The 72,089-nt window shown below is 45.4% G+C and overlaps 1 protein-coding gene across 1 annotated transcript; it reads right to left on the reverse strand.

Moving 5' to 3' along the window:
* Window positions 1-5,134: 5,134 nt before the first annotated feature.
* LOC123083352 (jasmonate-induced oxygenase 4) lies at window positions 5,135-7,502 on the reverse strand. Its single transcript, XM_044505416.1, has 5 exons — window positions 7,413-7,502; window positions 6,725-6,955; window positions 6,345-6,616; window positions 5,914-6,244; window positions 5,135-5,542 (listed from the first exon to the last, which is right to left on the reverse strand). Exons 2-5 carry the CDS (start codon window positions 6,941-6,943, stop codon window positions 5,297-5,299), a joined length of 1,068 nt encoding a protein of 355 aa, XP_044361351.1. The 5' UTR covers window positions 6,944-6,955; window positions 7,413-7,502; the 3' UTR covers window positions 5,135-5,296.
* Window positions 7,503-72,089: the final 64,587 nt, after the last annotated feature.

A 72,089-nucleotide genomic window follows, 5' to 3' on the forward strand; every position in this document is an offset into this window, starting at 1 on the left:
TTGATACCTTGGTATAGGATCCATCCAGCTGAAACTAATCTGTGGTTTTTTTCAATAAATGATATAATAACTCATCATCATCATCATATTAATATAAAAACTCTTGCATCATATCATCAACATGAGTATATGTATACTCTAGCTTGCTAGCTAAAAATCATCGTAGTCGTCATTATCACTATTTAATCATCATAGTCATTACCGCTATCTAATCACCATACCAACAGTAGCTTAAAGAAGAAACATTCACTTGTACCAGAAGCAAAAATATCATCGAGTTCAACATTATTGTCATGATATTATAAGCGTTCATATATATACAACACCACAAAAGTAAATCACTATTTGAGATTAAGTTCAGAACGAAGAACACGGAAATGAAAGGACAAGTACTAAGAGCAGCATGAACTAGCTAAATCACTCCTGCTAGCTACTCTCTCTCTGGTAAAATAGCATAGAACATGTATAGCTCTCCTGATTCATCATACTGGAGCATGCAGATGAACCTGTCTCCTAATCGTGGGTTGCGCTTCTCATTGCTGCACCATAATACTTCTCTGCGATCGTTAACAATTTTCCTCTAATCTTTCACTATTAAGCATTCATCGCTTCTAGAAATACTGAATGCATTCATGTGCAATGCAGGATATCTTGGTTAACAATTGACATGCGACCTTTAATCTCGATCCCCTGAGGCATAATTGTCATCGGGAGTCCCTGTTGAAAAACATCGTATAGTACTTAATTAATATACTTAGCAATGAAAGTTTAGCAAAAAAATTATGTATGCAAAAGATGCACTAACATTTCTAAGTGCAGGAAGAAAATTTGTCTTGACAGTATGAAGATCCTCAAGCCATGAAATATAATGACTTATCTCCTCGCAGTTTAATTCAGCTCTGGGACAATAGTAGGTCATGTCCACCAAGCGCCGGACATGTTTGCTTGAATGGAAATAAGCTGTCAATAGAAATTAGTTGTCAATTATTTTTGAATAAGCAATATCAAAGACAAAAATATAGTTGAGAAGAACTCACATAATGATAGAACTGGAGGCGTCTGCAGACCGACCCATATGTCTCTATTACCTTCAATATCACCTTCCGGACGAATATCAAAGGTAATAACCATACCGGTCTCAAATGCATAAGCCTTGCATAGTGATTGCCAAGTTTTGCATTCAAAATAGGTGTACGTGTGTGCATTGTATACTTTGACGTTGAAAGTATAACCATGCTTAGTTTTCAGGTAAACTCTCTTTACCTTTATAGTTTCCATATTCTTGAAACCTATCTTATCCAAGACAAAAATTCTTGCATGGCAGGGGATGCGCTAGTAGAACGAATAGTGAAAATTAAAATTATAAGTCAGTCAAATGAAGCACATATATATATAAGTCATGCTTAATTACGAAAACAGACTTGTCATTGTGACTTATTATATCGAATTCGAAGGTCTCATCCAGCTTGATGCTGAATCGCCTATCATCAACAAGGAAATTTCTGTCGCACTGGCCGCTCTGGTCTTCACAGCATTCACGCATAATGAATTTTTTTCCGTCGTCATACGACATTTCCTATGTTCATATTAGGCGAAACATTAAACACTTACTAAAAATAAACTAGTTCCATTATAATTCAACTAGTTCAACTAAACATTTATTAAAAATAAACTATTTATATTAATTCAATTAGTTTAACTAAGCATTTACTAAAAATAAACTAGTTCTATTAATTCAACTAGTTCAACTAAACATTTACTAAAAATAACCTAGTTATATTAATTCAATTAGTTCAACTAAGCATTTAATAAAAATAAACTAGTTCTATTAATTCAACTAGTTCAACTAAACATTTACTAAAAATAAACTAGTTATATTAATTTAATTAGTTCGACTAAACATTTACTAAAAATAAACTAGTTATATTATAATTCAACTAGTTCAACTAAACATTTACTAAAAATAAACTAGTTCTATTACAATTCAACTAGTTCAACTAAACATTTACTAAAAATAAACTAGTTATATTAATTCAATTAGTTCAACTAAGCATTTACTAAAAATAAACTAGTTTTATTAATTCAACTAGTTCAACTAAACATTTACTAAAAATAAACTAGTTCTATTATAATTCAACTAGTTTAACTAAATATTTACTAAAAATAAACTAGTTCTACTATAATTCAACTAGTTCAACTAAACATTTACTAAAAATAAACTAGTTATATTAATTCAATTAGTTCAATGAAACATTTACTAAAAATAAACTAATTCTATTAATTCAACTAGTTCAACTAAACATTTACTAAAACTAAACTAGTTATATTAATTCAATTAGTTCAACTAAGCATTTACTAAAAATAAAAATTTACTAAAAAATATGTGTGTGTGTGTATGTGTATGCCTATGTGTGTGTAGTGTGTGTGTGTATGTGTGTATGCGTGTGTGCGTGTATGTGTGTGTGTAGTGTGTGTGTGTGTAGTGTGTGTATGTGTGTTTATGGAGCGGGCGCGTACGGGCGGCGGGGGCGGCGACGACGGGCGGCGAGGGCGGGGGCCGGGGACGGCGACGAGACGGGCGGCGGAGACGGCGACGAGACGGCCGGGGGGCGCGGCGACGACGACGGGCGGCGGGGGCGCGCGGCGACGACGGGGACGACGGCGACGGGCGGCGGGGGCGGCGAGGGCGGCGGGGACGGCGACGACGTGCGATGGGGGCGACGGCACGGCGGCGCGTCGGCGTCGGCGTCGAAGATCGAGATGTCGCGCGAGAGAAAAGTGGAACGAAGTCGACGATAACTGAATTTTCGTAAGTGACATATATATATAGGAGGGAAATTTAGTACCGGTTGGTGGCACCAACCGGTACTAAAGGTCGCTTTTGGCCAGTCGAAGCGGCGGGAAACTAGGGCATGTAGTACCGGTTGGTTGCTCCAACCGGTACTAAAGGGAAACACATTAGTACCGGTTGGAGCCACCAACCGGTACTAAAGGCCGTGCGCTGCCACGCCGCGGTGCGCTATTTTTAGTCCCACCTCGTCGAGCGAAGGGCAGCCGCACTGGTTTATAAACCCAGCCGCGGCTGCCCTTTTGAACTCCTCTATATAGCAGGCTTCTGGGCCTAACTAGCGTGCGCTGCCCTGTGAGCCTGCTGGCCCTTCTGGGCCTGTATTTGCACACCCTACGTCTGGCAGGCACACCGGACAGCGCCCCAACATCTTTTATATAATTATTTTCCTGCATTATTTATTTTCTTCTATTTAATTTTGAGTAATTTTTTATATAGTTTTTTCTTTTCTGCTTTATTTTTTTCTTCTATTTTTTTCTGAGTAGTTTTTTTGCTGTATTTAGTTTCTTTGTGAATATTTTTGCTTTATATAATATTTTTTCTTTTCTGCATTATTTTTTTCTTCTATTTATTTTTGACTAATTTTTTTATATAGTGTTTTCTTTTCTCCTTTATCTTTTTCTTCTATTTATTTTTTGAGTAGTTTTTTTTGCTGTATTTAGTTTCTTTGTGAATATTTTTGCTTTATATAATTTTTTTTCCTGCATTATTTATTTTCTTCTATTTATTTTTGAGTAGTTTTTTTATATAGTTTTTTCTTTTCAGCTTTTTCAGAGTTTGTTTTGCTGTGATTTACTGTTTCACGGTCATTTCTCTTCCTCTTCTTCTTCTTCTTCTTCTTCTTATTCTTCTCCTTCTTCCTCTTATTCCTCTTCTTCTTGTTGTTCTTCTTATTCTCTTCTTCTTCTTCTTCTTCTTCTTCTTCTTCTTTCCTCTTCTTCTTCTTCCTCTCTTCTTCTTCTTCTTCTTCTTCTTCTTCTTTCTCTTCTTCGTTTTTATATAGTTTGAGAAGTAACACAGAAAAAAATACATTGATCAGTACCGCCTTTCAGCCAAAACGCGCTACTGCTACAGAGAAGTACATAAAAATTATATTGATCATCGATGATTTTTTTGTATAGAATCTAAATTGTCAATAGGAATCTACCATCGATTTAAGAACCGGCGAAGACTCCTATTGCACCCTCGGATCCTACACATAGAGTTCAATGAAGACCAAATGCTTGTGATAGTTTGAGAAGTAACATATTTAAGGTGATCAAATTCTTGCTAAGGGAACGAGGTGGGACTAAAAATAGCCCCTGCCACAACGTCTTCAGTACCGGTTCGTGGCACGAACCGGTACTAAAAATGCTGGTGCCCGGCCAGCATCTTTAGTACCGGTTCGTGGCACGAACCGGTACTAAAGATTCGCAAAACCGGTTTTAAAGGTCTCCTCCCGCCTAGTCATTTGAACCGGCACTAATGGACGCATTAGTGCCGGCTCATATGCAACCGGTACTAATGTTACTCATATTTGATCCTTTTTCTACTAGTGCGCTATTGCGGCCTCCATAGTCGATGCATCCGGACCCGTGCTCCAGGTGCGCACACACTGGCCACGTGACTGGCCGAGCGAGGAGCAAGACAACGAGGAACGGCGCGTGTGGCGGGCCTGCTGCGGTGTCCTTCTGCGCTCTAGAGGGCCTCGATCTAGCCATATTGTAGGACTGGCCATACTGCTAGCTAGGATACATTTTGGAGCTACAATGATGATCGAAGCTGAACCCGTAGCTTGAGCTTAAATTGGCAGCACGTGAGATATTTTGCCGGCCAATCGATGTAATGATCTAAGTTATATATACGTCTATATAATCAATTTTAACTTCTTTTCATACGTGCACATGTGTGAAATTTCAAATTTTACAGTGACAGATTTAAGAATTATGAGATTATTTCCCTAATTTGATGAGCATGAAAACAGAGGCGATCGGCAATGGAACAAAATTCACTGATATCTTGTGGGTCATTTGTGGCATCGTGGCCGAACTAGATGCTGCCGGTGCCGCGGAAGCAGGGAATGCATATGATATTCTGCAAAAAACCAGGGGCGTCCATGCCATAGCCAACGCCACCAGTGCCTCTATAGTATAGACGCCTTTGTTTTCTGCCTTACTCCGTTTTGAAGCCGGCTCCACTATTTATCTACACCTATAAGTGGTTTTTAACTAGTGTGAATATACAAGCATAAAGCCTCATATATTTTACAAAAAAAATTGCACATGAAAGATGTTGCACTCGCATATGTGAGGGCCAATGCTAATTTTATTAAAAATACATTAACGACATTACAACTTTATTTCCTTTTATTAGCATGTGTTGTTGAACAATGGGATTAAATACACACTTGCCTTGTAATATACCATGATACAAATATCTGTCGCAAGAAATTCATTGTACCACACGTAGTTATATCTTTAGTTTTTCCATAACGACTTCTTTCCCTTGAGAAAAATGAGTGTAATGTGCCACAATGTAGTCCTTGACTTTCACTTTTCTGTATAAGGCTGGTCTCTTCTCATTGACCAGTTGAGCCGATGGCTCGATTTCTTTCTCAGGATCAACAGAGTAGTCTAGAACCACCGATATCCTCTCTTTCTTTGCGTTTGTCATGACCCTATGCACGGGGCTCTTAAAGATCCCATTGCTCATTATCTGTGTCACAAAAGTTTTAAGTCCGTCAGTCTAAAAGCTTAAAAAATTGATGGCGAAAGCTCATAATCTTAAACAATTCACATTTCATGGTCCCGGGCATGTACCTTTGACTATTGTGTTTTATATGAAAATGGTAGAAAAGATTTATAATTTTGTTAGGCTATAAAAAAATTTGAACAACGCAAATGATGATGTCTTTACCGGGTAAGACTAGGCAGCAGTTTATACGTACAACCTCTTTTCCTAAATATATGTGCAGGCTAGATTCACTATACCGAAAACTATTTACATTGGCAAGTTGAAAAAAAATTAGTATTAAATTTGTTACGAACAATATTACACACGATATAATTATGTTTCTGCAGGCGTACCTCCATTTGATCTCCCATAATCATCAGCAGCGTGTGAGGTACGATCGGTACATCCCACCAGACCCCATCTCTGAGAACTTGCAGGCCACCAACGCTGTCATCAACCATGAGGATGGCAACAACGGTTCCATCAGAGTGGGGCGTGAGGCCGAACACGAGCTCCGGCCTTGGACACACCGGGTAGTAGCTGCATCTAGCGTTAGTGAAAGGCTTCTCCGCAAGCTGGTTCACGAAGTAGTCGTTGTCGTCAAGCTCCAGCAGCTTTGCCATTGCCCGGAGCAGATCATCCTTCACTACCCCACATTTCTTCGTGAACTCGTGCAGAACATCCCTGCAATATACAACAATATATGCACGTGTGATCCTTCAGCAAATCCTCCCTCGATCGAGGTAATTAGATTGTGAAGACATGGCAGTGTGAGGCCGGTCACCTGAAGCTTTCGGGATGCGCTGGCCAGAGGGCAATGCGCCGCTCGTCCTCGGGCTCCACCTTGAGGTATAAACGGTCAGTCCAGTCCAGGGTCTGGTCCGGCGAGGACACCTGGTCGTTCCCATACCCCTCGTAGTTCCCGTACCCCTCGTACTGATCATCTCCGATCAGGCTGCTTTGCCTCTGCTTCTCTTCAAGCGGCTGCCGGAAAAACTCCCGGCACGCGGCCATCATGCCGTCCATCACGGCCGCGTCTACGCCGTGGTTACTGATCTGCAGGAACATTCATATGAAAGCGACATCGATATCCTTGCTTGTTCATTCTCGAAAATGCTGGAGTGCTAACGGGAACCGACTGTAGCCGAAAGGGTTGTTACATACCAGGAAGAGGCCCCAGGAATCGATAGCTGACCGGAGCTTCGCTGCCTCATCAGCAGCGCCGCCGTCCTGCTTGGAAAGGAGGCCAAGGTTGATAACAGGGACCGGCGCTACGACCGTCGAGGCGAGCTGCTGCTTCTGGTGCCCGCGCACGACGTACCGGGTGGGCACGTCGGGCGTCCCGAGGGCGCCGGCCAACTTTTGCACACAGAAGTTTTCCATAGGTGCACCTGCCTGCCAAACAAAAGAATCTGAAATGTAGTCTTACTCCATTTTAGATGTCCAATTCAATATACCGCAAAAAAGAGGGACATGCCCTAAATTTTTCCTAAAAAAATGTCCTAAATTGGTAAAATGAGAATACTTTTTTTTTTGTTCTATCTTTGTTCAGTGATAAGCACTGTTGTGTACTTGGTGATAAGGCTGCACTAGAATCGCGTAGTACTACTATATGGAGATCTGTGGTTTTGTGAGGACCGAGGAGCTAGGTATGATTTGCAATTTTGCACACGGTTTTACTTTTCGAAAAGGAGGAAATGCCCGTGGCCTTTGCATCGATTCATTTGCACACTGTTGTGACATGCGAGGCAACATTAAAGCTCATGGACTTTCTCAGGTAGCTCATGCATAGTACAAATGGGAAAAGTATATGGAAATTATGGACGGTGAATTGCGAGACAATATTACGTACCTTCGATCAGTTGGAGTGATCAGAGATGGATTTCCGATCAATTCCGTGGGCCACAACTTTTGTTGCGCTACAACTAGTAGTATTTTCTGCAGCTAAAGTGTGTAAGTGCCAGAGAACAGAGCGTCGTTTATATAGACTAATTGAGTAGTTGCATGTCTCACGTTGGCTGACCCCGATTTCGGTGGGCCGTGCATGGCTGGATAGGATCGGGATGGCTGTCCTAAACCTACACGTAAGCAAGTGGGACTCATGTTGGCTAAGCTTGATTTCGGCCAGCCATGCATGGCCGGATCGTGAAGGGAGTCCTAAGAGCGATGCAACATGAACGGGCTTATAATTATGGATTTTACAGGGATGCTTATAGCTAGGCTAATCTTATTGGAAGAGATTAGAGTGAGGGGCCCACACCGCTGAAATTCAGGGGCTGTGGAGAGTTTAGCAAAGAATATTATGTAAGAAGCTAGTGAGTGTAGTATTATTGGAGTCCTAAACCTATATCTCTACTATTAAATGGAAGTTGGTGATCACGTTCGTTAGTGAAGCTTCTCCTCCCTCACGCCCTGCATTAACTCAACCAAATCTTATCCACAAAAAATAATCAAATTAAAACTTACCCACAAAATAATAATCAAATCAAATCTGATCCGCAAAAAAATAATCAAATAAAGTGCCCCCGTTGGTGGATGCGCTATAATTACATTAACTCAATCAAATCATTCTAACTGTATATCAAACACGATTGATGCTCAACCATAAATATGCCCCCCTTGCAACACATAGGAAATTAGTCAGTATTATTAGGACATCATAAAACCAACGACTGAGATTCACCATTGCACTGTAGATATGTAAATGGCTGAGATTGCAATATGGACCCATGGCATGATCTCACGTTGGCTGAGCCCTATTACGGCCGACCATGTGTCGCTGCATCGGGATGGGTTGATTCAAAGGAATTCTTAGGATTTTTTGGAGAATTGAAATCCTTTGGAATTTTTCCTACGTTGGTCCTTTGATTCACAGGATTGGATCCCATAGAAATTTTTCCTATGGAATATTGTACACTATATCTCATAGGAAACCTAACATCCATTCCAACCACTTTTTACAATTCCTTTGTTTTTCCTATGGCATCAAACACTCCTTGATGATCTTATAGGATTCAAATGGGCAATGCCACTTTGATCCTGAACTTTTCCTATTCCTGCATTTTCAAAATCCTGCCAATCAAAGAGGCCCTAAACCTATATGTAAGCAAGCAAGATTCACGTTGGCTAAGCCTGATGGTTGGATCGGGAAGGGAGTCCTATACCTATGTACATAAATTACATTTTTGAATCTTAATAGTTATAATTAGAATCAATGGAGTATTTTTTTGTAGCATACGTGGACGAAGGTGATAACTTATTTGGTTATAATATAATAATAGAAGATTTATGGCATGTGACGCCAGTTGGTAGTGATAATTTGACATGTGTGTCCGCACACGATTTTAGCATTTGAGGATTGGTGTGTCTGCCTATTTCTCTTTTTGATGGGACCAAACCAGCTTACACCTCAAAGAGCACACGAACCAGCCGAGTGAACGGGACAACAAACAAGTCGGTTTTTTACTTTTTGAGAACACAATATAGCTTTATTGCAAATATTCAGAGGATGCAAGCTATAGGTGGATTGGAGGTGAGCCAAAGATGGCATCCACTCTCAAGGGATGTTGCAGCTTTAACAGGATTATGAGCTTCAGCATTGCATAACCTACGTTCATGACTCAGGGAGACCTCTTGGAACATGGCTAGCTTTGCCTGGTATTCTTTTTCCATGATTCCATAAGCACATGGGTCCATCTCCCTGAACTATATGAAATCCAAGATACTCCCTCATTCCCAAAATATAAGGCGTGGTTTGACTTTTCTAGTCTTCGTTGCACAACTTTGACTATGATTTTTATGCATTGTATGTCTATAAAATTAGTATAAATACATATGAAATGAAATCGTTTTGCAAGAAAAATACAACGATACCATTAATACATGTTCAATCCAATACTTTGATATATATTAGTGATCAAAATCGTGCATCAAAGACTGTAAAAAGTCAATCGCGCCTTATATTTTAGGAAGGAGGGAGTATTAGGATCAAAGGCAAGGGACAAGGCCGCGCTGCAACCAATGGCTTTGAAAGTTTACGGATCAGTAAATCCCTCAAAAACAAGCGCTGAAGCTCCAGGGTAGAGTCCCGTTGCATATCGACAGACAAACATGACTGACGGCTCCTCTTCTTATCGATCCCTCCATCCACATTGATCTTGACATTTCCGATGGCGGCCGGCCGTCCATACTAGGCGGAGCCTTCTTCCCTGGCAAGGTCTCAAGGTCAGCGATAACCAAAAAACTGGTAGACGTCTGGCCCAAACGGCAGGCCCACTAAGACAAACCAGAGGTAGAGACATGTACAGGTCGGCAATAACACGTGGGGGTCCTGTAGCACCACAACTGTCTGAAGTAGACCCACGGATATACCCCTAAAAAAAGAGTAGACCCACGGACAAGTGTATCAAGTGTCTGAAGTAGACCCAGTGTCTCTTACTTGGACAGAAAAGGAAACGCGCCTGTGTTGTGTGATTTGCCCGGCCTTTCATGATCCGGCACGGCGCCACCATGATTGGTCTTTTTGGACCCATACATCTAAACAGGCAGGTCAGGCCAATGAGAGACACTGTGCATGCACATGGATCGGCATGGGCACCGTGGTGGTCTCGCGCGCCGACATACCCTATACGGCACAGGAAAACACGTAGATCGCGTGCGCTCCTCGATCGGACCATGCAATGCAATCCGGCTGCGCGCGCTCTGCTGGATTGAAGCAGATGGTACGGCCTGTGTCCGTCTCACGCGTGCGTCCTTATCCTCTCACGCCCACCGCGCGCTCAAGAACTTCTTCATTATCCCCTCGCGGCAGTCAGGAAACGTGTTTTGCATGCGATAATAATGGTTCTTTCAGCGACCGTTGTGTAGAGTACACCGAGCAGCGACATCCACGAGTACACCGCCCATTCAGCGTATGGGCAACGGGACCCCACTCTTCGTTAGGCACCACGTTGATTGTGGCCATAATTAAAAGGGAAAAGTCCATTTTAAACCCTGAATTTGTAGGCGTTCGGCGAAATGAACCTCCAAATCGAAATCCTGGTCGATTGCACCGTGAACTTTGCAATCCCGGTCTAAATTAAACCCTGGCTGCAATTAACCGGGATTTGTCTAGCTGATGGGCCAAGGAGCGGCATGTCAGCAACTCAACGCACAGGCTTGATGCATGACTGGGCCGGCCCACCAACCCGCCGTTGTTTTGTTTCCTTTTCCGCGCGACAAAAAAATGTTGAAATTCAACAGCGAGTACCAAGACTCGATCCCACGACCACGGAGACCAACAAAGAGCCATTAGCCACTACACCAAGAACAACAACTTGAACATCACGGTGCAGAAATATATAAGAATAGAAAGCAACGCTGAGATTGGAAAACATTTTCTAAAACATTTCTTGAAAATTGCGAGCAGTTTTAAGATGCCGCACTTTTTTGTATTCCATATTTTTGGAAAAGTGAAGGTGTTTTGTAATTCTGATTTCAAAATGAAACATGAACAAAATTTACAAACCCCAAACAGATTCCAAAAACGCGAACAATTTTCAAAGAAAATATCTGAAAAACAAACAAATTACGAAAATCACGAACACTTTTTGAGATTGTGAACAGTTTTTAGTATTTTTAGAAAATATATAACGGGAATGTTTTTAATTTAGCGACAAAAAAGTTAAAACAAAAACTTTTTCAAAATGCGCACAAAATTTGTATTGTACGCATTTTGGAACGCAAACAAAAATGAAAAGGTGGTGGAACATAATTCAAACTCGCGGAAAATATATGATAGCATTTTTTAAAAAATATTAATAAATGAACTTTTTGTAATATATGTTGAACTAATTCGGAATAAATATTCAACAATTGTGCGATATACACTGCGCAAATTTCTAATACAAGATGAACATTTTTTTTAAATGAGTGAACCCGTGAACTTCTTTCAATATTGTTGAACCTTTTCTAAATCTGTGATTTTTTTTCAAAATTTGTAAACTATTTTTATTTTTGAAATTCTAGTTCACAAGTTTCTTTTTTTTTATCAAACAGCACCAGCATGGGGTCTCATGTTCGAGCAGAGTTTTATTTTTTGTTTTTTAACGAAAAAAATTATGCGGGCCGGCCCAGCAGGGAGTACCGCCCTTGGCGAATTTTTGTTTTTGAATTGAAAAAAAATAAAGCGGGCTGGCCCAGCAGGAGCTGGTGTGCGCCCTTTGCGAAATGTCCGAATCCCGGCCATCCAAACGACCCGAAGGTTCGATTTAGACCGGGATTGCATAGTTCAGGGTGCAATTGACCGGGATTTCGACTTGGGGGTTCATTTCGCCGAACCTCTACAAATTCAGGGTTTAAAATGGACATTTTCCTAATTAAAAAGGAAGGTCCCGCACTTCCTGTCTCGTCATGCTCTCTCTGCCCCACGCGGACACTTCGACACACCTGTTTCTAGCCGGAGAAAATACCACTCTCCATATTATTGCATGAAAAACAAAATTTAATGTTATTGAAAAATAAGAAGTTTGTGAAACTCACAACACATGTGTTTATACTCCATCAAATATATACAGTTCCAAATTAGAAATAGTTAGGTATAAACAAATCGAAACAAACATATTTATGGCGGATTTGTCCTTTTTTTCTGATTTCGATTTCTTTTCAGGTAAACTTATATTGCTCAATAATCAAATATTACAATTCGGGCGACAAAGAGTGACTGCGGTACCTGCTGTTGGACAGTCAGGAGGGTTGCTGCTAGGCGTTAATAATGATTTTTATAATGTGCTATAATCTGAAAAAGGTTCTCATCATATTAGATTCCTACTAGTTCAGGATAAAATCATTGGTGAAAAGAGGCACGTAGTGAATGTGTATGGAGCGCCTCAAAGTAAAGATAAATAATATTTCCTAGTTGAGTTAGTACATATTTGTTGCTTTGACGATTTTCCTATTATTGTTGGAGGAGATTTTAACATTATCAAGTGGAGAGGAGAGTCCTGTAGAAATAAACCTATTAATAAATGGTCTCATTTATTTAATGCAATTATAGAAAGCTGTGAGCTGAAAGAAGTAGAGCTAGCTCATAGATGTTTTACATGGTCGAATAATCAGGAAAATCCAGTTCTTGAGAAACTGGACACAATTTTGATGTCTTTATCTTATGAACTTTTATTTCCCTAGATGTTTCTTAGAGCATTAACTAGAGTACTTTCAGATCATGTTTGCTATTAAACTTTGGCTTAAATTTACCTCTAAGATCACTAGACCTTTCAAATTTGAACTTTGTTGGTTTTTAAGAGATGATTTGGATGTGGTAGTTGTTAATGTTTTATGTAATGTTTATTTTGGCAAAAACTTACAAGACCAGTGGTAGAGAAGAGCCAGCGAGCTTGGGAAAATACATAAAGGATGGAATTTAAATTCTGTTTGGATGTATAAAAAATAAAAAGTCTTTTTTACACAAGCTATAGATGATACTGATAGAGAATGTGAGATGGTAAGTTTAATAGAAGATATGTATCTCATGAGGAAAGGATTAGAGGAGAAATTAGAAACACTTCGCAAGGAGGAACATATTAAATAATTGTAGGGATTGAAGGAGAAAGAATTGCTAGAGGGAGATGCTCTCACAACTTATTTTTTGCCTAGAGCTCGTAGAAGTAATTTAAAATAAATATAACTATTTGTCCTGATACTGCTACTAATGAAGTGATAGAAGGAGATAGAGATTTACTGTTGTATGCCCCTTCTTTTTAGAAAAAATTGTGTGGCCCTACTGAGGGTGTGAGTAATTTATACCAGAATATTAAGTTCAAAAGAATATCTGTGGATATGGATATGCCTGCTGTTTTGAATGACATACATAGAGAAACATTAGATAGAGAATTTACTCTAGAAGAAATTAAGGTTGCTGTTTTTTGATATGAAACACAATAAGGACCCTGGTCCAGATGGTTTCCCCTTAGAAATTTATCAAAGATACTGGCATATAATAGGCCATGCCTTGCTTGGTCTCTTTTGTAAATTTCATAAAGGAAAGTTAGACTTTGCTAGGTTTAATTATGGAGTACTAGCTCTTAATACTAAATGTGTAATAGTGTGAAAGATTTTGTGGAAAAAAATTCAGAGACTCACTACATTTGTGACCTTCAGTGCATGCTATCGTTCAACAATTCCGCTAAGATAATATAGTATATGCATGCATGAAGAAACAAGGTGTTTGAAAACTTGTTAGCATGTAGGGCTGTCAGCAATTCTGTTCTCATGTTTGTGGAGTAGATTGTTTGTATGGCAGTACTCTCTGTCTTTCACTAATAAGGCACACCATTTGTAAAGAATACTACTGCACACTTTTGTTTGGCACGGTTTGTAACATCTCAATATATACTAGTTGGTCCTACAGTTGCGTGTGTTCTAATTACCCCACATCATTGTCATGAGGGTTGGGGAGCAGTTGGGTGGGGAGGGGGGCATGGATCACGATATTTGATTATTTGGGTATTGGTGCCAATTTGTGACATTGATAGAAAATGACACATTGCTATCGATATTTATAATGTGACATTGATATACATATGATAACGTGACATTGATACTGATATTGTGATATTGATATTGGAAATATGACTATAGTTGTAGCTGTGTCATTGTTATTGAGAAATTACGATATATGGTATTGAAATTGCTCTTTGTGATATTGAAGCCATGGATTGTGATATTGAAATTTTCGAGCTCCAATATTGATTTGAGATGTTGAAAATTGCAATATGTGGTATTGAAGTTCGAATTTGCGATACTAAAATTATGACTTAAGAGGTAGAAAATTATGATATGTGGTATTGAAGTTGTAATTTGTGATTTGAAATTTGTATGTGTGAATTGTGATGTTAAAAATATTGTGATATGGTGGCATTGAAGTTCAATATGTGGTACTGAATCTATTAATTTTTATATTGAAATTTGTGACATTGATAATGAGAAAAATCTTTGTGTTCATCATTTGTGATATTGAAATTCCTTGTACATTACATTGAGATAGAAAGAGGAATATATTGGAAGTGAAACCTACAAAAAAATGACTTTCAAACATATCTAGCATTAGTATTGTGCATAGCCCTAGGTGGCTGACCGGGCACAGACACAAGCTCTCATAATGTAGCGCCTAAACCTCAAACAATCTAGTCTCTGTGCATCAGTGTCATCCCTGGATCGGCAATGCTGACACGCACAGTACTCGAGGATTTATAACAGAGTTTCAATCACACACTTATTACATCGAATGTCTCCAAAGAGAACTTATTACATTAATATGGCTTAAGGCCATCTAAATAAGATAACAACGGAAGGCTTGGAAGATAAAGTGAGTCCATCAACTCCAACGGCATAGCTAAGTGAACGACAACGACTTATGGCACCTTACTCGTCGTCTGAAAAGTCTGAAACATGATATGTTGCAGCCCGAAACGGGTCAACACATGGAATATGCTGACAATGTAACACAAAGTAGTAATGAACAGAATAATTGCTATCACTACATGCATATATGGCTGGTGGAAAGCTCTATGGTTAAAGTTTTTGCATAAAGCCAATTTTTCCCTACAACAAAGGAATAAATTTTTATTTAACTATCATGGTGGTTGTTAAACATCGAGAAGGTTCCTCCAACTCAATCCCAATTAAACAATATCAATTAACCCAACAAATTAATTCAGAGTGATGAGATCAACGTGATAATCCAAATACCAGGTACTCAAGATGTCCATAACCGGGGACACGGCTAACCATGATTAGTTTGTACACTCTGCAGAGGTTTGCGCACTTTTCCCCACAAGACTCGATCTCCTCCGTTGGATTTCTTGCACTACATGGTGTTTGAGAAACGGATGACCGAGACACAGTCTTTCAGAAACATTAACTCTTTACTCTGGGTGGACAGTTACACCTACTTTCCCCTACATCTGCTAGCCCACCACTGAAAGAGGTCATGCAACTTACTCAACTATGCTATAGCCCATATTAGCTTGTGGATGCACACAGAAGTTTCTAGCATGAATAATCTTATGATCCCTTTGAGCCTGGGTGGCGAACCGTAGGATGATCACACGGGTACTCCGGGATATCCTAGGACAACACATGATTCTCTAGGTGCCTGCAACCAATCCATCCAGACATGTATTTAAGTAGCCACCTTAAGTTAACCATTAATTAACAACTCTCACATCTGTCATGGATACACTCACCCAATCCACGTCTACGAGCATAGCATAGCAATCCTGAGCATAATGTAGAAGTAACTCCCAAAGGTTTGATAATAAAAGGGCAATAGGTTCTACCTCATCATCTACTTCCCAAACCCACAAGTTAATCAGATCCTAACCATGCAATGTTTGAGGATTTTAACTAATGCATAAAAACTAGGTAATAAAGGGATATGATCACAGTGTTACTTGCCTTGCTGATGATCTGCAAAACCTAGAGACTCGTAGTAGCACGCTTCACACTCCGTGAATTCTATCGCAAACAAACAATAACATACATAACCACTCAAGCAAAGAGCACGGGTAAAACTCAAATAATAAGAACTAAACTGAAAGTCCTACTGAAGAGCTTCAACTTGCAAAAAGAAACAACTCAAACGGAGCAACGAAACTCGAGATACGAAAACAAGATTCATTTACTATTCTGGACTAAAGTCAAATTTTACAGTACCAAAATCATGTTCAAGTTGGTTAAACAGAAAGAGGGCTTCGTGATGAAGATTTAGGCGCTGGTTTCATCTAATTTGGATAAAGGAGCAAAAAGTTATACTAGATCGAAGATCAGGGCAGAAATCATGATCAAAATAATCGCAGATAAAACCCTGGAAAATAAAACGAGACGAACAAACTAACGAACGAACGTTCGTTAACAGAACCTAATCGGTGAACAACGTTCATTAAAGCGAACCAACGGACGAACGTCCGCTGAACTACTAAACCGAGAAAACCGAACCGATCTATAAAAAAAATAGATCTAGGGTTTTTCCTAAAAAAACCGACGGTTTTGACTTAACCGGAAAAAAAACGACGGCGACGGCAACGGCTACCTCCGATGAGGCAGCTCCGGCGGGGCGGCTGCGGCGGCGAGGGGCAACGACGGCTGCGGGTGCGGGGCGACGGTGGCTGGCGGAGAGGGCGGCGACGGCGCAGCTTTATAGGGGGTCGGGAGGTGTCCGACTTGGGGAAGGGGCAAGGCCCTGGGCAGGGGCAGGCCGGACTGCGGCGAGAGTCCGGCTCGGGAACGAGCGGGCGAGGTAGTGGCACTATGGGCCGGCTGGGCCGTTGGCCCAGTTCGGTCCACGGATTTTTTAAATAATTCCACCGAAACAGAAAAATCCTAATAAAATTTAAAAAAACTAAAAATGCCAAAAACATTTTTCACCGTCTAAATTAAATATTTAGAACAAGGTGAACATTTTTCTGCCCTAAAAATGCAATTTTGAAAACCTGCATATTTTTCTAATTCAAAGAAAATAGCAATAAAATCCAAATAAAATAATTATTTGATTTTAACATTTTTCCTCCCATATTCCTTTTATTTTGGAGAAGTCATTTTGTCTCCTCTCTTTTATTTTTAATATTGGAAATATTCGAAAGGAAAAAGATTAAAACCAAAATGATCCTCTTTTCAAATTTGAGAAAATTCAAATATGAAAACAAATGAAAACCCCAACTCTCTCCGTGGGTCCTTGAGTTGCTTAGAATTTCTAGGATCCAACCAAAGTGCAATTAAAATATGATATGCATATGATGACCTGTGTATAACATCCCCCCCTTAAGATGAATCTCGCCCTCGAGATTCGGCTTGGCTAGAAAATAGGTGTGGGTGGTCCTTCCGTTGGTCTTCCTCTCGTTCCCAGGTGGCTTCATCCTCGGTATGATGGCTCCACTGAACTTTGCAAAACGTGATAACCTTACTGCGTGTGACTTGGCTGGAAAACTCGAGAATCTTCACTGGTTTCTCCTCGTAGGTCAAATCACTATCCAGCTGAATCGCTTCCAGTGGCACTGTATCTCTCAGAGGAATATCGGCCATCTCTACGTGGCACTTCTTCAACTGGGAAACGTGAAACACATCGTGAACTCTTGACAATCCTTCTGGCAATCCCAGCTTGTAGGCAACTTCTCCCATACGTTCCAAAACTTTGTATGGTCCCACAAAACGTGGTGCTAACTTTACCTTCACTCCAAAACGCTTTACTCCTCGAAGTGGTGACACACGAAGGTATACTCTATCTCCGACTTCGTAAACTGTCTCCTTGCGTTTAGAATCCGCATAACTCTTCTACCTGGACTGGGCTACATTGAGTCTGTTGCCAATCAGTTTAACCTTCTCTTCAGACTCCTTAATCAAATCTGGTTCGAACAACTGACAGTCTCCAACTTCGTCCCACATTAATGGTGTCTTGCACCTCCTTCCGTACAAGGCTTCGAAAGGGGCCATCTTCAAACTGGCTTGATAACTGTTGTTATAAGAGAACTCAGCATACGGCAAGTTGTCATCCCAAATAGATCCATAATTCAACGCACAAGCTCTCAACATGTCCTCCAGAATCTGATTGACTCTCTCGGTCTGTCCATCTGTCTGTGGATGAAAGGTTATACTGAACTCTAGCCTAGTACCCAAAGTCTCATGCAACTGATTCCAAAACTTTGAGGTAAACTGGGTTCCTCGATCTGATACAATGTTCCTCGGAACTCCATGCAGACATACGATCCTGGTCATGTATATCTTTGCCAACTTAGCTCTTGTATAAGTGGTCTTCACTATGATGAAATGAGCTACTTTCGCCAATTGATCGACTACAACCCATATAGAGTCATAGCCTGAACGAGTCCTGGGCAATCCACTGATAAAATTCATGCCAGGCTTGTCCCACTTTCATTCGAGTATCGGCAATGGCTGTAGCAATCCGGCTGGCTTCTGATGCTCTACCTTCTTCATTCCTGTCCACCAGAAAATTTCCTTCAAATCCAGATACATCTTAGTATTTCCTGGGTGAATCGAGTATGGCGAATCATGGGCCTCCTGCAGAATCAACTTCCTGATCTCGGGGTTATTAGGCACATATACGCGATCCTCAAACCATAAAGTATCGTGCTCATCCTCACAAAATTCTTTAGCCTTTCCTTTGCTCATCCTTCCCTTTATCTCGGCAATTTCCTTGTCAGTCTTCTGGGCTTCTCTGATTTTATCCATCAAAGTGGACTGAATTTCCAATGCTTCTACATGACCTCTCGGAACTATTTCCAAACATAGCTCGCGAAGATTCTCTGCTAACTTGGGCAATCCTCCGGTCATGAGCGTATTGACATAATTCTTGCGACTCAACGCATCGGCTAATACATTCTCCTTTCCGGGATGATAGTGCAACTTCATATCATAATCCTTAATGAGCTCCAACCATCTCCTTTGCCTGAGGTTCAACTCCTTCTGTGTGAAGATATACTTCAAACTCTTGTGATCCGTGTACACCTCACAATGGTTTCCGATGAGAAAGTGTCTCCATGTCTTCAACGCATGCACTACGGCTGCTAACTCCAAATCATGTGTAGCATAATTTTGCTCATGAGGTTTAAGCTGTCATGAGGCATATGAAACAACTCTTCCCTCCTGCATAAGCACTGCTCCAAGTCCTCGACGAGAGGCATCGCAATACACTTGATAATCCTTCCGTTGATCTGGAAAAATCAGCACTGGGGCTGTAACCAAACGTTTCTTCAACTCTTGAAAACTGGCTTCACACTCCTCAGTCCATTTGAACTTGGTGTCTTTCTTCAACAACTCTGTCATGGGCTTTGCAATGCTGGAGAAATTCTCTATGAACCTCCGATAATATCCTGCAAGTCCGAGAAAACTTCTGATCTCTCCAACTGACGTGGGTGCTACCCATTTAGTCATAGAAATAACCTTGGTGGGGTCTACTGCTATTCCTTCTCCTGATATAACATGTCCGAGAAATCCAACTTCCTTCAACCAAAACTCACACTTGCCGAACTTGGCATATAACTGGTGTTCTCTGAGCTTCTCGAGAACCAAATGCAAATGCTCCTTATGCTCCTCTTCGTTCTTCGAATAGACCAAAATGTCATCAATGAACACCACGACGAACTTATCCAAAAACTCCATAAACACTTTGTTCATCATGTTCATGAAATAGGCAGGCGCGTTAGTCAGACCAAATGACATAACGGTATACTCATATAGCCCGTACCTTGTGGTAAAAGCTGTCTTAGGTATATCCTTCTCTCGAATCTTCAGCTGATGGTATCCTGACCGCCGATCGATTTTGGAAAATATTTTAGCTCCTTGCAACTAGTCAAACAAATCATTGATCATCGGCAGTGGGTACTTGTTATTGATCGTCACTTCATTCAACGCACGATAATCAACAACCATCCTTAATGATCCATCCTTCTTCTCCACTAGGAGTACTGGGGCTCCCCAAGGTGAAGAACTTGGTCAAATATAACCTTTATCCAGTAGCTCCTTAATCTGCTTCTTAATTTCCTCCAAATCCTTTGCGGGCATCCGATACGGTCTCTTTGATATTGGCCCGGTGCCTGGCAAAAGCTCAATCAAAAACTCAATGTCTCTATCCGGTGGCATGCCTGGCAATTCTTTCGGAAATATGTCGGGGTAATCCTTCACCACTAGTACTTCCTCCTGTACAACTCCTGTTAATGAATTCACTTTAGTCCTCTTCGCCACATGCCCGGATACATATTTGATTTTTCTTCCCTCTGGGGTGGTGAGCATAACTGACTTACTGGCGCAATCGATGTTTCCTCCATACATCGATAGGCAATCCATACCCAAAATCACATCCAACCCTTGTAACTCCAGAATTATTAGATCTGAGGGGAAAACATGCCTACCTATATTATATGGCATCTGAAAACATCTTGGCTTGCCATATGCTCCGCTCCTGGTGAGCTTACCAACATGGGTGTCCTAAGAACTTTGGTGGGCAACTTATACTTATCCACAAATCCCCTTGATATGTATGAATGCGATGCACCAGTATTAAAAAGAACGATTACAGTAAATGACTTAACCAAAAACTTACCTATAACTGCATCTGGCTGCTCTTCAACCTCCTCCACACTAACGTGGTTCACTTGTCCCCTGTTGAAAGGGTTGGGCTTATTCCCAGAGCTTCCATTGCCATTTCCATTCCTTGCTTCATAACACTCGGTGGTGTAGTGTCCATTCTTCTCACACTTGAAACAAGTAATGTGACTTAGATCCTTCTTGGCGGGCGTTGCTGGGTTAGAACGGTTATGGCTGTTGCTTCTGTTGGAAATATGCCCTAGAGGCAATAATAAATTAGTTATTATTATATTTCCTTGTTCATGATAATCGTTTATTATCCATGCTATAATTGTATTGATAGGAAACTCAGATACATGTGTGGATACATAGACAACACCATGTCCCTAGTAAGCCTCTAGTTGACTAGCTCATTGATCAATAGATGGTTACGGTTTCCTGACCATGGACATTGGATGTCGTTGATAATGGGATCACATCATTAGCAGAATGATGTGATGGACAAGACCCAATCCTAAGCCTAGCACAAAGATCGTGTAGTTCGTATGCTAAAGCTTTTCTAATGTCAAGTATCATTTCCTTAGACCATGAGATTGTGCAACTCCCGGATACCGTAGGAATGCTTTGGGTGTACCAAACGTCACAACGTAACTGGGTGGCTATAAAGGTGCACTACAGGTATCTTCGAAAGTGTCTGTTGGGTTGGCTCGAATCGAGACTGGGATTTGTCACTCCGTGTAAACAGAGAGGTATCTCTGGGCCCACTCGGTACGACATCATCATAATGTGCACAATGTGACCAAGGGGTTGATCACGGGATGATGTGTTACGGAACGAGTAAAGAGACTTGCTGGTAACGAGATTGAACAAGGTATCGGGATACCGACGATCGAATCTCGGGCAAGTACAATACCGCTAGACAAAGGGAATTGTATACGGGATCAATTGAGTCCTTGACATCGTGGTTCATCCGATGAGATCATCGTGGAACATGTGGGAGCCAACATGGGTATCCAGATCCCGTTGTTGGTTATTGACCGGAGAACGTCTCGGTCATGTCTGCATGATTCCCGAACCCGTAGGGTCCACACACTTAAGGTTCGATGACGCTAGGGTTATAAAGGAAGTTTGTATGTGGTTAACGAATGTTGTTCGGAGTCCCGGATGAGATCCCGTACGTCACGAGGAGTTCCGGAATGGTCCGGAGGTAAAGATTTATATATGGGAAGTCCTGTTTTGGTCACCAGAAAAGTTTCGGGTTTTATCGGTAACGTACCGGGACCACCGGGAGGGTCCCGGGGGTCCACCAAGTGGGGCCACCGGCCCCGGAGGGCTGCATGGGCCAAGTGTGGGAGGGGACCAGCCCCAGGTGGGCTGGTGCGCCCCCCACAAGGGCCCAAGGCGCCTAGGGTTGGGGGAGGGGGCGCACCCACCTAACTTGGGGGGCAAGTTTCCCCTCTCCCCCCCTTGGCCGCCACCCTAGATGGGATTGGGGGCAGCCGCACCCCTTGGGGTGGAAACCCTAGAGGGGGCGCACCCCCCTCCCTCTCCCCTATATATAGTTGAGGTCTTGAGGGCTGCCAACACATGAGTTTCTCTCCCTCTTGGCGCAGCCCTACCTCTCTCCCTTCTCCTCTCCCTTGGTGCTTGGCGAAGCCCTGCAGGATTGCCACGCTCCTCCACCACCACCACGCCGTTGTGCTACTGCTGGACGGAGTCTTCCTCAACCTCTTCCTCTCTCCTTGCTGGATCAAGGCGTGGGAGACGTCACCGAACTGTACGTGTGTTGAACGCGGAGGTGCCGTCCGTTCGGCACTAGGATCTCCGGTGATTTGGATCACGATGAGTATGACTCCTTCAACCCTGTTCTCTTGAACGCTTCCGCTTAGCGATCTACAAGGGTATGTGGATGCACTCTCCTTCCCCTCGTTGCTGGTTTCTCCATAGATAGATCTTGGTGACACGTAGGAAAATTTTGAATTTCTGCTACGTTCCCCAATAGCTTCCTCCATTCCCATTCCCATTCTTGGGTCACTATGGTTATGCGAACTTTCTCCATTGGAATTATGGCCTCCATGGTTATGGTGAATGTGTCCTCCTGAGTTCGGGGTAAAACGAGGTCTCTGCTGAGCTTCTGAATTGTACTTCCGTTGTCCATACTTCCTCTTGCGGCTATCTATCTGCTGCTGCTTCCCTTCATTCATAAGAGCTCTATCTACCAACTCCTGGTAGTTGTTGAAGGTTTCCACCATCAACTGCATGCTCAGCTCATCATTCATTCCTTCCAGAAACTTACGTCATCAGGGGCATAGCGTGCTAACTTACTAAACTCATCCACATGCTGGCCCACTGTGCGTCCTCCTTGGCGCAAGTTGCGAAACTCGTGCTTCTTCATGTTCATAGCTCCTGCTGAAACATATGCAGTGTGAAAAGCCTGCTGAAACTGATCCCATGTAACAGTGTCAATGGGGTAAGTAGCTGCGAAATTCTCCCACAATGATGCTGTGGGTCCATCAAGCTGATGCGTGGCAAAATGAACTCTCTCCGCATATGTGCATCCTGCAGTGGTCAGCTCCCTTCCAATCTTGCGGAGCCAATCATCTGCAACAATCGGCTCGGTGCTACTAGAGAACACCGACGGATTCAGCCTTAGGAAACGGGCTAAGTGATCAACAGATGGTGGTGGTGGGTTGTTGTTGTTGTTGTTGTTGTTGTTGTTGTTGTTGTTGTTCTTGTTGTTGTTGTTGCCTTGGTCTGAACTAGTAGCTGCATCAAGGTATTCTGCTGCTGGATCAACTGAGTGAGCTCCGGTGGGAAGGCAAATCCATTGTCACGTCTCGGAGGCATCTGATGAGTTTAGAAAAGGTGAGAAATCAGAATAGAATGAGGTCTAAAGGGAAAACACTACCCATATGCACATGATACAAACACAATCATATCAAACCAATCAATTCAAACAAGGGCATACAATCGGTCTAACTATCGTTACAAAAGTGCTCGGACTATTCTATATACATGGGGCAATACTACTACTGATAGGGTGGTCGAGTAGAAGTTTTGATCGGTAGAAGACTCCATGATATCCGCTCCAGCTTCATCAACATAGTCATCATCGCTATCGTCGGGGTCAGAATCAGTGTCGTCGATGATGATGTAGTCCTCTGAACGAATGTCCTGGGAATGGTCGTCATCTCCCCCTGGCGCGGGGTCTCCCATGAATACTCCTAGCTTCCTTGTCAAGTCGTGATTCTTCTCCACTAGTATTGTGATTTCCTCCTCATATCCATCACATGTAGACTTGGGTTCCTCTTCTAGCTCCGTAATCCTGGTCATTGCCTTCTTCAAATCTATTATGCTTGCGCACATTTGGTTCTCCTGGCGGCGAATGTGCTGGCTTAACTCCTGGATGAAAGCTGCAATGGACCTGTCCCTCTTGGAGCTGATCATCTCCCATTGCTCATCTCGGCGCCCACATATCTGGTAGATAGTGTCCTTAAGATCCTTGTGATAAACTTCTCCAATACATCCCATGGCGATGTGAGCTGCCAAGCTCTTTCCTATACTCCAGGTTGGGGCATCAAAGGAAAACTCTATGGGCTCAGTAACTGGCATAAATGTCCTTCTTGGAACTTGAACTCGAATCATCCAACGCTCCTCTTCTGGTAAAGTGGCGATGTAGGTCCCGGTGAAACTTGGTATTCCGATGTTCAGGTACCTAGTAACTTCCTTCAAGTGTTGTCCAAAAGGAATGTCTTCATCCGGTTGTGTGAACTTGTTCCTTGAGTCTGCCATCCTATAGAGTGGAAAAGGGAGAGGAGTCAGAAATGAGTAGAGAAGAGCGACCTATGGTTTATCTTAGTGGTCGTGTCCTACAGTCAGCGTGTGCTCTGATACCACCTTGTAGCGACCAAATCTCAAACAGTCTAGTCTTTGTGCATCAGTGTCATCCCTGGATCAGTAACGCTGACACGCACAGTACTCGAGGATTTATAACAGAGTTCCAATCACACACTTATTACATCGAATGTCTCCAAAGAGAACTTATTACAATAATATGGCTTAAGGCCATCTAAATAAGATAACAGTGGAAGGCTTGGAAGATAAAGTGAGTTCATAAACTCCAATGGCATAGCTGAGTGAACGACAATGACCTATGTCACCTTACTCATCGTCTGAAAAGTCTGCAACATGATATGTTGCAGCCCGAAACGGGTCAGCACATGGAATATGCTGGCAACGTAACACAAAGTAGTAATGAACAGAATAATTGCTATCACTACATGCATATATGGCTGGTGGAAAGCTCTATGGTTAAGTTTTTGCATAAAGCCAATTTTTCCTTACAACAAAGGAATACATTTTTATTTAACTATCATGGTGGTTGTTAAACATTGAGAAGGTTCCTCCAACCCAATCCCAATTAAACAATATCAATTAACCCAACAAATTAATTTAGAGTGATGAGATCAACATGATAATCCAAATACCAGGTACTCACTATGTCCATAACTGGGGACACGACTAACCATTATTAGTTTGTACACTCTGCAGAGGTTTGTGCACTTTTCCCCACAAGACTCGATCTCCTCCGTTGGATTTCTTGCACTACATGGTGTTTGAGAAACGGATGATCGAGACACAGTCTTTCAGAAACATTAACTCTTTACTCTGGGTGGACAGTTACACCTACTTTCCCCTACATCTGCTAGCCCACCACTGAAAGAGGTCATGCAACTTACTCAACTATGCAAGAGCCAATATTAGCTTGTGGCTGCACACGGAAGTTTCTAGCATGAATAATCTTATCATCCCTTTGAGTCTGGGTGGCGAACCATAGGATGATCACACGGGTACTCCGGGATATCCTAGGAGAACACTGGATTCTCCAGGTGCCCGCAACCAATTCACCCAGATGTGTATTTAAGTAGCCACCTTAAGTTAACCATAATTAACAACTCTCACATCTGTCATGGATACACTCACCCAATCCACTTCTATGAGCATAGCATAGTAATCCTGAGCATAACGTAGAAGTAACTCCCAAAGGTTTGGTAATAAAAGGGCAATAGGTTCTACCTCATCATCTACTTCCCAAACCCACATATTAATCAGATCCTAACCATGCAATGTTTGAGGATTTGAATTAATCCATAAAAACTGGGTAATAAAGGGATATGATCAAAGTGTTACTTGCCTTGCTGATGACCTGCAAAACCTAGAGACTCGTAGTAGCACACTTCACACTCCGGGAATTCTATCGCAAACAAACAATAACATACATAAGCACTCAAGCAAAGAGCACAGGTAAAACTCAAATAAGAAGAACTAAACTGAAATTCCTACGGAAGAGCTTCAACTTGCAAAAAGAAACAACTCAAACGGACCAAGGAAACTCGAGATACGAACGAAACAAGATTCGTTTACTATTCTGGACTAAAGTCAAATTTTACAGTACCGAAATCATGTTCAAGTTGGTTAAACAGAAAGAGGGCTTCGAGATGAAGATTTAGGCGCTGGTTTCATCTAATTTGGATAAACGAGCAAAAAGTTATACTAGATCGAAGATTAGGGCAGAAATCACGATCGAAATAATCACAGATAAAACCCTGGAAAATAAAACGAGATGAACAGACTAACGAACGAACGTTTGTTAACAGAACGTAATCGGTGAACGGCGTTCGTTAAAACGAACGAATGGACGAACGTCTGCTGAACTACTAAACTGAGAAAACCGAACCGATCTATAAAAAACAGATCTAGGGTTTTTCTAAAAACCCGACGGTTTTGACTTAACCAAAAAAAAAAGACGGTGGCGGCGGCTACCTCCGACAAGGCGGCTTCGGCGGGGCGGCTGCGGCATTGAGGGGCGATGGTGGGTGCGGGGCGGCGGTGGCTGCCGGAGAGGGCTGCAGGGGCGCGACTTTATAGGGGGTCGGGGGGGGGGGGGGGTGTCCGACTTGGGGAAGGGGCAAGGTCTCGGGAGGCGGCGGCGCTGTGGCCCGGCTGGGTCGTTGGCCTAGTTCGGTCCGCGGGAGTTTTTGTAAATAATTCCGCCGAAATAGAAAAATCCTAATAAAATAAAAATATTCTAAAAATGCCAAAAATAATTTTTGCTGTCTAAATAAAATATTAAGAACAAGGTGAACAATTTTCTGGCCTAAAAATGCAATTTTGAAAACCTGCTTATTTTCCTAATTCAAATAAAATAGCAATAAAATCTAAATAAAATAATTATTTGATTTTAACCTTTTCCCTCCAATATTTCTTTTATTTTGGAGAAGTCATTTTATCTCCTCTCTTTAATTTTTAATATTGGAAATATTCGGAAGGAAAAAGATTAAAACCAAAATGATCCTCTTTTCAAATTTAAGAAAGTTCAAATATGAAAACAAATGAAATCCCCAACTCTCTCCGTTGGTCCTTGAGTTGCTTAGAATTTCTAGGATCCAACCAAAATGCAAATTAAATATGATACACATATGACGATCTATGTATAACATTCCAAATTAAAATTTTGGGATGTTACACATAAACAGCCCACATGCTGAGTGGTGGATCCAGACGTCTTGTGAAGTCTGTGCAAGCTTGACCAAAGTCTGTAACTGAACATTCGAAATCGGATGTTCAGATAGACAACATATAAAATATCAACAAACTTCCGAACCTTAAATCCACATTAATAAGTAATGAAGTAAAAATATAAACATAATAGTCTAGAATGGACAAACAATTGAGCAATTTAAGCCCTAAGTATCAAAACATAGATGGACAGGTCAGTGCAAGTTTACTTAATCACACGTGAGGACGAGAAGTCGATAATGCTAGCCTTTCCTTCCTTACTGGGTTGGATCTTCTTGGCCCACCTGGCTGCATACCTAGGTCAGCCTCTGGTCGCCGCAAGTTTGTCTCCTCAATACACAGTCCTGTCGATAGGTTAGAAAGAAACATACAACTAAGGAGTTTTCTTAGAGTGCTAACAGTCGAGGATTTTTTTCTAGGGAAGAGGGGAACAACCAAGGAGGTGGAGCGATCAGCTATGGGAGTATGGACCTATCAAGTACCCATTTCCTATTTGGCACCAGTAGGTTTAAAAGTACGTAGCACACACCCTCGTTCTGAACGCGCCGGCTCATGTAAGCCATGTAGCGGGGAAGTTCATCCAGGTTTTGTGAAGCTTCCGATCATCTTTTCTATTTTTTTGAACCGGGTTTTGTTCATTTTGTTTTGGTTTTTTTGCTATATGTTATCCATTTTTATTTTTTATTTTTCTTTTTAAAATTCGTTAACTTTCTAAAATGGAAAAGAATTCAAATTCATAAACTTTCTTAAATTTGTGAACTTTTTTCAACTTCATCAGCTTTAAAATTTCATGAATATTTTTCAAATCGGAAACTTTTTTCAGTTTTGCTAAAAAAAATCAAAATTTGGAACATTTTTCAAATCCGTGATTGTTTTTCAGTTTTTGCTAACTTCATTTGGTGAATTGTTTCCATATTTATGTGTGTTGGGGGTGGGGGGGGGGGGGCTGACAACCCGGGCTTTTGCACTCATGGGACGTAAAAAGCAGAGACAAAATCCATTCCACGAGGACGAATGTGCCTCCCAATCGCTTGGTGGGCCGACCAAAAGCCCAGTTGTTCAACCGGTAGATGATCGATGTGAGCATCCTTGTATGGCTCCCCAATTCTTCGATCTCTTACAGAATAAAAATTCGAGCCTCGAGGACTCCATTCTATCATTCCTACCACACTCTGAAACCGAAACTCATTTTACGTGCAGGGACCTGGTAGTGGGCCGGCGCAGTAAATGTGGTCTGGTCACACCGACATCGTGCATGTGATTTTTTTTTAAAAAATGTTTATGTTTTTAAAATACTAAATACATATATTCTGAAAAAATGACTTTACTGAATTTTAAAAAGTGCTCATCTCTCATTAAAAAAATGTATATACAAGGTAAAAAAATGTTCGCTCAAATTTTTCGAAATGTTCTTACCATTCAAAAAATTGTATGTGGCATTTCAGAAATTGTTCAAACATTTCAAAAAGATGCACGTAGATTTGTTTTAACATAATACATTGTAGGGAAAATATGCAATATGAAGAAATTGTTTCAGACCACTAAAAAACTGTATGCTTCATTTACAAAATGTTCATGTGCTTCAAGCAAAAAAATTGTGACATTTGAAAAACTTTATGCAATGAACAAAATTGTTTGCATAGGTTAAAAAAATTTCATATCATACAAAAAGTGTTTTAACGTGTCTAAAGAAAATGTTTTAACACACATTCAAAAGATGTTAAAAAAGTTATTTAATTTTTTTATCATATATTTAAAAATATTCTAGATGTACACCCCAAATGTCCAATGTATGACAAAAGCAGACATCAAAACATTTAGTGACAAAATATTAATCTTGTTCTTAATTTTTTTACAGATGTATAAAAAAATATTTCTGGTGTATAAGAAAAATGTAAAAATGAGTATGGAAAAATTAGATATGTGTTTGAAATAAAGAAAAAACACAAAAAATCAGTGAAACCCCAAGAAAACCCCCAAAAATAGTAATGTTGCAAAACAATGAAAAAATGATAGATACCACAGTACCGACCTAGTCTAAATACCGTTGCCTTGTAGGCAAGCCTTCATAGAAATTGATATGGAGGACATATAGCTCATGCGTCCCATGATGACTAATGTGCTTCTCGGTTTGCTTGGTGGTATGGGACGGCTAAAACCTAGTTTGGCCATGCCTATGTATCGCTTATAACGATATGCGGGTGCGTTGATATCTCACCTTCAGGGCATTTCCTATTTGGCGCTGCAGGGGCCGGTTTCTACTGTTTTTGCTAACCGGCACCTGCAGCAACTACTCGCGGGCCGGCCCATCTCAACTCCCTTTTCTGCTGAAAAAGCAAAAACAGCGCAGGTAGAAAAATCGAACCCGGGACCCCAGAGATCGAACTACACCGCAATAACCACCATGCCAACACGTCAGACGTGCTACCATTTTCTTCCGACTTTTCTTATTTCCTCTTTCCTCTTTCCTTTTTCCTTTTTCGTTTTTTTCTGTTTCTATTTTCCTGGTTTGGTGATTTCTTTAAAATTCGTGAACTTTTCTTAAAATGGATGATTTTTTTCTCAAAACTGATTGTTTTTTTTGTTCAATTCAATGAACTATTTTTCAAATTTGATGAACTTTCTCTAATTCTTTTGTTTTTTTTGAAAATCCATGAACTTTTTTCAATTTTAATGAACTTTTTTGAAATTCGATGAACTTTTTTCTCAAAACTGATTGTTTTTTCATTCAATTCAATGAACTTTTTTTCAAATTCAATGAACTTTTTTCATTTAATTCTTTTTTTCTTTTAGTTTTAGAAAAAATATAAACTTTCTGTTAGTGCCATTAGTTTTCAAATTTGAAAACACTTTTTTTGTTTTCTTTCTTGCTTTATTTATTTTATTTTGTTTCTACTTACAACAAAATACTTATTGTTGCTATTTTTATTTTTTTTTCCATTTTTTTGTTTTGTTTTCTGCATTATTTATTTTCTTTTGTTTTTTTCTTTATTTTTATTTCTTTTTTGCTTTTAGTTTTAGAAAAATTATAAACTTTCTGTTAGTGCCATCAATTTTCAAATCTGAAAACACTTTTTTTGTTTTTTTGTTTTCTTTGTTGTTTTATTTATTTTATTTTGTTTCTACTTACAACAAAATACTTATTGTTGCTATTTTTATTTTGTTTCCAGTTTTTTTGTTTTGTTTTATGCATTATTTATTTTCTTTTGTTTTTTGCTTTATTTTTAATTCTTTTTGCTTTTAGGTCAGAAAAATTATAAACTTTCTGTTAGTGCCATTAGTTTTCAAATTTGAATAGTTAAAATTTGAATTCTTTGAAATTTGTGTGAATCACAAGTTTGTAATTAACTTTACTAAAAAAATGAACATAGATGCGCCTATAGAGAAAATTCAACCTAAATTCATAATAAATTTATATGAATTTCAGAGAAATTCACTATGAATTTAGGTCAAATTCCCTGTATAGGGGCATCTATTTTTACTTTGAGAGGAGCTCAACAAGGCAGAGAGGGACGGGCTTATAAACCGGTGTGAGCGCCCTTCGGTTGGCGAGGTGGGACTAAACTCTGAGCGCAACGAAGACCAACCCTTTAGTCCCAGTTTGTGGCACAAACCGGGACTAATGGTCATGGGCCAGGGGTGAGGCGCATTGGTCTCGGTTCGTGCGTGGAACCGGGACCAAAAGGTCCAGACGAACCGGGACCAATGGCCCACGTGGCTGCCCTCTTGAGAGTGTTCTTGGTGAGAACATAGTTGACAAGGAGCAAACCAGGATTAATGGTATTACGAGGGCCAAACCATAAGACATTAAAGCATTTTAAATGAACTCTGAAAAAGTTGAAAGTTGGCATGGTATCATAATTTCACCCACATAGCATATGCATGTACAAAACGGACAATGGTATCATACTCGTCTGTTACAAAGTTGGCATGGTATCGTCATAATAGTTGCAGGAGAAAGTCTTCACTTTTTCTTCGCTTGTGTCATTTGCTTATTGCGCCGTAACCATGGATAATCTTCATCGTTTATCAGGATGCTTGGGTCAGCCTTGACTTTGAAGGGAGGAATTTCATGAAACTTTTCATAATCTTCAGACATGTCTGTCTTGCCCTCCACTCCCACGATGTCCCTTTTTCCTCAAAGAACTATGTGGCGCTTTGGCTCATCGTATGATGTATTCACTTCCTTATCTTTTCTTTTTCTCGGTCTGGTAGACATGTCCTTCACATAGATAACCTGTGCCACATCATTGGCTAGGACGAACGGTTTGTCAGTGTACCCAAGATTTTTAGATCCACTGTTGTCATTCCGTACTGTGGGTCTACCTGTACCCCGCCTCCTGACAGATTGACCCATTTGCACTTAAACAAAGGGACCTTAAAATCATGTCTGTAGTCAAGTTCCCATATGTCCACTATGTAACCATAATATGTGTCCTTTCCCTTCTCGGTTGTTGCATCAAAGCGGACACAGCTGTTTTGGTTGGTGCTCTTTTGATCTTGGTCAATCGTGTAAAATGTATTTCCATTTATCTCTTGTATCCTTTCCAAATCGTAACAGTCGAAGATGGTCCCCTGGACAACAAGTACAGCTCATCACAAACAGTGTTGTCACCTCTGAGACGTGTTTCCAACCAACTACTGAAAGTCCTGATGTGTTCACATGTAATCCAGTCGTCGCACTGCTCCGGGTGTTTGGAGCGCAGACTGTTCTTGTGTTCATCGACATACGGGGTCACCAAGGTAGAGTTCTGTAGAACTGTGTAGTGTGCTTGAGACCAAGAATATCCGTCCCTGCATATTATTGAGTCCCTTCCGAGCGTGCCTTTTCCAGTCAGTCTCCCCTCATACCGCGATTTAGGGAGACCTATCTTCTTAAGGCCAGGAATGAAGTCAACACAAAACCCGATGACATCCTCTGTTTGATGGCCCATGGAGATGCTTCCTTCTGGCCTAGCGTGGTTACAAACATATTTCTTTAGGACTCCCATGAACCTCTCAAAGGGGAACATATTGTGTAGAAATACGGGCCCCAGAATGACAATCTCGTCGACTAGATGGACTAGGACGTGCGTCATGATATTGAAGAAGGATGGTGGGAACACCAGCTCGAAACTGACAAGACATTGTGCCACATCACTCCTTAGCCTTGGTACGATTTCTGGATCGATCACCTTCTAAGAGATTGCATTGAGGAATGCACATAGCTTCAAATGGCTAATCAGACGTTTTCCGGTAGAAGCCCCCTCAATGCAACCGGAAGCAGTTGCGTCATAATCACGTGGCAGTCATGAGACTTTAGGTTCTGGAACTTTTTCTCTGGCATATTTATTATTCCCTTTATATTCAACGAGAAGCCAGTCGGGACCTTCATACTGAGCAGGCATTCAAAGAAGATTTCTTTCTCTTCTTTCGTAAGAGCGTAGCTAGCAGGACCTTCATACCGCTTCATAGGCATGCCGTCTTTTTCGTGCAAACATTGCAGGTCCTTCCGTGCCTCAGGTGTATCTTTTGTCTTTCCATACACGCCCAAGAAGCCTAGCAGGTTCACACAAAGGTTCTTTGTCACCTGCATCACTTCGATTGAAGAGCGGACCTCTAGGTCTTTCCAGTAGGGTAGGTCCCAAAATATAGATTTCGTCTTCCACATGGGTGCGTGTCCCTCAGCGTCATTCGGAACAGCTAGTGCGCCGGGACCCTTTCCAAAGATTACGTGTAAATCATTGACCATAGCAAGTACGTGATCACCGGTACACATGGTGGGCTTCTTCCGGTGATCTGCCTCGCCTTTGAAATGCTTGCCTTTCTTTCGACATTGATGGTTGGTCGGAAGAAATCGACGATGGCCCAGGTACACATTCTTCCTGTAGCTTCCCAGGTATATACTATCGGTGTCAAGTAAACAGTGCGTGCATGTGTGGTATCCCTTGTTTGTCTGTCCTGAAAGGTTACTGAGAGCGGGCCAATTGTTGATGGTCACGAACAGCAACGCCTTTAGGTCAAATTCCTCCTGTTTGTGCTCATCCCACGTACGTACACCATTTCCATTCCACAGCTGTAAAAGTTCTTCAACTAATGGCCTTAGGTACACATCAATGTCGTTGCCGGGTTGCTAAGGGCCTTGGATGAGAACTGGCATCCACTACAAAAAAACAGACACATTCGTGACATTTTGGGCCGAACGAATTTTTTTCTGTCATACATATGACACTTCTATGACGATAATTGTGACAAAACCCGGTATCATCATAGATGTGGTGGGCTCCTACTTCTATGACAGAAAATCATGACAGAAAATGGGCTTTTCGTCCTGGGCGGGCCGGAGACGCAGCTGCATGACATTCTTTGGGCCGTCCATGACGAAAAAACCCGTGGTAGAAGCGAGGGGGAGGAAAATTTCGGGGAGTTGCCGGTTACGGTGGGAGGTCAGGGGCCGAGCGATGCGCGTTTCTCTCGTACACGTATGTGCGTGTGTGCAAGGCGTTGGCTCTAACTGAACCCGAGCGAGGCGTTGGGCTCTAACTGAACCTGAGCGATTGCACTGCAGGCTACACGTTACTGAACCCGAGCAATCGATCGATGGCTGTTAACTGAACCCGATGGAGCTATTCCTTCGCTACTGCTGCTAACTGAAGCCGATCGATTGGATGAACAATGAGCGTTGCGGGGGGGGGGGGGGGGTTGGATGAATAGTGAGCGGTGGCGTTGCCTCTAGATGAACATGACCCCGTGGTGTGGAGGGATGGATGAACAGTAGACGGTGGAGGGGTGGCCGTGGAGGGGTGGCTGAACAGGACCCCGTGGTGTGGAGGGCTGGATGAACATTAGATGGTGGAGGGGTGGTTGAACAGTAGCGGGTGGAGTAGCATGCGGTGGGGGCTGGATGAATAGGAGCCCGTGGAGGCTGGAGGAGGTCAACGGTAGCCCGTGGAGGCTAGAGGAGGTCGATGGTGGAGATGAACAGTATCCCGTGGAGTCCCGTTTTGCGGTACGCCACACCCCTCCCGATGAACAGGACCCCCGTTTCGACCGTAGGAGGTCCGTTTCCTCTGTTTTGCGGTACGCCACACCCCTGCCGATGAACAGGACCCTCGTTTCGACCATAGGAGGTCCGTTTCCTCCGTTTTGCGGTACGCCACACCCCTCCCGATCAACAGGACCCCCGTTTCGACCGTAGGAGGTCTGTTTTCTCCGTTTTGCGGTACGCCAAACTGCTCCCGGTCAAAAGGACCCCCGTTTCGACCGTAGGAGTACGCACACCCCTCCCGATAAATAGGACCCCATTCCGAATGTAGGAGGTCCGTTTTCTCCATTCTGCGGTACGCCAGGCCTCGTTTCCATCGCCTGTTCCGTCCAAGCCCTCCCGATGAACATGACCACACATTCCGTTCCGACCCAGCCGGTTGGGTCCCCATGAACATGACGACGATGCTGTTTCTCCGTTCCGACCCAACCATGTAGTATGCGCGAGTAGGTGTTCAAGACCCTGCCCGTATGTACGTATGTGGCCGCATTTTCTTTCTTGCACCGTTGCCGCTGTACGTACGTGTACATGCTACGTGCACGCCTCTACTACGACACGTGCGCGCCTCTACTACGACACGTGCGCGCCTCTACATCGACCAGTATGTACGTACACGTTCGCGACCAGAATGACAACGCTACGTACGCTTCGACCAGGTGGGTCCCGACTGTCAGGCACTTCCTTGCCTGCGAAGATGTAGCTGGTGGGGCCCAGCAGTCAGGGGGGCGAATCGTTTTTTTGCCCGGACGCACTTCCTTGCATGCGAAGATGTAGCTGGTGGGTCCCAGCAGTCAGGGGGGCGAATCGTTTTTTTTGCCCGGACGCACTTCCTTGCGTGCGAAGATGTAGCTAGTGTGTCCCAGCAGTCAGGGGGGTGAATCATTTTTTTTGCCCGGACGCACTTCCTTGCGTGCGAATGTGCAGCTGGTGGGTCCCAGCAGTCAGGGGGAAACATTTTTTTCGCAAAATACGGTGGCCCCTCTGATGGGTCCCCGTTGTCAGGTGGAGGAATAATTATTTTCCGCGTAATAAGGAGGCACTTCCTTGCTGCGACCGTGGACCCAGCTGTCAGCCTCTCCACATACAGTCCACGTCCGATGGAAGTCGTTCCTTGACCACGTTGACCTCGCCGCGCCGAGAGCACCAGGGCGGTGGACGACGGCGAGGCCTAGGAAGGGGACGACGGGGAGCCGGGGAAGACGCGACAGTGTAAGCCCGCGCGAAGAGGAGTACGAGGGTTCACTGGTTCGGCTGCGGTGTGAGGCTGCCGTCGCCACAGGGCCTGGACATCGGTGGGAATAGTAGGGGGCGGTGAGGCCTCCGCGGCAGCACATCCGGCCACGGAAAGCAGGAGCATGCGGCACGACCGGTGCTGCTTTGGGCTGCTGGAGCAAGAAGACCAGAGGTTGAAGAAGCACTACGGCCGTTGGATGGACATCGTATGGTCACTGGAGTTAGAATCATTTATATTGACTAAGTTGACAAAGCCCTCCATCCCCGTCAACTTAGTAGGCCCACAAGTCAGCCTCCCACAAAGGTGGGTCCCAGCTAGCAGGGGGGCTATTTATTTTTTTGTGCGTAATAAGGAGGCACTTCCGGTGGGTCCGAGCTGACAGCAGGGGGAACGTTTTTTTCGCGAAATACGGTGGCCCGTCGGGTGGGTCCTAGCAGTCAGGGGCAAACGTTTTTTTCGCGAAATACTGGTGGCCTGTCCGGTGGGTCCCCGCTGTCAGGTGGAGGAATAATTATTTTTCGCGTAATAAGGAGGCACTTCCTTGCGGCTGCCATGGACCTAGCTGTCAGCCTCTTCACGTACAGTATTATTCTGATGGAATTTGGTCGTTGACCACATTGACCATGCCGCGCCGAGAGCACCGGCGGTGGATGACGGTGAGGCCTAGGAAGGGGACGACGCGGAGCCGGGGAAGACACAACAGTGGATGCCCACGCGGAGAGGAGTACGAGGGTTCACTGGTTCGGCTGCGCTGCCGTCGCCACAGAATAACAGGCGGTGTGGGTGAGTGGAGTGGAGGGATGGCCTGGTCAGCGGTGGGAGTAGTATGGAGGCGGTGAGGCCTCTGCAGCAGCACAGCCGCCCACGGGAGGCAGGAGCAGGCGGCACGACCGACGCTGCTTTGGGCGGCTGGAGCAAGAAGACCAGAGGTTGAAGAAGCACTACGGCCGTTGGATGGACATCGTACGGTCAGTCGAGCTAGAATCGTGCATATATTGACTAAGTTAGCAAAGCCCTTCGTCCCCGTCAACTTAGTAGGCCCCGTCAACTTAGTGGACATCGTATGGGGAGTATTCTTTTTTTGGGTGTAATAAGGAGGCACTTCCTTGCGTGCGAAGATATAGCTGGTGGGTCCGAGCTGTCAGCGGCGGTAACATTTTTTCCGCGAAATACAGAGGCCCTTTCGGCGGGTCCCAGATGTCAGGTGGAGGAATAATTATTTTGCGTGTAATAAGGAGACATTTTCTTGCGTGCGGCCGTGGACCCAGCTGTCAGCCTCTCCACATACAGTCCACTTCAGATGCATGTCGGTCGTTGACCACGTTGACCACGCCACGTCGAGAGCACCAGGGCGGTGGACGACGGGGAGGCATAGGAAGGGAACGACATGGAGGCAGGGAAGACTCGGCAGTTGTTTCCCATGCGGAGGGGAGTACGACTGTACGAGGGTTTCCTGGTTCGTCTGCCGTCACCGGAGAATAACAGCAGGTGTGGGACTGTGGGTGAGTAGAGGGATGCTAGGCCCGCGATGGAAGTACGATGGGGCGGTGAGGCCTGCGCGGCAGCACAGCCAGCCGCGTGGAGGAGCAGAGATTGAAGAAGCACGACGGCCGTTGATTGGACACCATAGGGTATACAGGCCATCTGTGGAAAGCCTCAAATCTGTGGAAAACTGCATACAGCCCATCTGCCATTATTTCAAATAGTTTACACCCCATTTGCTAATTCTTACGGCTTTTTTTGGAGCCCATATTCTTTTTGTTAGCATTACATCCCATATTGTGGCCACGGTTAAAAAATTATACGAAATTTTGCATATGTCTGTGCGGTCTAAACTGTTTTTAATCCCGAAATTTCGAGTCACATTCAGACTGATTTTAAAAATAAATGTATATCAATATAAAATCCAATAAATTGTCCACGCATAAAAATCAATGCAATTTAAAATCTCGAATGAAAAAAATGATATTTGAAACTAATTGCCGGTTTGATGTGTTTTAAAAATGTACATCCCATTTCTCATTACTGATAGGCCATTTTCTCGGCCAGCCGAATGAAGCTCTCCTCGTCTTGAAAGATTTACAGCCCAACAGGCCTGATAAAGCGACTTGCTTGACAAATCACAAAAAAACTGGGCTAGCCATTTTCAGAAAGAAAAAAACACTACTGGGCTAGTCTGTGGTAAACATAAAAGAAAAGGCTGTCTAGACAGGACAGAGTGTCCCGCACAGCCCAGTTGACACTCTGCTTCCGTCTCAAAAACAAATTAGATAAATGCCACTCCAATTATGGCGATTCATAAAAATGCCACTGTAATTTCCAAACTTTGAAAAATGCCACTGCAACTTTTGCAAACTTTGAAAAACGCCACTGCAGTTTGTAAACTTTGAAAAATGCCACTCCAGACTTCAAAAAATGCCACTAGAAATGGCATGAAATGGCATTTTTCAAAGTTTGGAAATTGAAGTGGCATTTCTCGGAGGCATTTTTCAAATTAACCCAAAACAAAAATAAATGGGCGAGCTGCTGGGTCCCTGGTTTCAGCCGCTCGTTGTGCAATTTTCTCGTTTATTGACTACGTTGACAATGGCATGGGACCCAGATGTCAGAAATCCACTAGGAGGAGCCATTTTTTTATTGGCTTGAAATAATGAGGCACTTGCTTGCGTACTGCCATGACCTCTGCGGGTCCCTGCTGTCATCCTCTCCACGTACAATCATCTCCTGATTGTGTACGCGTCAACTTGCTAGGCCCACAAGTCAGCCTCTAAACCCATGGAGGATAAATACAACCCATTTAAAAAAATAACAGTCCATTCCATATGTTTAAACGGAAAGTTCAACATCCAGAGCAAAGTAACAGGTCTGAACCACATATAGAGTACTGAACTTCCACGTTGACAACCATCATAGCCAAGTTAACTCTCTACTCCCACTAGACAAGTACTAACTTACTCTTAGCTAACTAGACGATGCCGGCCGCCATCTGTGGTACACGCTAAACGCCGGCACCGGCGTCCTGCGCCTCGCCTCGGACTTGCAAGAGGTGCGATAGGGCGCGTTGCTCGTGCGCGTTGGCCCTTTTCATGCCGGCGTGGTCCACCGAAACTTCGGCTTCCAAGCGGGAAACCCACTTGACGAGCTGGTAGTAAAAATCGGCATCGCGAACACGTGCGTGCCCGACAGCCTTCAGGGCTATTTGCTGGGCGCCGGCCTCCATGTAGTCGGCCCAGTTGCGGGCGCTCTACTCGCGACTCAGAGCGTCGGTGCACTGCTGCTCCATGTCCCGCTGGCGGCGCAAATCGGCGATACGCTGCTCCTCCGCCAGGCGGTCGCGCTCCAACAACTCCTGGTCCTCTGCCATGCGGTCGCGCTCCAACAACTCCTCGATCTGCACATTGCCATCTAAAGACATATAGAATGCCTCCTCCCTCCATTTGCCTTCCGGTGAAAAACCGAACACTAGTTCCGGCGGTGACCGCCTCCGGCGTCGCCTACCGCGGACGGGCGGGGGCATGGAGGACGTGGCGAGTGACGCCGGGCCGGTGGGGGCTCATGAGGATATGGCGAGTTGGGTCACGGTGGCACCAGAGAAGGCCGGGAAACAGTACTTACAGGGGAAAGGTAGCGCGACGGTCATCGGAATTCAATGCATAATGGCTTAGCGCGCCAGTTTACCGTGGAAAACTAGGCAAACTGAAATTATGACTGTGCCGTCCCGTCCGGTCTAGGTCGCACGCCGACATGGCAGTCAAACAAGTGCATTCAAATCATCTCCCTCCTTGTCAATAATGATTCCACAGATTTAAAAAGCCCGCAATAATTAAAGCGTATCTTTTTTCGTATCATTTAGCTGCCTTAATTACGGCCGTCTGCATGTAGGCACTCAGAATCGCTCGCAGGCAGTACGCGAAGCAGCATGCAACGAGTCGCAGCCGAGGGCACGCATGCAGCCACTTAAATCGCTGGAATTAATTAGGCTTAAACTTCTGCATGCCGTTAATTATTGCCATGCCTTGGTCTTGCTGCTTTGCTCACGGGACTAATAACCCCGGACGGAGAGAGTACCTTGGTTGGTGAGAGGTTTGAATTAAGCCCTGCAAACCGGAAATGAGGTACTAGTACATGCGTGATCCGCTATTTATTTGTGTAGGATCGAGTAGGTCGTTTCTTGAATTGAGCCCTGCAAACTGGAAAGGAGGTAGTAAGTGCGTGATCTGCTATTTATCCGTGTAGGATCGATAGTGTAGCTGGTCAGTTTCTTCAGAGGTAGCCATTTTTATCCGTGTAGGATCGATAGTGTAGCTTGTTAGTTTCTTCAGAGGTAGGCATACTTCGCATCTTGCGTCGCAAATAAAACTGCCAGGAGCGCATTTGTAGGCTAGCTAGTGATCGATCAGTAACTTGTAAACACTAAGCAAACAAAAATAAGTAACTGTTAATGCATCTCAATGATTCACAGATCATATACAAATATGTAGCTCCAAAAGCAAAGATCAGCCACTTCGGATCTTGCGTCGCAACTAAAACTAACTAGTACGATTCCCATACATAAGATCAACATGTTAATGCATCTCAATGATTCACAGATCATATACAAATATGTCGCTCCAAAAGCAAAGATCTAGAAAAACATCTGTTCTTCCTACTAACATGGATGCTTCTATTGGCCAACATTCAATACAGACTGAAAGACAAATTTGTTTGTGAAGTCTACAATTCCTCTTGCAAACATAAGTGGTTTCACCAACAGCTGGAACCATGAGAATGAACCACACATGATGGAGGAACATCCACTGCAATATGATTTGGTCTTCTCTCGATCACACCGCGAGACTATTTTCAGAATACAAACTTTAACTTAGGCAAAATGATGCCCATTGTATAATCAGATCAAAGCAATGAAGCACCAACTGTTGGCTAGTAAATAGTACAGTACTACTTTTCTACAGTCCATGAAGTCACTATCCAATCTTTGTGTCTATTTTCAAATGGCACTGCATGCAGTGACTATACTATTCTCTTGTGCAGTTCAACCAAAATTGCGGACACTTTGTTTGTTTGCCAAATAGCAACGGGCAAACATCTCTGTCTGCACAAATATCAGGCAGCTAGTAACATATCAAGCAGCTAGCAAACCACTAGTATTACTATCTAATGACAGTACAAAAAGAGTAGCAAGATAGTAGCAAACCATGTACCTTCGTAATGAACAGCTCATAGTGCCACCAATTGGATATAAAGGTTTGGAAAAAAAACATGCTCCTAATGTTGAACCAGTTGGACTTTTTGTGCAGCTCCACTAAAATCGAGCATCCCTGTTTGCATAGATATTGAAAGTGTGATTACTATAAAAGTGTCACTAGTTGAAGCATAGACTCACAAATATAAGCATTCCAATTTCTTAATGGGAAAAGGTAGCAAGACTGTTTCTAACAACCTGTTTGAAGGAATAAATAAAGCAACAACGGCTGATGTCAGGAAGGCATACATAGTTTTTTCTGAAAAACTGAGCCATTCCTGACCTTTCCTCTTGCTTTAAGCAAATTTCGTGCAGTTCTACTAAAATAAAATGCCATCACCGTCTTGACAATTCAGTGATACTGTACAAAAGGAAATGACTTAACATTACATCATGATGTCAGGTATGTAGTCAACAAGCATTAGAGACAAACATACAGACCTACTCCGACAACATAATGAACATTAATTTTAACAAAGGTGTGACTAGCTTTACCGGGATAATTTGAATGAACTCTACACCATTCGAATACTACAAATATACACTAATCCAGTGGCTAGTGCAACATTAGAGTAGTTAGTTTATTATAGGGTACAGTACAATGGTTTTACTGAACAGATTTCAATAAACTCTAGCACTGGAAGGTTTCTATAAGAATTAACAATACAAAATGTAAATGTAACAAGTTTCAGCATTGGTATACTAGTGGCATTAGACAAAAATGTAAAGGTAACAATACATCCACAATCAACAGCTAACCCTGAAATAATCAAGTGACATTAAATGACATTGCTTAAATTTATCGGTGGCATTAGACTGAGAGCGGCATTAGTTATTAAATGTGGCTTCACTTTAGTAGTAGCATTGCTCGACTTGAGTGCTGGCGTTATACTAACAGCAAAAAAAGTGGCAATAAGAGCATGGGAGGCCCATCCGGACAGTTGGCGCACCAGTACGATGTACCTCCACGGACGCAGAGTGGTGAGGGAAGTATGGTTGCCCAGAGCAACAAATATCCAGGCAACATATGTGGATTACGTCCCATTTTTGTTCTCTTTAGCCACCTTTTTCCTATGTGAGGACAACAAACCGATCGACCTGGTCATTCTCTATTGCGTTGTCATGCCTTTCTACCCTTCTTCAACCAAGAGACACGAGACTCGTTCCTTAGCTACTGATTTTCCCCTTTTCAACCTAGATGCGGGTTCGATGCCTACTCTCTTGGACAGTACAATCTCCCTTCCTTTCCTTATTCAACCCAGACATGGATTAGTCTGCATGAAGTAGGGTTTCCTTTAATTGTGCAAATTATGGTTTTCATCTGCGTGGCGAGCAGAGCAGAGGATAGCAAATTGGGAAGACTAGTCGTCAACCCGTGCGCTTGCACGGGCTAGTAAGTTATTTCTTCGTGAGAACTCGAAACATAAACAATTATTTTTAAACTGTTTTGTGAGTGAAAATGTTAATGAATACCATGAAACTGGAAAAAATATACATTGCACAGTAGAATGCGTAAATAAATATAATTCATGAAGCATATTTATATGCTCTTTGTTAGCACGTTCACATATACTTCTAATTATCATCGAAATAAAGAAATATCATTTACACATGATTTGTAGCTCGTACCTTCTTCCGGTGGGAATATAAATGAGAGTTGTTTTTGTCTTCTCTAAGAACATATACCATTCATAATATATGGGAGAGTTTCTTATTTTTAGTTAATCATAAATAATGTAGTATAGTACGGTCTAAAGCTCTCAAATTGTAGATTCTTTTAAAAAATCCATCCGATGAACATGAAAATTTGTTCAATTAATCAGCACTAGTCGCCAACCCGTGTACATATTTACATGAAAAATCACAAAGCAAGTATTATAAATAGCAAGTAAAAATATGTATGAATAATATTGGAGAAACTTGCATGCATGTTTATTATTTTGAACAACGTGATTCTTGCTGAAACATAGGACTAAAAGGAAGTGTGTTCCTTCTAATAGTTCCTTATTCACATTTTTCTTCAATTAGTGTCTGGTTGAATTGTATGAAGTGAAGTTCATCATTGAAAAGCTTTAAGGGAAGGTATATAATTGTCCAAAGTTATGGGCATACCTCATGTTTAGACATGACGTACTATTAGCACTATAACATATTTCAAAATCTACCTTTTTTCATTGACAACAAATCTCACACCTTCTCCACACAACCAAATACAATATATATAACCATTTCGACAATCGAGTTCATAGATACATTAGCTCCCCGTTTTGAGCTCGACACATTAACATTTTGTTCCCAAGATCATGATCCCTGCTCGCATGTTGCATCATGTGGTTTCTGCAACCTTTCTAAGGAAACGATACAACATTTTTCTTGGGCTTTTTCTGTCGTCGCCATCACTTGGAGCTCGGTGCTTCAATGGGCTAACCTTAGCAAGGTCGTCCCCCAACATGTTGTTCTGCACAGGGTCTGGTACTCTGGTGGCAGGAGGCAGCGAGAGGGTTCAGGCCTCTAAGGAAAGTGCTCTGAACTCCCTTGTGCCACTGGTAGTTTCGAGAATATGGCGGGGGAATGGAAGGGTTTTTGATGACTCTGCATATGCCGCTACCACTACAAAGGATCATCAACCAATTAAAAACTGACGCTTGTTAATGGGCTTAAGCTAGTCTAGGTTGTTCATGTTTACTCTAGTTGAAGTGGCTTAGTTGTGCGCTTTTGTTCGTATCCCGTGTGATATTGGTAGGACTTTTTGTCCTTTGTTGTTGTGGTGATCCGTTGTACTGCTCTTGGACCTGTGTTTTCTTTTCTCCCCTATCTTTAATATGCTACATGTAGTCTCCATGCATGGTTCAAAAGAAATCATTTAGAGAGATAGAGAGATAGATAGATAGATAGATAGATAGATAGATAGATAGAGAGAGAGAGAGAGAGAGAGAGAGAGAGAGAGAGAGAGAGAGAGAGAGAGAGAGAGACGTTGAGCAAATTGTATTGATAGGCCATGATTGGCATGATCAGTAAGAAATATAGCATGTGGATTTTATGCGGCAGATCATCAGGGTGCAAAAAGAAACATGCATGTAATAAGATAGCTTGAGTCTCTACTGTTGTAATCAGGTTGTTGTACACAGGGTAAAATATATTCCCTTGGTGTTGTTTCTTGGGAGGAAAAACTACACAAAGTACCAAAATATGCATAAGTGAAATATTGGTTAAACTAACAAATATTGAATGGGTGCCTGGGTGTTGTTTCCTCGAAGGAAACAACTATAGTAAACAGTACAATATAAAAAAAGAAATTTAAAATGTTAGTTGAACTAACATATATTCAAAAAGCATTCAGATACGGTTTAATTAAACATCAACCAAATGGTAAAAGACCAATCTTCCGTCATAAATGGAATAGAAACAAAAAAAATTGTATCAGGTACAGTAAACTGATAAATTACTCTTTAGCACCTGATATTTTATAAGATACAGATCCATTTGTGTTTGAGTCTATCAGAATTTTATTATTTAGATGCTCAGCGAAGGCAGCTCCATGAGGATCTTATTGGGTGTCAGCATCAACTTTCAGCAATAATATCTAGCCCGGTGAAGTTCATAAATTGAACCATAGAATTTAGATATCTACGGTCAATAGAATTATAATCAGCAGGAAACACTTTTTGTTAGTCTGTCTTCAAACAAAAAATTGATATACACCACGGTTATTTGGTTCTGCGATGCAAACAGTAAACATGAATTAAAAATGTGAAACTTGATTGATACCTCATGAAATGTTATTTTAAATCTTCAAAGAAGATTGTGCATCCTATCACGTTAGAAAAAAATGTTTTCACCTGATTGAACTCACCGCCAGTTTAATTTTCTAAATTTGGTCTTCAGAACTATATAAAAAAGGTGGAATTTGCGAATTATCACTTCAATGCAACATTACCTTCTGAAGCTTAAGAAAAGGCTAAACACAACACATTCTGGTGAAATGTATTTGTAAAAATATCTTGGAACTACGTACTATAGCTCGTGTTATTTATTGTGCTTGTTATGGTGCCTGTTTGATGTTTCTTCAGCTAGCTGATGAATGATTTTCCCGTTATAGGAAATTTATTGAAAATGCTTCACGCAACTTAAAAGTAATGCTTGATGCAGTTTTTTATTTTGTTAATCGTTTGCACAGTCCATGACAATAACTGAAACTAAAGCCTAAAAGACTAATTATAGACGCTGGAAACTAAATTATGTATTCATGTTGAATGCTTAGCCCTCCATACGGAATTATCTGTCGGTAAGAACAGGATATGACGGTCTATTTTTTCTACCACATCAGAATGTATTCCCTAAAGCAATTGTGATCAACGATCGTCTATATCAGCTGCCCATGAATCATGATTGCCCAGTGCGTACTGTATATGTGATAAGGACCATTTTTCTGCTGTAATAAAAGTTGAATGATGATCGCAACATTAGTTTAGCCCAGATTACCTACATATCCAATGCACTTTGCAAAAATCTGGCTTACAAAATTGCAGAAGTAGCATTAACATTTTAGTACTATTAGAGATATATTAAGAGATTGAGCCAGAAGAAAAAATAAAATATGTTTTTAGTCTGTAGGAAAAAAAGAGTAAAAACAGATCTACACTGTTAGGAAAAAACAAATATGTTTTTATTCTGTAGGAAAAAAAGTAAAAACAGATCTACACTGTTAGGAAAAAAGAAATATGTTTTTAGTTTGTAGGAAAAAAAAAGTAAAAACAGATCTACACCGTTATAATTCGGTCCCACCAGATTAACGGCTCGTAATTTTTAATTAACATGGTAATTTCTTGGGAGTCGCCAATTAGTATAGGTATAGATATATACGAATCTAATTTAATTCACTCCATAAACAAAATCAGAAATGCACTTCCACTGCTATATTTGTTTTGACAAATAATATAGTTTATGCTGTTAATAGAACTTACACATCACCAACTCATATGCACTATGAAGCAAAACCCCAACTCTGTTATATCAAACTTCTTAGTTTGTCCAAAAAATTAACTTATAGCTTGGCATGTTCTGAACTTCTGATAGATGGCAATAACTGTTTCCATTGGACACAAAAAAATTAGGGTGTCTATAATTAGTAATACCACACAGAAGTGTAAGATACTGATGGTACCAGCCTTTTTGACACATCTTTCCCATGAGATTTCCTTGGACTGTGGTAAAAGAGGCACTTCACGGAAATAAATATTTGACTGTAATGCTTCTAATTTATAAATTACATTAAAAATCATAGTAGTAGAAAAACAAAGGATCTTCAAACTGCGCTGCTTATTCCTATAAGGAGAATAAATAAATTAAGAGTAAGTAGAAATAAATATATCAGACTCTAAACTAATATATAATGGTCAAGTCCTTGAGTTCCCGCCCATAAATATGTCCGTCGGCTACGTGGATACCCTTAGGCATAGTTGTTGTTGTTAGATAGAAGAATCGCAGCCAGAGACCTGGCAAGGAAATTAACTAAATCATAGTAGGCATGTGTGAAAGAAATCAATCAAATAGTTTCCAAATCAACCAAATGCTTTGTTTTGGCCTACGTATTTCCTATTCCTTTGTTGTAAGCTGGTATAGCTACATCCGAGGCCACGCAGGAACAACAATCCACACAACAACCAATTGCACGGGAGCTTGAGAGGACATTGCTCCCAGATTTGGTTGCAGGCTTAGTTGTATACAGTAGTAAATAGAAAGAAAAACATCAAAGGGATTAGTACCAGAAATAAGTTTACATGCAAGTCTACATTACTAATGCGGTGATGTTTATTGTTGAAACTTGTGTCTTACACTGAGCACATAAGGGCTCAGTTTTAGCAAGTTATATTCAATAATGGAAAATTGAAAATAACGTTACATAAATATACTTTTGTTCAGTAATGTGATGAAAAATGTCGTTTCTTTATGCATATGACAAATTTCAATTGTACCTTCCGTCATATTAAACTGAGTTCACGCTGAAATTTGAGTTTAGACATGTATGCATATCCTGTAACTGACTAATATCCTGTGCTAAAATGTCTAGTGCCATCACGCCATGATTTTACATGGTCGTATCTATGTCCCATGAATATGAATATTTGCTTGTTGCAATAAAATCTGCGTGCACCATATATAACAACTTTTGGGTTATAAGCATATGTTTCTTATGATCATATCCCATTACATTTGCGCTGAACACTATATTTTGACGGTTTTCAAGAACAGAAACGCAATATCTGAATGCGTGAACTAATAATATATAGGAGTGCAACCTGTGGCCCTGTGCATCATACACATACAAAATCAAAACAGATTGCTTAGGCAATGAACCTAAGTTGGTATCTAGCATCATAAAATTCCAAACCAAAGCACGACTTCCTAGTCACCTCGTACATGTTCCTGATGTTGCTATTCATCATCACCAATGATGGATCTCTCCCAACACAGTGTGAACTACTGGTGTGCATGATCCCAAACGATGAAACAAAACCAAAGCCCAGACAACACTATTTTTTCTAGAAGCACTTTGAGCACAATGATTGCATAATACGACTAAACATCTGATAGCGTCGGAACATCGAAATGAGCTCGAGATTAATAATCCAACAATAGCAGATAACAGGGAGAAACAATATTGTTTTACATCAAAAAGCAATCAGTGGGTACGAATCCAGCCACCGGAATCAATCAAGGTTCTTTCCTTCTGCCAGCTTAGTCGATATAGCTAAGTTCAGAATCAATCCCTGTATGTGCATGCATCATCTACAGACTCATCCAGCCACCAGAATCAACAAATGTGCTTCTCTTGGCTCATGCTAGCTTGGTATATGTGAGTATTTGTCAAGTAAAAAGCACCGGCCATCCGCGTATACCAGGAAGCAGCTTAGGGCAGTGTCGTCCACAGACTTGTATCCGGTAGATCGCTAGACCAATCGATGTTCGCTAGTATATCTCCCTACGTTGGTGAGTTTATTGTAGCTAGTTGCCGAATCAATCAGTACATGCATACACATCAGGCCTCCGGAATCGGTCCGTATACGTCCATGCATCGTCTATGTACGCATCTAGCCACCGGAATCAATCAAGGTGCATCTCCTGTCTTGTGCTAGCCTGGTCTATTTACATATTTGTATGGTAAAAAGCGCCGGACATCAGAAAATATTAGGGGGCAGCTTTGGGCAACGTCGTAGCTTCGACGGAAGATCGCCAGATCGAGCTTGAGCCAACCCTTCTCGTCTTGTCATCTACCTTCAGGTCGAGACAAAAAAGACTTCTCCAGCGATGCACAAAGAAGAAGGAGATCTGAGGACACCAACAGCTTCGTAAGGGGATGGATGTGCCGAGTGTTGGAAGTCATGGGGCATGGGATTGAGCCATGGAGGAACTGGGCACTTTTTTTAACGTGGAGGAGGAGCTAGACTTGTTTTTTTTTACACTCCTGGAAGAGTTAGACTCGTATTAGGTAAGGAAGGGTTACGGGAGGAAAGAGGAGAGATGGACTTCACACGTTATTATAATTGCCAGTTCTATTAGCGGATTGTATGTCAATATTTTCTAGTTTCTTTGATTAATCTACATCGTTAGAACTCAGCCCTTCCAGATGAATGGTTCATATTTTAGATTAGCACGGAAAATTGAATGATTAATCTACACCGTTACAATGCGGTCACACCAGATGAACGGTTTGTATATTCTAATTAACGTGGAAAATTTTAAAATAATCTACACCGTTATAACTCGGTCCCACCAGATGAACGGTTTGTAAATTCTAATTAACATGGGAATTTTTAGGGAGTCTGTAATTAGTATAGGTATAGAGGTATAGATAGATAGATAGATAGATGGTGGAGTGGAAAAAGATCCACATGCAACGACGTGCCAGATGGGGCAATAGAACAAGGGTATGGTTCGAAAAGAGGTAGCATACCTTAGGGTCGGCGGGAAGTGGCTTCGCTCGTGGTCGTCGTCCTCCGCACACACTACGGCAGCGAGCTTGGGGACGGAGGCCATACAGCGCGGGCGCTAGGTCTGAGAGGACGGCCTTGTCGTCAGTGCGTGACCTCGCACGCCGACGACGAGTGCGTTAACGCTGCACGTTCTTTTCCTCCCCGGCGGATCTGTGACCACCTGAGGAGGGAGAGAGGGGCCGTCTTTTTTAGATCTGGAGAGAGGGTGGTAGTGTGAGAAGCAAGTGGGCAGCCCTTGGCAAGAAAGCGCTGAAGCTCCAGCATATATATCTTTTTTATACTACTAGTACTGGCCATTCCAACATATAAGTGAGACAATGGCGAGTAGTAGGAGTATTTCCGAACTGACGTGTAGGCCGGGGCGCCCCTTCGAGAACCATGGCAAACTGGCAACCGCCCACCGACTCTTCGCCTTTACCTCTCAATCTGGAACTGCTGTCGCACGCTCTTCCTCTCCCTCCTCCATTTTCCTTCAGCCCTTCACCCTTTCTTCTGCCATTGTTCAATCATCTTCTCCATGGAGGGAACAGGACGAAAACGACCCCGTTATTCTTGCCCCGATCTGAAAGATAACGTGGTGGAGGGACTCATTGATCAGTGCGACGTCATCACCTCAGCTAGCATGGCAGGTTCGTTCAAGCCCATTCTTGACTCAACTAATAACATCATTACAAGGAACCCAAGAGTCAAGGAGCGGTTTGATCTCCCTTACCTTCTTCGCCATGACCCTGATGACTGGCGCCGTCACGACGGAGGCCTCGCCCTATGCAAGTTGATGCCGCTGGATAATGATATGTATGATGTTAAGATGCCATCGCTTGAGGGCAAGGCTTGGGCAGGCGCAAATAGAGATTGGGTTGTTTACATTGGGTCCAACTGCGAGTGGGAACTTGTGAATGTGTACACTCATGACCGGGTTCCACTTCCAAAAATCCCAGCAGACTGCCCAGAGGCTGAGCACACCGGTATTGTACGCACGTTCAAATACAATCATGGTGACTGTCTTCTACGGAAGATAGCAATTTCTCGAGTTCCCAACCGCTCTTGGAATTACAACAACTATGAAGTTGTTGCTATCTTCGACAAGCTTGTTTCCGTCCTTGCTGGTTTGACTCGATGTATATTGCTCAAAAATCAGTATCTGTACACGGATGAGTACTGTGATGCAATTGAATACGAGGGCCTTGTGTTTGCTGCCACCACTCGTGGCCCTGTTTTTGCATGGAGTCGTTGTTTCGGTATGTTTGTCTTCCACCGTAATTATAATTATTTCATCCACATGCATGCGGGTTAGCAAGTTTCCCTTTACTAATTAACCTTCTTCTTGTGTTTCCAAGGTCCTGCGAACATTCCACCAACTATACTTGAAGATTTTTATAACCAAGGGGGAGATGATGATGGTGATGATCACGAGCATGAGGACGAGCAGCCCATATACTATTTGGCGCCTGGCAACTAATTCCGATGGATCACCTCTTCTCGTGTGTATACAGCCCACTGATGGTGTTACTGCTAAGGAAGCAGGTGTAGTCTCCCATGGTCGCACTCTCCGGACCTATTCCAACACCCATTGCATGGTATTCGGGATGGATACTAGTGTGCTAGCGCCAACTCCTTCTCCCTGGTACAGAATTGATAGTCTTGGAGAAAACTTGCCCTTCCTTGGACAAAACTATCCAATGATGGTGAAAGGCGATCCAACTGTTGTTGACACAACGTTACTACCATTTATGAGAAGCAACTGTGTCTATACCTCAAACATTTGGGTGGGTTCCTACCCTGGTACTGATATAGTAGGCCGCTTCAGCCTGGATGATCAGTCCTGCGTTGGTCTCCAGATCGACAATGGATGTCCCGTCCCAGACAATCACTTGTGGTTCAAAGCAAGCGTTTCCAACGCCGAGGAATGCTTGAGTTGAAGTTCATTTCATTGCTTGTTATTTGTTGTGTGGTGAAAACTTTAGTATTTATGATGTATCCTCTTTGTCGATGTGGGTTGATGACCTGTTGTATGTAATAAAATGATATGCCTGTGATAAACTTACTAAATTTATGAATGGCTTTCGAGTCACTTCTGTGAGTGAGGGGTGCAACGAGGCAAAAAAATATTTTCCAAATACATAATTGTACGTGCATTGCAACAGGTTATCGGATGAGGCCAATCAACAATAGTAGTACACTATTTGTACTAGCTTCACATGCTTCGCGCGTTGTGCAGGTGTTTTTACTGTAGCCATATTGTACTCTACTACATAACCAGCACCTCGAATCCTCGATACTAGTAGTACTATATAGTAAGTAGTAGGAGTAGTAGGGTGGAATGGGCCAGAACAAGCATTCACATCCAGGAGTACGGCACACGCCACCAGCACGACTTCCATCTGACACCATATTTCTTGGAGTCCGTGCTAGAGCAATCTCTTCAACCTCATCGTTTCTCTAACTCAGCCATCGCGCGGCGGGCAAGGTGGGGGTTTGCCGATAGTCAGTTTCCTTGACTGCGGTCCCACTTGTAAGGCCAACTGCAACGCACGACCCCAAATGGACCTCCGTTTTGCACGAACTCCAACGATAATTTTGACTAGAAAAGCAAGACTAAAGAAAACAAGAACCACAAGAATACATTTTACTACTCCTGTAAGTTGGATTAGTGCCTTATCGATGCATTCATTGTTGATCTGCGGAGGCTCGATATTGCGTGCTTCTTTCTTCTTCGAGTGTAAAGAAGTAGACGTTGCTTCCTCGCATCTAGTCTCATGTCTAGCCTCTATTCTAGTACTCCCTCCGGTCCGTTTTTCTCTGCGTCTAAGTTGCAACACGCATACCAAGTAGGAGTATCAACAAGTGCACTAATCTCATCTATAGCCTCTATGCTAGCTAAAAGTGATATAACATCTACTAAATTTCGCTCTATCAATATATGGATGTACTCTTCTTCCCAATACAAAAACTTGCATCCATTCTACTCCCTCCGTTGCACAATACATGCCTTCTATTTGTCAAAATATATATGTATCTAGACATATTTTAGTATATAGGTACATTCATTTTTGGACAAATGGAAGTCAAGTATTTTGGAACGGAGGGAGTACACAATAATTTTTTTTAGTTAGCACAACTAGTCTAATCCGAGAGCACAACCGAAGATTTGGTCGGGTTCTTCCTCCTTTTGCCGACACGTGGGACATCCAACATCCAGGTCATGTCATGAAAGAAAATAGAGTGGTAGTTGAAGCCACGAGATGTGCATCTTGGGTTAAACTGTAAATAGAATCTTACTACTCTTGAGTAACTCCAAAAGCGGCCACCGAAGATCTTTCTTGGATTTGTTTTTCATCACCAGCACGTCGAGGTGAAAGATGTGCAGGTTTAGTGGGTCCTCTTGCGTTTTCACTGACATGTGGGGCCGCATGTGAGCAAACAGACTATGGGCTCCGCGCGTCCGCTGGCTGGCTGAGAAGAGAGATAGAGGAGGGCTGAGCACGGACTGCAGGAAATTTGTTCTACGTACCTCGATATAGGCTCGATATAGTGGGCTGGCATGGGCCATAACTAGCATTCACGTCTAGCAGTACGGCACATGCCACCAACACGAGTCCCATCCGACACCAATTTTCTTGGAGTCCGTGTTACAACCATCTCTTCTCCCTCCTGTTTTCTCAGCCATCGCACGGTGGGCGGGGTGGGGGTTTGCCGATAGTCGGTTTGCTCAACTGCGGTCCCACTTGTAAGTGAAAATGCAACACCGCACGCATTCCTGCTTGAGCGGCGTGCCGGACCAACCGTGTGGGGGTGCGACGCGAACACGGCAGGCTTTTCCTTTTGAGCTTGTAACTTGTAAAATTTGGTTCTGCTCCATGGCGCGATCGATAGATAGAACATAACGATTTTGCCTAGAGTAATGAGAAGTTTGGTTCTGGCGCCATTCATGCATGGAGTACGTACGAAAATTATGAAGTTGATGCGAAAGGTAAGATAATTACTGTAGTATCATATACTACTACATGGATTTGACGGAAAGATAAAAATACATACGGATCCATCAACGACATCCTCACGCCCTAGTGCGCCGGGTCACCAACCGACGTGTGAGGAGTAGCGGCATTGGTGGCGAGCTCAACGTGCTTCTGAACAGTGCTGTCCAAGGTTGCCCTACGGTCCAAGAAGGCCAGCGTCCTATCGTCCTCCTCTTGCATGTAGTAGTCCTTGTGGACAATTTGCGCGTAGACGTGGGTGATTATGTCGATGGTGTCTTGCTGCGCCAGGCGCTGCGCGGCGAGCGCGACCTTGAGGTGGACATTCTCCGGCGCGACGGCGGGCAGTCGCAGGGCCATGAGTGCGTCGAAGAGGTTGTCACCATAGTGGCAGTTGAGGGTGGCGGTCATCGCAGAGCCTGGGCGCGTCGGCTGGAGGCTTACGTCAAAGTTGTTCGCGAGCTTCTTGACGACAGTGAACTTGTCGAGGAAACTGACGAGGACCTTGTCGAACAAGGAGACGAAGCTGTCGTCCAAGCGGCCCCTCGCCCTGGCGGCCTCAAGCAATACTACCTGGAGACATTCCTCATTGCCGGGCCGCAGGCCGGCGTCGTGGACCATCTGGCATAGCCGGCTGATGCTCGCGCTCATCGCCTCCATGGGTCAACTGATCTTGCGATTCGAGTGATCACTCTTGCCCTTGGTTAGCGTGCATAGCTGTGTAGGATTTCGTACTATTCCTCGGCCCTCTACTGCACCTGCCTTTGGCTGTATGATAGGTGGGCCAGCCACCCCCTGCGCCCATGTGTCATTCACCCAAAGGCAGTTGCCATAAGTCAATGAAGCTGTGTCCCCCTCCGTGCCGGTGCAGTATAGTCATCTCACCGGACCTCTAGTTGGGGCGAAACGAGAGAAGTTTGATGTATATTGGTTTATTGGTCCCCTTTGCATTTTGCGCCAAGTTTTGACCTTTGATTTAACTAATAAAATGTTAATGCATGTAAACAAAAATGTTGTGTAAGTCACATTATGAAAACCAAATAATCCCAAAACACTTAGGTACGGTGCATTAACTCCCTCCTTGTTTCTTATTTCGTGACATATTATCAACCAATGAGAGATGTAGGCCATGCATGCTTTCAATGAGTTGAGACTACCAAACATGACATGCAGTGTTTAGTTCATTGCATGTAATCCTATTAGTAGTTAGCAAAAAAACATTCAGTTCTCTCGCCGATAGGAATAAAACACCATGTATTTATTTACAGAGGGAGTAGTACATTTTTTGTGACATGCATTACTACTAGATATTGCTAGTCAAATACCAAAATCCAGATGGACGTGGTAGTAGTCCTAAATCCAGACGGTGGTGCTACTAGTACTAGCACTGTACTACCCGTTGGTCAAATTATTATGTGCTGCTCCTCACAGTGAAGTGACAAGACCCTGCGCCGAAGATGACACCTGAGTATAGGCGCCGTGTTCGGCATACCATAGTCAGCCTCATCGTCTGCAGTCACTATCATCATGGCTGTAGAGCTAGCCTGCTTACAACTAGCCCTGTTCGACATAATTTCCCGTGCGTAGATTCCCGTGCATTGCACGGAACACCAAGATTGGGGGTGGACGGCTCCGACAGCGGCCATCGTGCCAGATTTTTCCACCGCCTTTTAGATGTGGTGGGGAGGAGATAAGGCTGATTGTGAGAGACAAGGAGTTGTTTGTAAATAGGGAACAAGTATGGGCATCTTTTTGCAAAAAATGGAGAATCTTGGTTTGTATGCGTCAGATCTAGATCCAACGGCTATTGGTGAAAGATGGGAGGCACAACATCATCACCAACTCAGGACCTGTTTGATTCGCAGGATTTTGAAAACGCAGGAATAGGACACGGCAATATTACAAGTTTCAAACTGATATTACAAATGTTAGGAGTAATGCTGCACCTAGGAAGAGGGAATTACTAGGAAGTTTACGTAAGAACTTTCGTTACTTTAGGTGGATGCAACATTATACAAACTAAAATCCACCTCCCTGACAAGTTACTAATGGGCAAATAAGTTTTCGAGTTTTTGGCCACTTGATGTTTCAAAAACAAATTCAGCTTATGCGGATCATTTAGGCTTAGACGCTTGCGGTGATTAGCACGCCATTCATTGTTGCGCCAGAGAACGCCAAACCTCATTACCTTGAGCACACTTGCCTCTAGAACAAAGAACCTGGCCAATTTAATCTTAGATGTGCTGCCTCGTTAGTCGATCAAATCAATTTCTGTAAGATGGAGATCAAGGCATTCGATGAGATTGTTATAGTGCAGCACATTTTTCACTTTCGGGTCTTTTTTTATCTGCAAAAGAAGAGAACATATTAGAGCAGCTGGCTGCATAAGATTGCCGTGTCATCAAGAGGTACCAATATCATTCGCTCATACGATAGGGTTGGCTGGCTAGTGATATTTTCTCTCTCTCTCTCTCTCTCTCTCTCTCTCTCTCTCTCTCTCTCTCTTTCTGTTTCCTCTCATTTAACTAGGAGCACGTGAAGAGCTTGGACATTTGTTGCCTTCCACTATGTGGCTGATGCCATATTTCACAAAAGTATGCCACATAATACACATCGATGTCAAATCAAAAGATTTTGGCACCGCTCTCGCGATGTGAGAGAGTTGGCACCGCTGTGCACATAGACCCACATGTATAAACAAATCAATCAAACCAACTACACCAGCCTCTCACTCTCCCAAACAAGTGTTTTTTATTGCCTCAATCCTCTCTCTCTCCCATGTAGTGTTTTTTCATTGCATGAGTTAATTTGGCACCGGAGCAAAGTAGGTGATCCAGATTGGGGCACCAGGTGACCAATGGAGGGGCATCAATGCCAAATGCATCACAAGTGAATTTGGCACATGTTTTGGCCTACATAGCCCACTTTTGTACTCCCTCCGTCCCAAAATTCTTGTCTTAAATTTGTCTAAATACGGATGTATCTAGTTACATTTTAGTGTTAGATACATCCGTATCTAAACAAATGTAAGACAAGAATTTTGGGACGGAGGGAATACTACCTCGTATTTAGTATAAAATTTTGACCATAGATTTACCTAAGAAAATGCCAATGCATGTCTCTAAAATTTACACCATTTGAAATTATGTTCAAATACGAATCCAACGATATAGTTCTTAGTGACATGCATTAACATTTTGTCAGTTAAACCTATGGTCAAATTTTTATACTACAAAATTGGAAGAGTAAACCAAGACGGAGGTAGTACTCCATAGAGTTACTGGAGTAGTCTAAGTTACTTTCCACTATGACTAGCCTAGGCTACTATAGTAGTAGTACAGCATAAAAATGATGCAGGTGATCACGTGAGAAAAATTACTAAAAACATTTCTTTCGGTGCAATGCATAGCTGCAGTTTTGAACACTACACTTGTCATCGTAATTTGGAAAAAATACAAAAAAATTGAGCTACATTGTGATTACCGTTTACTTATAGGAAAGAAGTTTCACCTCGATGAGTAGCTTCTCCATGCACGGAAAGCATGTAAGGAATCCAACAACTTGATCCAGATTGGGGCCGATAGATTTTAGTGCTAAGATCTTTACTGTGCGCATGGACTGGGTCAAGCTTGTGGGAATCATTTTCTGGAAGACGGTCGTAAATACATCAAGAAGAAATTTAAAAATGTGAATTTCAAGAAGACGGAGAAGAAGATGAGTGATGTACCTGAACGATTACAGATCCAATAAAGAGTTTGGAGAATTCGGCAGACGAGTACACCAACGCTGTCAATTTTGGCGCGTCAATGAACCTGATTTTTGTTGGACCTTCTAGATCCGATACAAGCAATCTCTCAAGGAAAGGTGCATTCTCAATGTCCATAACGTGGAACAGCTAGAATGATCTCTTCCCAATTGATGTCTTGTTGCGGGGCCAGCAAGACACATAAATCCATTGGAGATTCGTCGAGGCGATGTGGAGGCTAATGAACCCATGGATCTGCTCAAGACGAAGGTACTCGAGCGCAGTACAGCTGCGGAGCAGGTGCTCCATAGCCTTCTTCCAAATGACAACGTCGAAGAGGTCGAGCTGCTTGAGTTGAGGGAGAAGAAGGGCGGGCACAACATTAATCTGGGGAAGATAGCAGGAGCTGAAGGTGGCGCGGGGCAGCGTTGGCGTGAGGCGGAGCGCGGACGGCGGCAGAGAGTGACATCGTCCAACTTCAAAGCTTGTTGGAGTAAATGACCACGGGTAGCCTAACCGGCTCCCTTTGGCCCTCAGAAAAAACAATGGGCCGACGGAGCCTTGAGGCGCCCAAGACGCGGGGCCGCCTTCTTCCGGCCGGCTATCGCCTGAGCCGACTAGCAGAAGGCGGCCTGGCCATAAACAATCTTCGGGGAACGCCACAACAGGGCCGACTCCAAGAAAGCCAGCCCATGAAGGGCCGGCTCCAAGAAAGCCGGCCCATGAAGGACCGGCTCCAAGAAAGCCGGCCCATGAAGGACCAGCTCCAAGAAAGCCGGCCCATGGCAGGCGGCCATGGGCCGCACCCTATAGTCAACTCCCCATAACAGTGATGAGACGGGGCGTGGCTATAGTGGACCCTGCCACCCTCGAATCTCGAAACAAGCATGGCTACAGTACGCCGTACAGGGCGGACATCCCCTGTCCGACGAGGCACTGTTGCCATGCAAACCATGACACCATCCACGACCTGCCGCTTGTACGGCCCAGATGCGGCGGGCCCCTTCGGTCAGAGAGACATCCGAAGGCAGCCTGGCCTCCCCTAGCCGGCCTAAGGTCAGGACGGCTTCCTACAGCCGTCTTGCCCCCCTCCTCGGAGCGCGCGCACCATCAAGCGGACAGGACGAGGTAAGGCTACAGTGAGCGCCCGCAAGGCGGCGACACTGTAGCCATGCTTACCTCGACAAAGCCCTCGTCATCAGAGGCGAGGCGACAGTAACCAGCCGCCGACAAGACCCCCCAAGTGGTGAGGCCGGTAGCCAGCGGGACCCACCAGGCAGCGGGCCCCAGAAGCCGGTGGACGTAGACACTGACAGCTTGGGCCCACGCCCAGGCCAGATTACCATTGTACCCCCGGGGGGTAGGCCTATATAAACCCCCCGGGACATCCATGCAAAGGGTTGGACTCAGATAGTTTTAGCCACCACGTAGAGGGAAGAGAGGAGCTAGCCGTGCCTTCTTCTTCCTCTCACCGAACAGCTCTAGGAGCAGCTTGTAGCAGCTTATTCATCTAGTGATCATGCGGAGACCCCGCAAAGCAGCAGTAGGGGTGTTATCTCCACGGAGAGCCCCGAAGCTGGGTAAGATTCGCCGGCGTGCATGTCTTCGCCTCATCCCGTTTGCAGGCACCGGCGATGTCTTACTGTCTCCCACAATGATAAGCCATCCGTTGGCATATGTCGCACCTACCACCCGACATTTGGCGCCCACCATGGGGCCAGGTGCACCGTCGTCCGGAGACCTGCTCTGGACGGGAACCCTCTTCCTCCCCAGCGAGCGTAGCCAGCCCGGCACGCCCGATGGCGCTTGCCCCGACGCGCTGCAAAGCATCGACGACGCCTGCGCAGTGAGCTGCCTCGCCGATCTTCTTGGCGAGGCTCGCATCTCCGACGAGCCCGCATCCGACGCGGGCACAGGCTGCCTCGAGAGCCGCCTCGTCAGCCTCCTCGACCAACTCCACATCTCCGGCGAGCCTACCGCGGACTTGGAGTCGGTCGGCTCCACCGACCCGATGCTTGTCGATTCCGACACGGCGTCGCTCAACGCCTTCCCCTCCGACGTGATCATCTTCGACGACCCTCTCCCTCGAGCCAACAGTGGCGGCAGCACCGTCACCGAAGTGTTTGTCATTAGCCACGGCGCGCCTCCGATGAGAACGCCCGCGACGTCCTACAGGCCGCATTGCACGACCTGTCTGCCCCCATCCCAGCGGACGCTGACGCTAAGGCACTGGAGGCACGCCGCCTTGCCCTCCTTGCGGAGGGCCAGAAGATAGCCACCATGAGACGCCTCACGGAAGCCCACCAGCGCGAAGTCGACCGCGCCGCCTTCGGCACGCCGCCTTCAGAAGGGCCAAGCCGAGTCGACGTCGTCAAGAAACGCGGCGCGGCCATCGCCAGCATGCTGGGCGCAGACCGCCCAGTTTACGCCACGCCCCTCGAGAACCTGCACGCCGCCCAGTCGATCGTTGATGAGCTAAACGGACTGGGGGCCGACGAGCTCCCCTACAAGACCAGACACATCCAGCAGCTGATCGATGCGGCCGTAACACGGCATGAAGCCGATGTCCGAGCCGGAGGCCCCCCTCGCCGAGAGCACGGCGCGACGTCGCGTACGCCGACTGCGGGTGGTGCCCGTACGAGATAGGAGAAGGAGCCGGCTGCCAGCCGCAGCCGGACTCGCATTACCATCGAGCGCGACGCAGAAGGCCGCCCCCAAGGAGTGAAGCGAAGAGGCGACCTGCCTCCTCCTCCGCCTCGCGGGGAAAGATATCCTACTCCGCCGCCTGTCGAGCATCCGTCTCTCAGTGGCCGACTTGGCCGTCGCGAAGGAGTTGGCGAGAATCATGCCCGCCATTGGATCGACCGCCTAGCGCGATCCCTGGCCCTGGAAGAAGAAGATGATGTCGGCCTGCCTTGTTTCGGCCCCCGCATCCGCGACGAGCCCTTTCCCAAAGGGTCTCGCTCCCAAGAGATACGCCCAAGTACAACGGCTCCGTGAAGCCGGAAGACTGGTTGATCGACGTGTTGTCGTGAAATATGTCCCCCTGATGCTCCAAGGCACGGCGCGCACCTGGCTCAACAGCCTCAAGCCTTACAGCATCAACAGCTGGCTAGACTTCACCGAAGCCTTCATACGCAACTTCACCAGCACCTACAAGCGGGCTCCCAAGCCCCGACAGCTCTCCTTGTGCGTACAAGGGCCCAGCGAATCAACCCGCGACTACCTCACGCGTTGGGCCGAGCTCCATAACTCCTGCGAAGGGGTGCACGAGGTCCAGGCCATAGAGTATTTCACCATTGGGTGCCGCGAGGGCACTCTCCTCAAGCACCGACTCCTCTGCGACGAGCCGGCGACCCTCGATGAGCTACTGATCATCGCGGACAAGTATGCCACAGCCGACTCCTCAATGAAGACCGAGCTCCGGGTAGACGCCTCCGGAAATGTGCTGACGTCGGCTCCCAAGACGCCGGCCAGAGAGTCAAGTCAGCGCCTGTATCAAAACGACCACAAGCGCAAGGCCCCTATGCCGCCTTCCACCAGTCGGCAGGTGGCCACGATCGAAGAAGAACAGCCTGAGGGACGGCCGGCTCCGAAGAAGCAGAAGGGCGGTAGGCCGGCTTGGCAGCCGGCTTTCTCCTATGAGCAAACCCTCGATGCCCCCTGCAAGTTCCATAGCGGCGTGAAGCCGTCCAACCATACAACATGGAAGTGTCATTGGCTCACCCAAATCTCCAAGGGCGAGGGGCTGTTGCCGCCTCCACTTGTAGGCTAGCCGCCTCCTGCCCCACATCAGCCGACCGCTCGACCTGCAGTCGGAGCCATCCAAGACGAGTTCGCTGACGAGCAAGCCTCCTACATCGTGTTCACCAGCCAGACAGAAGATCGGCGCAGCCGGCGCCGACAGCAGCAAGAAGTCAATGCGGCCGCCTCCAGTAACCCTGAGTTCATGCATTGGTCAAAGAAGCCCATTAGTTGGAGCCGGGACGACCACCCAGAGGTGATGCCGTCTCCTGGCTCCTATGCCCTGGTTCTGGATGCCACCCTGGCGACAGAGAGGCATGCCGCCCGATTCTCCCGCGTACTGATAGACGGCGGGAGCAGTATCAACATACTGTACCAAGATACAATGGAGAAGCTCAACATCAAGCCGAAGCAACTCATGCCTAGCCGGACTGTGTTCCACGGCATCGTACCCGGCCTGTCCTGTTCACCAATCGGCAAGATCAAGATGGATGTCCTTTTTGGGGAGAAAGATCATTTCTGCCGAGAGGCAATATGGTTCGAGGTAGTGGATTTGGAGAGCCTGTACCACGCATTGCTTGGCCGACCAGTGTTGGCCAAGTTTATGGCTGTGCCCCGCTACGCCTACCTCAAGATGAAGATGCCAAGTTCCAAGGGCATTATCACCATAGCCGGAGACTATAAGAAGTCCTCTAAGTGCGCAGCAGCCAGCAGTCGGCTGGCCGAGTCCCTCGTGATCGCCGAAGAGAAGAAGATGCTGGATCGAATTGTGACTTTGGCTGGCAAGCAGCCGGCCCTGTCCCCTGACCCCAAAGAATGTGAAGCTCAAGGTTCTTTCCAGCCGGCCAAGGAGACAAAGAAGATACCTCTGGACCCGGAGCATTCGGAGAGGCACGCTGTCATAGGAACAGGCCTTGACAGCAAATAGGAAGGCGAGCTCGTCAATTTCCTCGGTGAGAATCGGGACGTCTTTGCATGGTCCCCCAAAGACATGTCGGGCGTTTCGACGGATTTCGCCGAGCACAAACTACACGTACGATCTGATGCAAAGACGGTCAGGCAGCCCTTGCACCGTCTGTCAGAAGAGAAGAGAAGAGTAGTTGGAGAAGAAATAGCCCGGCTTCTGGCAGCCGGCTTCATTATGGAAGTATTCTTTCCAGAATGGCTTGCCAACCCAGTCCTCGTGTTGAAAAAGAACAAGCAGTGGCGCATGTGCATCGACTACACCAGCCTCAACAAAGCCTGCCCTAAAGATCCGTTCACCCTGCCAAGGATCGACCAAGTGATAGACTCCACAGCCAGATGCGAGCTCTTGAGTTTCTTGGATGCTTATTCAGGCTACCACCAAATAAAGTTGAACCCGACAGATCACTTGAAGACTGCCTTCATCAGCCCATTCGGAGCTTTCTGCTACCTGACTATGACATTCAGCTTGAGAAATTCCGGTGCCACCTTTCAGCGTTGCATGCAGAAATGTCTCCTTAAGCAACTCGGCAGAAATGCCCACGTCTACGTAGACGATGTCGTGGTGAAGACGGAGAAGCGCGGCACCCTGCTGGAAGACCTCAAGGAGACCTTTGAGAATCTGTGCCAGTTTCAGATCAAGCTCAACCCGGAGAAATGCGTGTTCGGGGTACCAGCCGGCCAACTCCTGGGCTTTCTGGTCTCCGAACGCGGCATCGAGTGCAACCCAGTGAAGATCAAGGCTATAGAGAGAATGAAGGTCCCTACCAAGCTGCGAGATGTCCAAAAATTCACAGGATGCTTGGCGTCTTTGAACCGCTTCATGAGCCGGCTCGGAGAGAAGGCTCTCCCCCTCTATCGACTCATGAAGAAGTCCACTCACTTTGAGTGGAATGACCAGGCGGACCAAGCTTTCCACGAGCTGAAGAAGATGTTATCCACACCACCTGTCCTGGCGGACCCAACAGAGAAGGAGCCCATGCTCCTCTATATCGCCGCTACTAGCCGGGTAGTCAGCACGGTCATCGTAGTCCAGCATCCCGAAGAAGGCCGAGCTCAGCTAGTCCAGAGGCCGGTATATTATTGGAGCGAAGTACTGTCCACCTCAAAACAGAACTACCCGCACTATCAGAAAATGTGCTATGGTGTGTACTTCGCCTCCAAGAAACTCAAGCCCTACTTTCAAGAACATCCCATCACGGTCGTATGCACTGCCCCGCTTGCTGAGATCATAGGTAGCCGGGATGCATCCGGCCGAGTGGCGAAATGGGCCATCGCGCTGGCTCCTTACATAGTCTACTATCAGCCCCGCACCGCCATCAAGTCCCAAGCATTGGCCGACTTCCTAGTCGACTGGGCCGAGACCCTGCTGGAATGCGGCCACCATGCCGCCTCCAGGGCGCTCGTTGCCAAAGCATTCCACCATGGATTCTTCTGGCCGACTGCTCTGGAGGACACCAAGGAACTAGTCAAACACTGCAAAAGGTGCCAAGTCTTCGGCTCCAAGCAACACCTGCCGGCTTCGGCACTTAAGACCGTCCCCATCACTTGGCCCTTTGCCTTCTAGGAGCTGGACATGGTCGGCCCATTCAAGACGGCACACGGCGGCATGACACATCTGCTTGTCGCCGTGGACAAATTTACCAAGTGGATTGAAGCAAAGCCGATCAAGAAAATGAATGGGCCGACTGCCGTAACATTCATTGCGGATATCACAACTCGGTATGGCGTGCCACACATCATCATCACCGACAATGGCACAAATTTTGCCAAGGGAGCACTGGAACATTTCTGCGCGACACAGGGCATCCGACTAGACTTAGCGTCCGTTTCCCACCCGCAGTCAAACGGCCAAGTCGAGCGAGCAAACGGCCTCGTCCTCTCCGGCATCAAGCCCCGACTGGTCGTGCCGCTGGAGCGGTCGAACGGCTGCTGGCTCGCCGAGCTGCCAACCGTCCTTTGGAGTCTGCGCACTACCCCAAACAAGTCAACCGGCTTCACCCCTTTCTTCCTCGTATATGGTGCCGAGGCTGTCATCCCAACTGACATCGAATTCGACTCACCTCGGGTCACCATGTACACGGAGGCAGAGGCTAAAGAAGCAAGAGAAGACGGCGTCGACTTGCTGGAAGAAAGCCGGTTGTTAGCCCTCAGCCGGTCCGCCATCTACCAGCAAGGTCTGCGCTGTTACCACAGCCGGAGGGTGAAGCCAAGATCCTTCCAAGAGGGAGACCTTGTGCTCCGGCTGATACAGCGGATAGCCGTCCAGCACAAGCTCTCAGCACCTTGGGAAGGCCCCTTTGTCATCAGCCGGGCTCTGGGAAACGACTCCTATTACTTAATCGATGCACAAAAGCCGAAGGCACGCAAGAGAGACGACTTTGGCAAGGAGTCGGAGTGCCCATGGAACGCTAATCTTCTTCGAAAATTTTACAGTTGAAATGCACACTACTAGGGAAAAGCCTATGCACAGAATCTTACCAGCAGTGCTCCCCAAAATACCACGCTACTGCTATTTAGCAGCAGCACGTGTTACCAAAATGCGCTGCTGACAGGAAAATAGCAGTAGCGCGTCCACCACAAACAACGCTACTGCTATAATTGCCATGACCTCGCCCCCCCGCTATTTATAGCAGTAGCGCACTATATTGAACAGCGCTACTGCTATAGAAGTTAGCAGCAACGCGCTTCTAGGAAAACCGCTACTGCTAAGATCAGCCCACAAGTTTAGTCCCACCTTGCTCCGTGAACAGGGTGTTTACCACCTTAAATATGTTATTTCTGAAACTACCACAACCAGTTGGTCTTCACTGAACTCTATGTGTAAAATTTGTGGCCTACCGGAGAGGACTCATATTGACAATTCAGATTGTAAACAAAAAGATCATTGATGGCCAATGTATTTTTGCATTGACGTATTTTTTGTATAGTTACACTTAGCAGTAGCGGTTTATATGCAAAGCGCTACTGCTATTCAGCTTAGCTGTAGCGCATTGTGGCAAACACGCTACAACTATCCCTACCTTATCCCCATGTGCACGACCGGCCCTCACTCACACTCTCACTCTTGCCCCCGTGCCAATAACCGTCGTCGTGCGTCGCCGCCACCGCCGCCTTCGTCCGTCCACCGCCGAGGTACTCCCCTCCTTCCGTCCCTCCTCCCTCCTCCTCGCACATCCTCCCTCCGCCTGCGGCCACCCCTCCCTCCTCCGCCGCCGCCCTCCTCCCTCCGCCTGCGGCCGCCCCTCCTCCCTCCTCCGCCGGCAGCCCTCCTCCCACCGCCCTTGACCTCGCCGCCCCTAGCTACCTCTCCGTCGCCCCCACCCCTGCCACTAGTTAGTACTAGATTTAGTAGTTGTAGATGTTAATTTAGGGTTCATAGCTAGTACTAGATGTTGCTTAGTTAGTACTAGATTTTTAGTAGTAGTAGATGTTAATTACTAGTAGTGATGGTACTAGTTAACTAGGGCAGTATGATTAATAGTAGTTGTAGTTGAACTACTTTAGTTGTAGTTGAACTAGTTTAGTAAGTAAATTAATAAACTAGTTGAACTAGTTGAATTAATAGAACTAATGTATTTTTAGTAAGATAATTAATATAACTAGTTGAACTACTTTATTTTTTAGAAAGAACTAGTTTTTTCCCTATTTATAGTAAGTTTATATTTAGTAAGAACTAGTTGAATTAATAAAACTAGTTGAACATGTCATATTTGTTGTTATTTTTTAGTTTAAGCAATTATTCGGGATGTATTAGTGATAACTTATACGGTATCAGGTGACCACCGTCGTCCCCGTCACCGACCCCCTCCGACATCCCCGTCGTCGTCCCAGTCATCGACCCCCTCCGATATCGAGGTGAGACCAGACAAATATCCTTGTATATCTTGTGTTGTTGCTCAAATAGGATATGTGGTTGCCCAAGTGGCCGTTCATGTTTAGTTTACATCTCCGAGTGGCCTATGTTTTGCCGGAGTGTTGATTAATTTCCGTTCCGGCAAATTTCAGGCGCTCGATATGTCCTTTTTTAGCAAAGGTCATGCCGGATTTTTTCGTGAATTCTGGCATGACTTGTGCTAGAATATGTACACGTTTAATCTTTGAATTATGAACGTAGGAAATGTCGTACTCCGACGACGACAGTCTCTCGGGGGAGTGCAGCTGGTGCCACGACGATCGAGGTATGTGCGACAGGTTCGTTGAGCTGGACGAAGATAGGCTCTTCAACATTAAGCTCGAGGAGACCTTCGATGTTGAAACGGTACGCAACAACGACAAGTGTTTTTTTCGTAATTAAGCATGACTTCAACTATTACAATGTCTAATTTTCATATTTTACAATTCGACTAGCTTATCCCATGCCATGCAAGACGCTATGTCTTGGAGAAGATGGGTTTTGAAGACCATGATAATTTTGAAACAAAGAAAATACACCTAAGGACCCATCATGATATGGATTTTGAAGTAAATCTGTGCAATGCTCAGAGTGTAACCCATTTTGGTTGCCAAAATTGGGAAGCACTTTGCAAAATGTATGGTTTTTAGGAGGGTATGATTGTCACCATGGATCTTGGTGATCCTGACATCGAGCAAGACAATATGGACATTTGGGTCCTTGTTGATACACTTCCGATTGTACCACTATGTGAGTTTCTCAAACATAGTTATTAACTAATTTATATTGTTTATTTCAAAATAGTTGATAGCTTATTTCCATTGACAGCTTATTTTGATTCTTCAAAGACTGTGCGGAAGATGGTAGATAAAACCCATTACACCGATGGCACCGAATTAACGTATAAGGAGAAAAATCATCTGATCGCATTTTGTACTCTTCTTGAGAATTACAATAACTATTATCGAACTCCTCCAAATTATGGTGAATACGTGCCACTAGTGCATGTGTTGAACCATGGTAACTTCTCCGGAGATACCCTGGTAAGATTTTTTACTATTACGACATCCGTGCATCTTTTGCATACTTCTAAAACTAGTACATCATTGATATCTACGAAGTTATTATTATGTTTTTCAACAGAAACTCCCGATGGATTGTGTGCCTCATCTGATGTCTCTGCATGGTCGCCTCTCAGTTCTGAACATACTGCCAGGTAAATCTACGGAGCGCACCTGTGCATATCGGATTTCTAAAACCCGTGAACACATGTTCATCAAAGAATGGAAGAAATGTATGGACATTCGCAAGGAGGTTCTTGGAAGTAACATTCAGGGAAAGGCAAGAATTGGAGACAGGCTAATCTCCATTCTCCATAATGAAGAGTCAGGGGCTATCTTGTTTTTTGGTATTTTACCTTAGAAAATGTAGTAGGTCTTAATCGAATGTAATAGGTCCTATGAGGTACAATATGTTTATTATGTGGTAATGTGTTAGAGCTGATAATGAGGAGTACTTGATAATGAGGTGTTATATGACAATGATGTATTATGATGATAAGTTGTTAATGATATGATGGTGATGATGATATTATTATATCATTGGGTGAAAGAACCACGGATTAGTTTCAAGTGGATGGACATCCACTTGAAACTAGTCCACGGTTCTTTCACCCCGTGATGTAATAACTCATTATGATGTAAAAACAATCTCTAAATTCCTGTTGTATGAAAACTTGTGTAAAGGTGTATGAATACAACATGAAATAAAAAAGAAATAAAATACTAAATAATAGTAGTAGCGCGGGAAAGGAGAAGCGCTACTACTAATTACGAGTAGCGCTGTTTTGACGAAGCGCTACTACTAAGTCAATTTAGCAGTAGCGTGGATCTAGGCATGCTATTTCTAAGCATTAGCTGTAGCGCCTTATCAGTAGCGCTCCTGCCCGCGCTACTGATAGGCCTAAATCCCGCGCTGCTGCTAGGCTTTTCCCTAGTAGTGGCACTATGTATCACGGTACCTTTTGTATTAAGTATTAGACAATGGCCCCCCCGAGGAGTTCTCGGGGACTACCCTATTTTATCTATGTATGCCGGGTGTCATACCCGTGGTTATCTCACCACATTTACTTTCTCCGTCCGGCATCGGGTCCGACTAGTCGGCCCGAGGACTTGCCACCTTGGGTTATGTCTAAGTTCTACCTGCACTCAGACAAGTAATGTGCCGACACCCAAGCCCTCTCGTGCCAAAGGCACAACTCGAAGAATCTACTGCTGACTAGCGAGAGTTGAAGGCGGAAAGGATGCCCACATGAAAAACGGCTAAGGACTAATGAACTTACATAACACAAGCCGGCTTCCCCCTCGCCAACCGGCTGTTGAAGAAGCCGGCTGGCCGGCTTCCTTTCCTACTTTGCTAAAATCTAAGAAAGCTTGAGTACTTGCCTTCCCAGACGGCTGAACTCCTTACCCGGCCACAGACTGCAGAGCAGCTGTCCAGCTGGGAAGGCGGCACCCAAGGGAAGGCGGCAAAGGAAAAAAGCCGAGAGATAAAAAGCAAGTAGGAATGGAAGCCAAGCTCATGCATAATAATATTTACACAAAAGGCCTTTGAGAGGCCGACATTCAACGAAGTTTGAATACACCCCCAGTGGGTGGAATTGCACAAAGATAACAAATCTGTTCAAAGAGCGTCGAGCAGGGAAATAAAAACAGTGAATCAAGCGAAGGGAGCGCCCGGAGCGTCAAGAAGATTGGTTGAGGCGATGGTGTCGGCTGGAGGAGTGGCCGGCTGGCGAGTCTCGGACTGGTCATCATCGGCAGCAGGCGGTGCATTCACGCGCTCCTCGTTGCTGGAGGCATGGTCAGGCTGAGGCTGGCTGTCTGCTCCTTCATCCGGCACAGCGCCTTTGCCGTCTTCTTCCTCCTCCTCCTCCTCGCCCTCGTCGCTGGAGACAATCTCCTCCGCCGAGTCTTCACCGTCGACCGGGTTCAGCCCAAACCATTCTTCCGGCTGCGCGACGCCGTCCTCGTTCACCTCAGGAGCAAAGGCGTTGGTTTCGGTGAAGTCGGCGATCGCCGAGGCGCGCTGGATGATAGCCGGCCGCACCGCCTGCAGCTCCTCGTTAGCCTCCTGCCGCCAGGTGCGCAGTTGGTCCAAGTTCAGCCCAGGGTACCAAGCCCGGACGAACTCTAGCGCCCGGCGGGCGCCGGATCGAGCTGCTGAGGCCTTCCAGGCCTTAAGGCGGCCGATGGCTACCTCCAGCCAGTCGGCAGTATGACTGGGGGTGTGAGGAATTACTTCGCCAGGCCAGAGGGTGGCCAGCACCTGTGCTCCGGCGCGCTGAAGCCGGCGGACCATGCGGTAGGCCGGCTGAAGGCGGGCCTGGATCGCCAGAAGCTGCTCCTCAAGCGACCGGTTGGCACCCGGCGCGTCCTCAACCCCAACGTGCCGCCGGGCCTCACAATGAGCATCGATGGCTTGGTTGGCGGCGACAAAATAGCAAGGTAAGTACTCTTCACAAAAAAGAAAGAGACAGAGCAAGTCAGAAGACAAACTGGCCTACAAGGAAGAAGCAAAAGTGAAGAAGAAGGCGGCCTACCGTCAACCAAATCCTCGACTCGGCCGTAGCCATTGCTTAGAGCTTGCCTTGCCTCAGCCTAGCTCGCTGCCTCGGTCTTGTATTCGGCTTTGAGGGCGGCCTCACTGTCCTGCGCCGCCTTCAGGGCCGCCCTGTGGCTTTCCTCCTGGTCGGCCAGTCTCTTGGCCAGGCAGTTACGCTCCAGAGCTAGAGCACTGAGCTCGCCCTCCTTGGTGCGAAGGGCGGTCTGGGCCACACCCAGCTGCTGCCTCAAGTCGGCGTTGGCTCCTGCCAACATGGAAGGAAAAAGTTAAGAAAGAAGTCGGCAAGAAAGATCCGACCCGAATGCTCAGCAGTCGGCCCGAATCTCGGGGACTACACCCAGTGGGTGCGCTGACGCGCCCCCACATGAGATAAAGAGGCAAAGACACTCACGCCGGCTCTCCGTCAGATCGGCGGTCCTTTGATTTGCCTCCCAGACTTGGGAGTTGAAGGTAGCGGCGTGGAGGTTGTGATAATCCTGCGAAGGCAAAAGCAAATCAGTAAGGCAAATCTTCGAAGAAGTTCCAAGCCGCCTGCTCAGCAGCCGACTCGGAACTCGGGGACTACACCCAGTGGGTGCGCTGACGCGCCCCCACGGAAAAAAGCATGAGCAAGAAAACTCACCCGAATGAGTGCCCGGGTCGCAAGAAACTCTAGGGTACATTGCTGCAGCGCGGAGGCTTGAGCCTGAAGCCGGCTGCGAACATCTTGCGCCGCCAAGTTCAGCGCGGCCGTCCTACCACCCGGCGTCCATCCCGGCGAGCTAGCTGTTGCTGACTCCAGATCGTGCGACAACGAGCTGGAGCCGGCCACCCTCTGCGGATCCGGCTCTGAAGCCGCCCTCCCCGCACGCCGGCGAGTCGGCGACATGACTACAAGGTCCGCCGTTCCAGTCGGCTCTCCTCCCGTCGGCTGCTCAGGCGGCACCTCAGGCTAGCCGCCTTGGCCAGTCCCGGCCGACGGAGGCGGCACCACTTCTCCCTCCGGGATGGCTACGTCGCCCTCCTCCTTCTCCATCACCGGCGGGTCGCGGCCGATTTCCTCCATCGGGGGCACCGGGACGCCCGGGAGCGTGGAGCGAAGGGGGATGACAAGTTGCGGAGGCTGGCCACGCAGGGCCTCCGCCGCCCTCTCCGCGGCCTCGGCTTCTGCCCGGGACCTGGCTGCTATGTCGGGGTGCGCCTTGGCCGACTCCGCCGTCGTCTCCTGGACCGACTTGGCGGCGGCTGCCCTTCGCTCCTCCGCCTCCCACTCCTCCCACGCCTCCCGCGCGTTCTGCTCCGTCGCCGCCTGAAGCTCGGCGCGGGGGTCTATGCGACGGGAACCCGCAGATCCTCCCGCTCCGCCAACTATGGAGGCGGCGATGGTCCGCTCAAGAGAAAGCGGGGCCCTGGTTAGCAAAACGGATAAAGGGCTTAGAAGAACATCGACTAAAGAAAGAAAGAAAAAGGGCGTAAGGGCCAAAACTTACGCCGAGACCGCCTGCGACTGCTTCACCACTTTGTGGAAGTGGGCCGCCTTCGCGGCCGCCTCGTCCCGCTTGGTCGCCGCCGCCGATCCCTTAGGCTTCTTCAGCCGGCCTTTGATGAGAGTCGGCGCCGCTCGGCGCTTCTGGTCGCCGCCTCGCGCGGTCGGCCCGCCGGATGGGCCGGCGCCTTGGGGGTCGGTCGCCGGCTAGCGGCGCGGAATGGGATCGGCCTTATCATCATCGGGCCAGTCGTCAAAGCCAGTGGTGAAGCTGAAGCCGCCTGTCTCGCCACCGCCCCCCGCGGCGTCATCGTCCAGGGCGGCCGCCCCCCAGTCGGCGTCCTCGGAGTCGTCCGCGTCGAGGTCGGGGGTGAACTCACGCTCTGGCCCCGCAGTCCCAGCCAAAGGGTGAAGGAGAGGATTCTGATTGAAGACAAACCGACTAGTCAAGAGTCGGCTAGAAAAGAAAATTGGGCAACAAAGAAAGAAAGAAAATTTACCAAGGGTGGTGGATTGGCGCGAGAGTATGGCGCCTTGCCATACCGCCAGTCCTTGGTGAGCTTGCAGTTGGCGATGTGGTTCACCATGTACGACACCTCTTCGTGAGGCATCTTCCTGGTGCTGAGCCGGCTCGGGTCGAAGCGGCCGCTCATCTGACAGATCAGATGAGGGCGGCCCTGCAGCGGGAGAACCCGGCGCTCGTTGAAGGCGGCGATCAAGTCGGGCCCGGTCAGGCACTCCGACTGGACCAGCACCCGAGGCCGAGCGATGGCACCGGCTCCGGTCGACGTTAGCGACCTGGACCGGTAGGACCATGAAGCCGGCCTCGCAGCCGGCGGGCCGGCCACATAAGCCGGCAAATTGACATAATCGCCATTCGGGGCGACGTTCTTCACGTAAAAGTAAGAATGTTGCCAGAGCTTCACCGACTAGATCAGCGCGATAGGAGGGAAGGGGTTGTCGGTAGTGTACCTCCTTATGGCGATGAAGGCGCCACACGGAGCCGGCACGCCCGCGACGACCGTGCCGAGCTTGGATTGGAAGAGCTCCCCCCAGAGCTCGATGGTGGGGAGGACGCCGAGGAAACCCTCGCACAGCGAGACGAAGGCCGACAGCAGCACCACCGTGTTGGGGGTGAGGTGGTGCGGCTGAAGCTGGTAGAAATCAAGAAATGCGCGGAAGAAGCCGCTCGCGGGGAGGACGACGCCGCGCAGGAAGTGCGAGTAGAAGATTACTCGCTCGCCCTCCTCTGGCGCCGGTGAAACCTCCCTCGCTAGCGCGAGACGGACTCGCACAAGATGCTTGCCGGGTAGACGCTACATCTTGCGGAGGAAATCAATGTGGTCATCGCGGACGGTGGAGCCGTCCCAAGAGCTCGACGTCGGAGCCATGACGGCAAGTGTGGCAGCGGAGAGCACTCAGCGCGGAGGTAGCAGGCCTGCGGCACGCTGGGAAGAGGGAAAGAATGGCGGAGCGAGGCACGGCGATGGGCTACCGCGGCGAGGAAGGAAAGGGAGGGGGTGAGGGCGAGCGTGCGAACAACTGCTGCTCCCGCTCCCCGCCCCTACTTATAGCCTCGCGGCAAAGCCGAGGAGGCGAGGCGCGGGAGGGGGGGGGAGGGTGGGATTAACTGCGCCCACTCCCCCATGACCCGCGATTATCGCGCCTTGATGGCGAGTGGGAACCGCCGCCAGAAGACGTGCGGTCGGTTTTGGGCCACAAAAGATCCGCGCACGGGCTGAGGCGCGGAAGTGGTGGGCCCTAGCCTGCAGCGGCATCCCGTCGCGTGCGTGGGCTGGCAGGCCCTTCCAGCCGAAGGGAGCCATGCGGCGCGCGGGTGGCGGGCGGCCAGCTCGCCGCTTGGCTGGCGCACCAGCTATTTTCCCGCCTTAGGAATTTGGGAAGGCTTCGCCGAGAAGGCACGCGCAAGGGAGGCCGACTCCTAGCAGCCGGCTCTTCGGGATAGGAAGC

This window comes from Triticum aestivum, chromosome 4A (assembly GCF_018294505.1).
Source record: "Triticum aestivum cultivar Chinese Spring chromosome 4A, IWGSC CS RefSeq v2.1, whole genome shotgun sequence".
NCBI lineage: Eukaryota > Viridiplantae > Streptophyta > Magnoliopsida > Poales > Poaceae > Triticum > Triticum aestivum.

Bases quoted from the DNA above. Each gene is read 5' to 3' on its own strand.
- LOC123083352 (XM_044505416.1), bottom strand. From the start codon at position 6,943: ATGGAAAACTTCTGTGTGCAAAAGTTGGCCGGCGCCCTCGGGACGCCC. The intron at 6,617-6,724 runs GTATGTAACAAC...ATGTTCCTGCAG, and splicing joins ATTCCTGGGGCCTCTTCCTG to ATCAGTAACCACGGCGTAGA. The intron at 6,245-6,344 runs GTGACCGGCCTC...TGTATATTGCAG, and splicing joins GCGCATCCCGAAAGCTTCAG to GGATGTTCTGCACGAGTTCA.